The sequence below is a fragment of the Bos grunniens genome, chromosome 15 (assembly GCF_055505025.1).
Source record: "Bos grunniens cultivar Pamir isolate PY7600 chromosome 15, Bosgru_T2T1.0, whole genome shotgun sequence".
Classification (NCBI taxonomy): Eukaryota; Metazoa; Chordata; class Mammalia; order Artiodactyla; family Bovidae; genus Bos; species Bos grunniens.
The window spans coordinates 50,809,495-50,881,583 of record NC_141179.1 but is presented as its reverse complement, the minus strand read 5'-3'; the positions used below and the strand labels follow the sequence as shown (position 1 = coordinate 50,881,583).

The 72,089-nt window shown below is 38.3% G+C and overlaps 1 protein-coding gene and 5 pseudogenes across 1 annotated transcript; 1 reads left to right on the top strand and 5 right to left on the bottom strand.

Moving 5' to 3' along the window:
* Window positions 1–10,113: 10,113 nt before the first annotated feature.
* On the top strand, window positions 10,114–12,586 carry LOC147358141 (olfactory receptor OR51C1-like; annotated as a pseudogene).
* Window positions 12,587–29,268: 16,682 nt separating this feature from the next.
* LOC147358140 (olfactory receptor OR51C1-like) lies at window positions 29,269–30,249 on the bottom strand (annotated as a pseudogene).
* A 6,698-nt stretch (window positions 30,250–36,947) lies between these two features.
* On the bottom strand, window positions 36,948–40,161 carry LOC147358139 (olfactory receptor OR51C1-like; annotated as a pseudogene).
* Window positions 40,162–49,733: 9,572 nt separating this feature from the next.
* Window positions 49,734–50,734, bottom strand: LOC147358138 (olfactory receptor OR51C1-like; annotated as a pseudogene).
* An 8,817-nt stretch (window positions 50,735–59,551) lies between these two features.
* Window positions 59,552–60,511, bottom strand: LOC147358137 (olfactory receptor 51F1-like). Its single transcript, XM_086342053.1, has one exon. It carries the CDS (start codon window positions 60,509–60,511, stop codon window positions 59,552–59,554), a length of 960 nt encoding a protein of 319 aa, XP_086198179.1.
* Window positions 60,512–67,587: 7,076 nt separating this feature from the next.
* Window positions 67,588–68,551, bottom strand: LOC147358136 (olfactory receptor 51F1-like; annotated as a pseudogene).
* Window positions 68,552–72,089: the final 3,538 nt, after the last annotated feature.

The window sequence follows — 72,089 nt, the reverse complement described above, 5'->3', positions numbered from 1 at the left end:
TTTACCATCTGAGCCACCAGGGAAGCCCATAGTCATATGTAAAGTAACACAATCCATTTTAAAATATACGATTTTTTTTTTCTTTTTAAAGTGACACAATTCACAGAAAATTTCCTTAGGATAGTCTTTCTTTTTTCTTATGGGAAATACTTTTCTGTTAGCTGTGTTTTTCTGTGAATTCAGTGTCATCAACTAGAGAGAGGTCTACACATTTTTATAGCTTTTGTATTTATTTATAGACTTTATGGAACAATGCTTTTTTGAGATTATCTGAGCAATGCTAAAAATAATCACCTGGTTAATCTGATGCAACATTTGGAAGAGTAAGTGACCAAGTATTCTGCTGAGACCTCATAAGCTAATTGAGGGTCTGTTTAAGAATGTTTCCTAAATTGAAATTTCTGTATAACTGAGAGATTGTGGCCTACAGGAAAAATATTATATTCTTATCATTCAGGTTGATACTGCACCAAGCAGGGAACTGTATATTATTGAGCCTCAAATAAGATGCCTGAAATCTTTAGTTACTTCATAAGGATGTGTAGAAATGTGTTCTTCTAGGAATGGAGAAAGATGTGATTGCATACCTAGCAATTTCTATTATGTTATTCAGATACAAATGCTTTAGAATGCCTGTAAGGTCTTCTGCAACAGGGATCCTGCCTCCCTGTTGAGGTTCACTTGCCACTTGCTGTCCCGCCTGCACCCAGGGCTCTGAGCATGCTGAATGTGCTATTAGTCACTTTCTTTTCCTGTACTCTGTTCTTCCTTGTCTCCTGACAAACTTGGTGCTGACCCTCATGCAGGATAAATATATGTCTTTCAATGCCTTCACAATAAATATGTCCTGTTGTCATCATGTTTATGGCTATTTTTTCACTGGACTTTCAGCATTGAGAGGTAATGACTCGGTTCTATTCCCTGCATTAACAGCACAGAACCCTGGCATGTGATACATACTTAACGTGCTTTATAAAGAATTAATGACATTTTAAAGAAAAATAAATGGAAAGTTTTGTTAGAAATGTACAAAATTCACAGGAGATACTGGAGGTTGATATATTTATCAGCTGGGTGTGGGCTAGTGTGGGGTCAGGGGTGAGACTATACATAGAGCAAGTGGTTTGTTTTGGATTTTTTACTCACAATTTACTTTTAACAAACATTTACTGGGATACATTTTCAAGGAACGATCATACCAGTCCCTGTATAGAAATGACTAAAATAAGTTTGATGAAGTAGATAGGGAAGGCAGCCCTGAGGGAGAATGAACACTTGGGAAGCTTCATACTCTGGGGCCATAAAAATGTCCACTAGGATTTTTCTGATTAAGAGACTTCATACACTCTACATCTTAGCTGCTTATATATGCCACCAGTCCCTGAGTAGTAAACCTCCTCTCCTCCTGAGGCCCCTTCCTGGAAAACAGGGCAGGAAAGAATTTACCCCATACTGTGTAAGTAGAATTGCTATGTTCAAAGAAAAAGATTAGATTTTACCCACATTGGCTTCTTTAAGAATGAGGAAGATTTTATTAACTGCAAAAAGTACATTTTGTGTCCAAGGAAATTTGTATATCTGAGGGCATAATATTTCTAACTGGGGGCGGAGGGTGGTTTCCATTGGTCTTTGGACCATATGTCTTGCTGCTTAGAGTGATTTTTAAGCATGTTCTGGCAATTGTGAGTTTTCCGGTCAGTTGTACCGCATTTCAAAACCATGCGCAAGGCCAGCTGGCACTATTACTACCATTCACCTCCCATCTTCATACTCATTTACTATTATTAAATGTCTCCCAAGGACTAGTTATTAAATGTTTACAAATGTTATTTTATTTAATCCTTACAAAGTAATGCCTTGATAAGCTACACATTTCTCAGGAGAAGCAACTTATGTTCAGTGTTCACTTGGAGAACCTCATCTAGTTGTTGGTAGGGCCAGCATTTGAACTCAGGCTTGCCTGACCCAACAACCATATTAGTATCTTTCTATAATTAAAGGAGAGAGAGAAGTCAAGGTATTCCAGTCCAGAACTTGCAGCATACCCTGACAGTGAGACTGGAATATCATCTTCTTGTAAGGAGAAAATTATTATCAATAAATGGAAGGAAGTATACGAAAGATTACCCTACAGTATTAGGACAGAGTCTTCCATTGAAAAATCTAATATGCACGTGTGTGCACGCACACACACACACACACACACTCACTCATTTTGTGGGAATGAAGGAGAGTTCAGTGAGATTTCTTTGTCAGTTTACAACTCTTGGATTTAATTTACATCAAGAAGCATGGATTTTCTTCCTGCACTGGACATCATAGTACAAAGTAATGGGAATATAATGATGAATAAGCAAAAATCCACCTTCCAGTAGATAATTTTTGTTGGAGACACATATTTTCAAATAACTCACAATGGAGTAACCACAATTCTAGGTGCTGAAATACAAAAGGATGTGACTCTAGAGGAAATTTTTTCTTGTGACTTGGCTTGGAGAAAGTGATGTCATCAAATATTTTCTAATGTAACTAATGTTAAATGTAAACAAGTGAAATGAATTTACAAATGGTCACTGTAGCAAGTAATGGGTCTAAAGTATGTCAGCTAGTTCAAAAGAGAAGAGCCAGTCAGTCAGTTAAAACAATATGAAAAATTTGCGGGTAGTTTGGTGAAGTAGAAAAAGCCTAGGTTAACTATATTAAAAGGTTCTGGGGGCAGCAAAGAGGCTAGGTGGCAAAGTAGACTGGGGAGATCCTTGACTGCTATAAAAAAGAGATAAAGAGTTTTGACCTCATTTTGAAGGGAATCAAGCGCTCTGTGGAGTGATATGGAGGTGTATTTTTGATAGATCATTTTGGTATCAATATGGAGAACATCCGGAAACTCAGGGCAAGGAAATTACTTATGAGAATATTGCTAAATTCTGGAAAAATTGATGAGAGTGTTATGTAAAGTGATGGTGATGGAGCTGGAGAATAAGGATAGCCAATCAAAGAATACTGGGGAAGGTGTACCTAGGAAGTTTGGAGATTAGATGGCTAGGGCAACTTGGTAGGCAGAATTCTTAAAGGACCTTCAATATTCCTGCCTCTCACACACTGCTGCTGCTGCTAAGTCGCTTCAGTCGTGTCCGACTCTGTGCGACCCCATAGACGGCAGCCCACCAGGCTCCTCTGTCCCTGGGATTCTCCAGGCAAGAACACTGGAGTGGGTTGCCATTTCCTTCTCTAATGCATGAAAGTGAAAAGTGAAAGGGAAGTCGTTCAGTCACGACCCCATGGACTGCAGCCCACCAGGCTTCTCCATCCATGGGATTCTCCAGGCAAGACTACTGGAGTGGGTTGCCATTGCCTTCTCCCTCCTACACACTAGGTCAGTACAAAACCCATCCTTTGAGTTTGAGTGGAGCTATGAATGTGGTGGGACACCACTTAGGGAGCTTCAGTTCAGTTCAGTCACTCAGTTGTGTCCGGCTCTTTGTGACGCCAAGAATCGCAGCACGCCAGGCCTCCCTATTCATCATCAACTCCCAGGCTCTACCCAAACTCATGTCCATCGAGTTGGTGGTGCCATCCAGCCATCTCATCCTCTGTCAGCCCCTTCTCTTCCTGCCCCTAATCCCTCCCAGCATCAGGGTCTTTTCCAATGAGTCAACTCTTTGCATGAGGTGGCCAAACTACTGGAGTTTTAGCTTCAGCATCAGTCCTTCCAATGAACACCCAGGACTGATCTCATTTAAGATGGACTGGCTGGATCTCCTTGCAGTCCAAGGGACTCTCAAGAGTCTTCTCCAACACCACAGTTCAAAAGCATCAATTCTTCAGCACTCAGCTTTCTTCACAGTCCAACTCTCACATCCATACATGACCACTGGAAAAACCATAGCCTTGACTAGATGGACCTTTGTTGGCAAAGTAATGTCTCTGCTTTTGAATATGCTATCTAGGTTGGTCATAAATTTTCTTCCAAGGAGTAAGCGTCTTTTAATTTCATGGCTGCAATCACCATCTGCAGTGATTTTGGAGCCCCCCAAAATAAAGTCTGACACTCTTTCCTCTGTTTCCCCATCTATTTCCCATGAAGTGATGGGACCAGATGCCTTGATCTTTTTCCTCTTTCACTTTCATCAAGAGGCTCTTTAGTTTCTCTTCACTTTATTCCATAAGGGTGGTGTCATCTGCATATCTGAGGTCATTGATATTTCTTCTGGCAATCTTGACTCCAGCTTGTGCTTCTTCCAGCCCAGTGTTTCTCATGATGTACTCTGCATATAAGTTAAATAAGCAGGGTAACAATATCTAGCCTTGATGTACTCCTTTTCCTATTTGGAACCAGTTTGTTTTTCCATGTCCAGTTCTAACTGTTGCTTCCTGACCTGCATACATACAGATATTAATAAAGTCTACGATTACTTGACTTTGAGTTTATCAAAAGCAAGATTGTGCTGAGTGAGCAAAGCTTAACCATGTATGCCTTTATAAGAGAAAGCATCAGAGAGATTCTTCTGCTGCATTAGATGAGGCAAGATGTCATGTTGTGAGAAGTCCACCTGGCTGAGACTGAGAGTAGTCTCTGGGAGTTAAGAGCAACCCTGTCTCCAGTAGTCATTTCAGTCACTCAGTCATGTCTGACTCTTTGCAACCCCATGGACTGCAGCACACCAGTCTTCCCTGTCCATCACCAACTCACGGAGCTTGCTCAAACTTATATCTATCGAGCCGGTGATGCCATCCAACCATCTCATCCTCTGTCATCCCCTTCTCTTCCTGCTTTCAATCTTTCCCAGCATCAGGGTCTTTTCTAAGAAGTGGATTCTTCTCATCAGGTGGCCAAAGTATTGGAGTTTCAGCATAAGTCCTTCCAATGAATATTCAGGACTGATTTCCAGCCAGCAGGAAAATGGAGACCTGAACACTACATCACAAGCAACTCACTCCTGTCTATAACTTGAATGAGTCTAGAAGAGGACACTGAGCTCCAGATGAGAAGACAGGGCTAACTGAAACCTCAAAAAGGACCCAGACTTCAACTATAGGTATGAACCATTAAAGAGACGGAAACCTTTAAAGAGAGGTGAGGGCAGACAAATATTCAATAAGTGATTCATGAAGAGAAGGAGAAACTGTAACAGTGAAACAAGGTTATTAAGAAAAAGTTTATTTTTCTTTATTTCTTCCCATTCTCCCTTCCTTCCTCCCTTCCTGTCTTCTGCCCTCTCTTTTTAAAAACTTTCTCAAAAAATTGCTTAGGTTGAGGAAGAAACTGGAATATTTACAGAATGTGGTAATGCTACAAATGAAAGAGAATGAGACTTTTACAAAAGAAAGAGGGAAAATTGTTGGAATTATTTCCCAGTACAAAAATAGTTCTATATATTCACTTTTCCCTTAGTGTTTAGGAAAAAATCTACATTCCTTACCCTTTTACTGGTGAAAAGATAATTTGATACTGGGTCCCTGTTACCTTTAAATACTACCTATTAATATTTTTATATTTCACAGTTTAATGGCATTTTGAACATATCTGAAGCTACAAATTTTGACATACTTAGAATTTTTTCATGGTGGTTTTAACTTATTAATTCCTGCACAAGTAATCTTCCTATTCTCAAGGAATCCTTTTTTTTTTTTCCTAACACTTCTGCTATACGACTTTCTAATATGTGAGACAGATAATACTTCCATCTCTCCTGTCAGAAATCAGATAGTAAGCTACGTGGATAAGTGGGGAGGGATATGCAACTTTTATTGAAGCATAGTTGATTTATAATGTTGTGTTAGTTTCAGGCAATACAGCAAAATGATCCTGTTATACATATATGTGTATATTCTCATTCAGATTCTTTTCCATTATAGGTTATTACAAGATACTGAATATAGTTCTTTATGCTATACAGTAGGTGCTTGTTGTTTATCTGTTTTATATATAGTATTGTACATTTGTTAATCCCAAACTCCTAATTTATCCCTAGCTCACTTTCCCCTTTGGTAACCATAATTATTTTCTATTTCTGTGAGTCTCTTTCTGTTTTGTAAATAGGTTCATCTGTATCATTTTGGTGAACTTTTGCATTGTAGTTGAGTGCTCTCCTGAACTTTTCACATACATTAATTTAATCCTCAAAATCATCCTTTGGGTTATGTATATCATGATTACTTTAGAGAGGAAGAAATTCAGACAGTTTAGTAACTTATGTAGTTAGTCAACTCAGCCAATAAATATAGTCATCTATGTTTGAGCACATCAAAGTTTAGAATGAGAAATCCTAAGAAGTTTATTGATATGCCAAAAAATTAACATGAAAATACCCATAATTTGAAGAGCTTCTATACTCAGATTGTTCTGTTTGTAACTCTCAATTGCTTATACTAGCTATGTGTTGTGAAAGTTAAAAGGTACAGTTCAAGTTATGATATTGCAAATAGACCATATATTTATATATGATATTATCACAACCACTAGTAGGGACTCAACAAATGCTAGCTGTTTATGAAGATTGGAGATATTCACCCTGGTTGAAAAGAAGTATCCAAGGAATGAAGAGAGGATTTCTTTTGGGGGCCACCAAAAGCTAACTTACTTTATTTACTATATTCAGAATCACTGCATGTACTATTTGCTGCTGATCGAAATTCCACTTAATTCTATAAACAGCTTTTAACAAATATTTAATGATTGTGTATCACATGAAGTCAGGAAGTGACGGGTATAATCTCATTTAACAGACATATGATTTAAATAAGATGGGTTGTTATGAGATGTGTTTGTGCACAAACTCTATATTCTTGTATAATTGTTCATTTTATGTTTCTGGGCTTTTACTAAATGTGATCTTATTTTTGTTTTTTAATCAATCTTCATGAGCTCTTTATATAATATGGATTCTGCCTTGAAATACAAAATGAAGAATGGCGAATCCTAACAGAGTTTTGTCAAGAGAATGCACTGGTCATGGCAAACACCCTCTTCCAGCAACACAAACGACGACTCTACACATGAATAACACCAGTTGGTCAACACCAAAAATCAGACATATTATATTCTTTGCAGCCGAAGATGGAGAAGCTCCATAGAACCAGAAAATATAAGAATGGGAGATGACTGTGGATCAAATCATGAATTCATTATTGCAAAATCAGGCTTAAATTGAAGAAAGGAGGGAAAATCACTAGGCAATTCAAGTATCAGTTTAGTTCAGTCAGTCACTCAGTTGTGTCTGACTCTTTACGACCCCATGGACTGCACCATGCCAGGCTTCCCTGTCCATTTTCAACTCCTGCGGCTTGCTCAAACTCATGTCCATCGAGTCAGTGATGCCATTCAACCATCTCATCCTCGGTCGTCCCCTTCTCCTCCTGCCTTCAATCTTTCCCAGCATCAGGCTCTTTTCAAATGAGTCAGTTCTTCTCATCAGGTGGCCAAAGTATTGGAGTTTCAGCTTCAACATCAGTCCTTTCAATGAATATTCAGGACTGATTTCCTTTAGGGTGGACAGGTTGGATCTCCTTGCAGTCCAAGGGACTCTCAACAGTCTTCTCCAACATCACAGTTCAAAAGCATCAATTCTTTGGCACTCAGCTTTCTTTATAGTCCAACAGTCACATCCATACATGACTACTTGAAAAACAATAGCTTTGACTAGATGGACCTTTGTTGGTAAAGTAATGTCTCTGCTTTAATATGCGGGCTAGGTTGGTCATAGTTTCTTCCAAAGAACAAGCGTCTTTTAATTTCATGGCTGCAGTCACCATCTGCAGTGATTTTGGAGCCCCCCCCAAATAAAGTCTCACTGTTTCCATTGTTTCTCAATCTATTCACCATGAAGTGAAGGGACCAGATGCATGATCTTAGTTTTCTGAATGTTGAGTTTTAAGCCAATTTTTTCACTTTCCTCTTTCACTTTCATCAAGAGGCTCTTTAGTTCTTCTTCACTTTCTGCCATATGGGTGGTGTCATCTGTGTATCTGAGGTTATTGATATGTCTCCCAGAAATCTTGATTCCAGCTTGTGCTTCATCCAGCCTGGCATTTTGGGTGATGTACTCTGCATATAAGTTAAATAAGCAGGGTGACTCTGCATTCAAATAGGTATATCTTTTCTTTTCTCCTTTGCCTTTAGCTGCTCTTCTTTATGAATGTATGACCAAAATCAAATCCCTGTGATTATAAAGTTGAAGTGACAAATAGATTCAAGGGATTGGTTTTGATAGACAGAGTGCCTGAAGAACTATAGTAAATGTTCCTAACATTGTATAAGAGGCAGTGATCAAATCCATTCTCAAGAAAAAGAAATGCAAAAAAGCAAGATAGTTGTCTGAGGAGGCCTTAGAAATAATTGAGAAAAGAACAGAAGAGAGTAGCACAGAAGAAAGGGGAAGATAAACCCAAGTGAAAGCAGAGTTCCAGAGAATAGCAAGGGGAGAGAAGAAAGCCTTCTTAAATGAACACTGAAAAGAAATAGAGGAAAATAATAGAATGGGAATTACTAGAGATGTCTTCAAGAAAGTTGGAGACACTAAGGGAACATCTCATCCAAGATGAGCACAATTAATGACTAAAATGGCAAGGACCTAACAGAAGCAGGAGAGATTAAGCAGAACTGGCAAGAATACACAGGACTAAACAAGAACGTCCTAATGACCCAGATAATAACTACAGTGTGGTTACTTATGCAGAGCCAGACATCCTGTAGTGTGAAATCAAGTGGGCCTTAGGAAGCACTACTATGAACAAAGCTACAGGAGGTGATGCAATTCCAGCTGGGCTGTTTCAAATCTTAAAAGATGATGCTGTGAAAGAGCTGTACTCAATATGTCAGCAAATTTCAGCAATGGCCACAGGCCTGGAAAAGACCAGTGTTCATTCCAGTTCCAAAGAAAGGCACTGTCAAAGATTGTTCAAACTACCATACAATTTCACTCATCTCACATGCTAGCAAGGTAATGCTCAAAATCCTTCAAACTAGGCTTCAAAGTACATGAACTAAGAAATTGCAGATGTACAAGCTGGATTTAGAAAAGGCAGAAGAACCAGAGATCAAATTGCCAATGCCCTTTGGATCATAGGGAAAAAAAAGAAATTTCAGAAAGACAACTACTTCTGCTTCATTGACAATGCTAAAGCTTTTGACTCTGTGGATAACAATAAACTGTTGGAAATTCTGAAAGAGATGGGAACACCAGATCACCTGACCTGCCTCTTGAGAAATCTGTATGCAGGACAAGCAACAACAGTTAGAACCGCACATGGAACAACAGATTGGTTCAAAATTGGGAAAGGAGTACACCAAGGCTGTATATTATCACCCTGCTTATCTAACTTATATGCAGAGTTATATCATTGAAATGCTGGGCTGGATAAGTCATATGCTGGAATCAAGATTGCCAGGAGAAATATCAACAATCTCAGCTATGCAGGTGATACCACTCTAATGGCATAAAGTAAAGAGGAACTAAAGAGCTTCCTGATGAAGGTGAAAGAGGAGAGTGAAAAAACTGGCTTAAAATTCAGCATTCAAAAACCTAAGTTCATGGCATCTGGTTCCATCACTTCATGGCAAATAGATGGGGAAAAATAGAAACATGGGCAAGTTTATTTTCTCTGGCTCCAAAATCACTGTGGACAGTGACTGCAGCCGCAAAATTAAAAGACACTTGCTTCTTGGAAGAAAAGCTATGACAAACCTAGACAGCGTATTAAAAAGCAGCAAGGAGGTTGAACCAGTCAATCCTAAAGGAAATCAACCCTGAATATTCTTTGCAAGGTCAGATGCTGAAGCTCCAATACTTTGGCCACCTGATGCAAATAGCCAACTCATTGGAAATAACCCTGATGCTGGGAAAGATTGAAGGCAGGACGAGAAGGTGGTGACAGAAAATGAGATGTTTGGATGGCTTGATCGACTCAATGGACTTGAGTTTGAGCAAACTCTGGGAGATAGTAGAGGAGAAGGAAGCCTGGTGTGTGCAGTCCATGACATTGCAATGTCGGACATGACTGAGCGGCTAACCAATTACTGTCTTTTATAAATATTTACTTGGTGAAATAATTTTATGTGAATGCATAGTAAGTGAATGAATACAATTTATCATTTTAGAACACTCAGATTAAATACTTCAGCTTGAGTTCAACGTGTCAGCTTTCAAAAATACCACATCCTCTTCTGTCGTTTTCTTTCTGACTGGTTTTCCCGGGCTGGAAGCCTTCCACACCTGGATCTCCATTGCCTTCTGCTTTCTCTATGCAACTGCTCTCTCAGGAAACAGCCTGGTTCTCTTTGCCATCATCACTTAGCCAAGCCTCCACGAGCCCATGTATTATTTCCTCTCCATGCTGTCCACCACTGACCTTGGCTTGTCAATATCCACTCTGGTCACCATGCTGGGTATCTTCTGGTTCAATGCCAGAGAGATCAGCTTTAATGCCTGCTTGTCACAGATGTTGTTTTTCATTCAACTTTTCACTGTCATGGAATCTTCAGTGTTGTTGGCCATGGCCTTTGATCGATTTGTGGCCATCTCCAATCCTCTTAGATATGCCAGCGTCTTAACTGATCTTAAAATAGCACAGACTGGAGTAGCCATCATCACCAGGGGTACTCTAACACTGACTCCTGTGGTGGTGCTTCTTAAGTGCTTGTCCTATTGCCGCAGCCATGTGCTACATCACTCCTACTGCTTCCACCCTGATGTGATGAAGCTCTCATGCACAGACACCAGGATCAATAGTGCAGCTGGTCTGACAGCCCTGATCACCACTGCTGGGGTGGACTCAATCTTCATTATCCTCTCTTATCTTTTGATTATCAAGACTGTCTTCAGCATAGCATCCTCAGAAGAGAGGAAGAAAGCCTTCAGCACATGCATCTCTCATCTTGGTGCTGTTGCTGTATTCTATATTCCATTGATCAGCCTGTCTTTTGTTCACAGATTTGGGAAATGGGCCCCACCATATGTACATACTCTGATTGCAAATGCCTACCTGTTGATCCCCCCTGTAATGAACCTCATCATCTACAGTGTGAAGACCAAACAGATACGCAGAGCTGTGCTAAAAGTTCTCAATACCACTGCAACAAGAAGTAGATGTGTTTCTCAATTTTTTTCTAGTCCTGGGCATCATAGAAGTGAAAGTCACTCAGTCGTGTCCAACTGTTTGTGATCCCATGAACTGTAGCCTGCAAGGCTCCTATGTCCATGGAATTCTCCAGGCCAGAATACTGGAGTGGGTGGCCATTGCCTTCTCAAGGGGATCTTCCTGACCCAGGAATCGAACTGGGGTCTCCTGCATTGCAGGCAGATTCTTTACCAGCTGAGCTACCAGGGAAGCCCATGGGCATCATATAGATGAGTAAAAGGCCATTTATAGAAGCAAAAATCTTGAGGCTCATGCTTGGGATGAAAACATCAAAAATATCACTTTAGCTTTAAGTAAGAAGACCCTCAGATAAAAAACATAAGTGTAAGCTGGAAAATCCCTGTTACCATTTTCCTCAGATAACCCCAATTATATTAATATTTCTTCATCCAAGATGAAAGATTTATAATTACCAAGATCCCAGGATCCAGTTTTGATTTCACATATGGAATTAGTTTTTATTTTTGATTTTTTAGACAAAGATGGGAATGAAAAGTATATTAACAATTGTAAGTTACCAAATTTTATCATCTAAACCTGGCACATACAAACTGGCATTGTCCATGGCTATAAAATTGTTCTAAATATGTTTACTTTTTTTTATGCCTATGGCTTCCCTGACCTTTAATATGATAGCTGTTATCATCATCCGTACATTTTTTATGGCTTTGTCAGTCATTTAAAATTGTTTGTCAAATATTCTTACCTTCACTTAGCTCTTCAGGCAAGATATATAACACAATCATTCTGTGAAAATAGCTCTCCTCAGATCACCTCCAAACTGTACAGCTTATTTAGAAGTACTGATGTCATACTTGATGCTTAATAAATTTGTTGTTGGTTAGCAGACATCATCTAGAAATGAAGCAATTTTCTTTATAGTCCCTAGTTTATCAGGAATCAAGTGTAGATGCAATTTAATTTGGTTGGATTTATGTTGCTATTTTTGAATTCTCTTGTCAAGAAGACTTGAAGTGGGTATGGTAGTCTTGCTCTAGATAATAAAATGGAAGTCACACCAGCAGTTAACATTGGAGTTATTTAATCCAAGGAACTGGATACACAGGATTAGAGAAATTCAATGGCACAAAGGTAACACAGAGGTAATAACTGCAGGATGTCACTTCTGCCTTTAAGTCTATCTAAGCAAAATGAAGAGTTTGAGGTTATGAAAACCTAGACACCTGGTGGAGGGTCTCCCCAGAGCTGACTCTCAAGCCTGTAATGAGGGGGTGCTTCCCTGCTGGGTTAGTACCTCAGAAGTTCACAGGACAGACCACAGGGGGCCAAAACTCAAAGCTCTGTGGATGGGCACTTTGTAGGTGGAGCTTTTGCATCAGGAGCCCAGAAAAGGACCTCTCAGAGAACTGGGACTCAGATCCCTGGAAAGGAGACCACTGATATTGGTGCTAAGTGTGTGGAAATACTTGAAATTGGAAAGTGGATCTGATATTAGCCAGCAAAGAACTATTGCTGTCCAAGCATTGGCAGGAACAGCAAGGAAACAGTGGAGATACTTGTCCTTCCAGTATAGCAAGGAATCCAGCTGTCAAACAATGATCATGGTTATTTATTTTCTGCCTTCTTAGCAGCTTCAGAGCATAGAGAATGGTAGTTTATAGAGCTGAGATACAGTGTCTTCATATACAGCACAGTGCAGTAATGTGCATGTTACAGAATTAAGTTTGATGGGACCAGTACAGGAATTTCCTTAGTTGCTCTAATCTGGACTGTTGATAATAACATCAGTATCCAAGAGCTATAGATAGACAAGTGCTTCCACACTTCACCAATCATTTCTACATACAATCTTCTGCAATGCTGCTAACTGAACATTTTCAGGAAACATGGAATGTGAACTAGTCTTTAGATGATTATTATTATTATTATTATTATTACACTCCACTCAGTAGAGTCTGACTCTTTGCGACTCCATGGATTGTAGCCCACAAGCCTCCTCTGTCCATGGAATTTTCCAGGCAAGAGTACTGGAGTGGGATGCCATTTCCTTCTCCAGTTCTTTAGATTAAATGGCCCTAACTGACATATGCAGAACATTCTAGACAACAGAGGCAGAATGCATATTCTTCTCAAACACAGGAGGAAATTCTACAGGGTAGGTCATATGTTAGGTCACAAAATAAGTCTTAACAAAAATACCTGTCAGTCCTGCCAGTGATTCTAAGGATTTCACAGATCTTTTGTGTGGATGTGATGGCTCACACATCTTGTTTCCTCTTGGTGGTGGGACAATTCTTTAGAATGTATGTCTTCTCTCCACCCTGCAGAGCCAGGCTGACTGTTGATAGACTCCCATTTTCTTTCTCTATAGTGTGCTATTAGTTCAACTTCATGTGCTTTCTTTTGATTCTGCCTCAGTTCAGTTCAGTTCAGTCGCTCAGTCGTGTCAGACTCTTTGCAACCCCATGAATCACAGCACGCCAGGCCTCCCTCCATCACCAACTCCCAGAGTTCACCCAGACTCACATCCATCGAGTCAGTGATGCCATCCAGCCATCTCATCCTCTGTCGTCCCCTTGTCCTCCTGCTCCCAATCCCTCCCAGCATCAGAGTCTTTTCCAATGAGTCAGCTCTTCGCATGAGGTGGCCAAAGTACTGGAATTTCAGCTTTAGCATCATTCCTTCCAAAGAAATCCCAGGGCTGATCTCCTTCAGAATGGACTGGTTGGATCTCCTTGCAGTCCAAGGGACTCTCAAGAGTCTTCTCCAACACCACAGTTCAAAAGCATCAATTCTTTGGCGCTCAGCCTTCTTCACAGTCCAACTCTTACATCCATACATGACCACAGGAAAAACCATAGCCTTGACTAGGCGAACCTTTGTTGGCAAAGTAATGTCTCTGCTTTTGAATATGCTATCTAGGTTGGTCATAACTTTCCTTCCAAGGAGTAAGCATCTTTTAATTTCATGGCTGCAGTCACCATCTGCAGTGATTTTGGAGCCCCCAAAAATAAAGTGTGACACTGTTTCCACTGTTTCTCCATCTATTTCCCATGAAGGGATGGGACTAGATGCCATGATCTTCGTTTTCTGAATGTTGAGCTTTAAGCCAACTTTTTCACTCTCCACTTTGACTTTCATCAAGAGGCTTTTTAGTTCCTCTTCACTTTCTGCCATAAGGGTGGTGTCATCTGCATATCTGAGGTTATTGATATTTCTCCCGGCAATCTTGATTCCAACTTGTGTTTCTTCCTTCCTAGTCCAGCTATTTCTCTGTGTGTGCTCACTGGCCATTTGTAAAGCTTGCACTGTCCACCTGTGGGGACACACACTGTGCACTGTCTATGGAGGACGTACAGTAAGGCATATGAGCATCAGGGAGGGCCCATAGGTCAGATGGGGGGCTGAAGTGAGGCGTCCCCAGTGGCTTTTGGGCAGGCTTCCTAGTAGAGTCTGCAAAGTGGTTCATAGCTTCTGAATCCCCTCTGCGAGATTCAATCCCTGACTGCTGTGATCCCAGCTCTCCATATCCCTGAGTCATGCAAATCACCTTAGTATTCTGGGGGTTGTGGAGCAGTTCAAAAAGACATAGGCCTCTTTTGAAGCATCCTTTACTGCTGGGGGAAGTGCCCCTCACTTCCTTCTCATTTTGCCCCATGGAAGAGGCGACCTCTCTTGGCACTCATATCTCAGTGGAGTTATGCTGCCTTCAGGTAGCATGATGCAGGTAAAATGAATCTGTTTTTTTCTTCTTCAGTGGATCTATTCCTGGATGTTTTTGCTGAGAGTTCTTCCCAGAATTCCCAGACTCCCACAAAGGTACTTTTATCTGTGGGCAGTTGTCAAAACCAGTGTTCTTTGGAGAGAATATTGTAGAAAATTCCTATTCTACTATCCTACTCCCAGGCATAGTCTTGACCCAAGGCTATGTCATCTTTCTGGAGCTCTGTCCTAATATAGTTCAAAGAGACCTGGAATAGTAGGACATCCCACAAAGCCTCACACTGGTCCATCACATTGATATAATGATGAAATCATGCTAAGCATGTGGAATGGACAAGAAACAGCTAGCAGAGGGGGAGGAGCCAAGATGGGGGAGGAGTAGGACGGGGGGAACACTTTCTCCCCCACAAATTCATCAAAAGAGCATTTAAACGTCGAGTAAATTCCACAAAACAACTTCTGATTGCCGGCAGAGGACATCAGGCACCAAGAAAAGCAACCCAACTCTTTGAAAGGAGGTAGGAAAAAATATAAAAGACAAAAAAAGAGACAAAAGAGGGAGGGACGGAGTTCCGTCCTGGGAAGGGAGTCTTAAAAAGAGAGAAATTTCCAAACACCGGGAAACCTTCTCACTGCCGAATCTGTGCCGAGCTTTGGAAGCACAGAGGGCAACGTAACAGGGAAAAAAAAAAAATAAACAATCAAAACTCACAGATTGCGAGCCCTATGGTAACTCCCCTAGCGGAGAAGCAGCGCAGATGCCTGCACACGCCATTAACAAGCAGGGGCTGGGCAGGGAGGCGCGTCGTGGGCTGCATCACTTAGAGTAAGAATCTGGCCTGAATACCCTGAGCGCTATCTAAGCGAAATAATTTGGGCTAGCAAACCAGACTGTGGGATATCTACCACGCGAAAAACCAGCCCTAACCTAAGACACCGCCAGGCCCGCGCATGGAACAAAGGACTGAGCAGAGATAGCCGGCTGCAGACCTTCCCCCTCCGGTGACAGGCAGCCAGAGCCGGAAGGGGGCAATCGCAGCCCCAGAGAGACATTATCTATAAAACTGTAAGCAGGCTTCTTTGCTGACTAAAACCTCTTGGGGTCTGGACGGTCAACATCTGCCTGAGAAGGTGCGCCGGTTTTACACCCAGATAACCGAGTGGTGGGGAGGCGATAAGTCGCAGCATTGGTGCTCGCCAAACACCTCATCACCTGAGCCGCTCGGACCTGGGAAGAGCACAAAACACAGGCCCAACTGAGTCTGCGCCTCTGAGGACTACCCGAGTGCCTGAACCTGAGCGGCTTGGACCTGGGAGGTACATGCAGCCCAGGGCCGGCCACGGATTGTTCCCGGCAGAACAACCTAGAGCCTGAGCAGTGTGGGCAGGGAGGCTACACGCGCCGTGAGCAGGGGCAGACCCAGTGTGGTTGAGGCACTGCGAGCGCACGCCAGTGTTATTTGTTTGCAGCATCCCTCCCTCCCTCCCCACAGCGCGACTGAACAAGTGAGCCTAAAAAAAAAAAAAAAAAAAATAAGTGTCCTCCACCGTCCCCTTTGTGTCAGGGCGGAAACCAGACACTGAAGAGACCAGCAAACAGAAGAAGTTATAACAGAGGGAAACGCCTTGGAAGCTACAGGCAATAGATTAAAACCCTGTGGTTACTATGGACTACATAGAAAGGGGCCTATAGATCTTGAGAAATATAAGTCGGACCAAGGAACTAGCCAAAAATGAACTGAAACCACAATACTCACAACAAAACCAGAGAAAGTCCTAGATATATTTTTACTATTTTTATGATCATTCTTTCTTTTTTTTCTTTAATTTTTTTGAAAAAAAATTTTAAGTCCTCTATTGTTCCTTTAATTTTCACTTTTATAACCTAATACTTGGCAAAAAAAAAAAAAAAAAAAAAGACCTTATTTTTTTTCTTATTCAGCAAACTTCATATATATATATTTTATAATTTTTTGACCTTGTTTTTTTTTTCTTCTTTTCTTTAACATTGTATTTTTGAAATTCCAAACTCTACTCTAGATTTTTAATTTTAGCTTTTTGGTATATGTTATCAATTTTATACCTATAGTTTTTTTTTTTTTTTTTTAATAATTTCTGTGACTTTTTTTTCCTCTGTTTCTTTCTCTTCTTCTTTTATATAACATTGTATATCTGAAATTCCAAACTCTACTCTAGATTTTTAATTTATGCTTTTTGGTATTTGATATCAATTTTGTACCTGTATTTTCTTTATAATTTTTGTGACATTGTTTGTTTTCGTTTGTTTGTTTTCTCTCTTTATTTTTCTTCTTCCTTTTTTTTTAACATTGTATTTTTGAAATTTCAAACTCTACTCTAGATTTTTAATTTTTGCTTTTTGGTATTAGTTATCAATTTTGTACCTGTATTTTCTTTATAATTTTCGCGACCTTGTTTGTTTTTCTTTGTTTGTTTTTTCCTCTCTTTCTTTTCCTTCTTCTTTTCTTTAACATCGTATTTTTGAAATTCCAAACTCTACTCTAGATTTTTAATTTTTGCTTTTATGTATTTGTTACCAATTTTGTACCTTTAAGAACCCAATCTTCAGGACCCATTTTTCACTAGGGAGTGAGATTACTGGCTTGACTGCTCTCTCTCCCTTTGGACTCTTCTTTTTCTCCACCAGGTCGCCTGTGACTCCTCCCTAACCCCTCTCTGCTCTACCCAACTCTGTGAATTTCTGTGTGTTCCAGACAGTGGAGAACACTTAGGGAACTGAGTACCGGCTGGATCTGTCTCCCTCCTTTTCATTCCCCCCTTTTATCCTTCTGGCCATCTCTGTCTCCTTCCTCCTTCTTCTCTTCTCTGTATAACTCCATGAAATTCTCTTAGTGGTCCAGTTGTGGAGTACACATAAGGAAATGACTACTGGCTAGCCCACTCTCTCCACTATTGATTCCACCTCATCTCATTTGGGTCACCTCTAACTCCCTCCTCCCTCTTCTCTTCTCCATGTAACGCTGTGAACCTCTCTGACTGACCCTCACAGTAGAGAAACTTTTCGTATTTAACGTAGATGTTTTATCAATGGTGCTGTATAGGAGGAGAAGTTTTGAAACTACTGTAAAAATACGACCAATAACTGGAAGCAGGAGGCTTAAGTCCACACCCTGACTCCAGGGAACTCCTGACTCCAAGGAACATTAATTGACAGGAGCTCATCAAATGCCTCCATACCGACACTGAAACCAAGCACCACACAAGGGCCAATGAGTTCCAGGGCAAGACATACCAAGCAAATTCTCCAGCAACAAAGGAACACAGCCCTGAGCTTCAAGATACAGGCTGCCCAAAGTCACCCCAAAACCATAGACATCTCATAACTCATTACTGGACATTTCATTGCACTCCAGAGAGAAGAAATACAGCTTCACCTACCAGAACACCGACACAAGCTTCCCTAACCAGGAAACCTTGACAAGCCACCTGTACAAACCCACACACAGCGAGGAAATGCCACAATAAAGAGAACTCCACAAACTGCCAGAATACAGAAAGGACACCCCAAACTCAGTAATTTAAACAAGATGAAGAGACAGAGGAATACCCAGCAGATAAAGGAACAGGATAAATGCCCACCAAACCAAACAAAAGAGGAAGAGATAGGGAATCTACCTGATAAAGAATTCCGAATAATGATAGTGAAATTGATCCAAAATCTTGACATTAAAATGGAATCACAGATAAATAGCCTGGAGACAAGGATTGAGAAGATGCAAGAAAGTTTTAACAAGGACCTAGAAGAAACAAAAAAGAGTCACTATATAATGAATAATGCAATAAATGAAATTAAAAACACTCTGGAGGCAACAAATAGTAGAATAACAGAGGCAGAAGATAGGATTAGTGAATTAGAAGATAGAATGGTAGAAATAAATGAATCAGAGAGGATAAAAGAAAAACGAATTAAAAGAGATGAGGACAATCTCAGAGACCTCCAGGACAATATTAAACGCTACAACATTCGAATCATAGGGGTCCCAGAAGAAGAAGACAAAAAGAAAGACCATGAGAAAATACTTGAGGAGATAATAGTTGAAAACTTCCCTAAAATGGGGAAGGAAATAATCACCCAAGTCCAAGAAACCCAGAGAGTCCCAAACAGGATAAACCCAAGATGAAACACCCCAAGACACATATTAATCAAATTAACAAAGAACAAATATTAAAAGCAGCAAGGGAAAAACAACAAATCACACACAAGGGAATTCCCATAAGGATAAGAGCTGATCTTTCAATAGAAACTCTTCAAGCCAGGAGGGAATGGCAAGACATACTTAAAGTGATGAAAGAAAATAACCTACAGCCCAGATTATTGTACCCAGCAAGGATTTAATTCAAGTATGAAGGAGAAATCAAAAGCTTTTCAGACAAGCAAAAGCTGAGAGAATTCTGCACCACCAAACCAGCTCTCCAACAAATACTAAAGGATATTCTCTAGACAGGAAACACAAAAATGGTGTATACACTCGAACCCAAAACAATAAAGTAAATGGCAACAGGATCATACTTATCAGTAATTACCTTAAACGTATATGGGTTGAATGCCCCAACCAAAAGACAAAGACTGGCTGAATGGATACAAAAACAAGACCCCTACATATGTTGTCTACAAGAGACCCACCTCAAAACAGGGGACACATACAGACTGAAAGTGAAGGGCTGGAAAAAGATTTTCCATGCAAATAGGGACCAAAAGAAAGCAGGAGTAGCAATACTCATATCAGATAAAATAGACTTTAAAATAAAGGCTGGGAAAAGAGACAAAGAAGGTCTCTACATAATGATCAAAGGATCAATCCAAGAAGATATAACAATTATAAATATATATGCACCCAACACGGGAGCACCGCAGTATGTAAGACAAATGCTAACAAGTATGAAAGGAGAAATTAACAATAACACAATAATAGTGGGAGACTTTAATACCCCACTCACACCTATGGATAGAGCAACTAAACAGAAAATTAACAAGGAAATACAAACTTCAAATGATACAATAGACCAGTTAGACCTAATTGATATCTATAGGACATTCCATCCCAAAACAATGAATTTCACCTTTTTCTCAAGCACACATGGAACCTTCTCCAGGATAGATCACATCCTGGGCCATAAATCTAGCCTTGGTAAATTCAAAAAAATAGAAATCATTCCAAGCATCTTTTCTGACCACAGTGCAGTAAGATTAGATCTCAATTACAGGAGAAAACCTATTAAAAATTCCAACATATGGAGGCTGAACAACACGCTGCTGAATAACCAACAAATCACAGAAGAAATCAAAAATGAAATCAAAATTTGCATAGAAACGAATGAAAATGAAAATGAAAACACAACAACCCAAAACCTGTGGGACACGGTAAAAGCAGTCCTAAGGGGAAAGTTCCTAGCAATACAGGCACACCTCAAGAAACAAGAAAAAAGTCAAATAAATAACCTAACGCTACACCTAAAGCAACTAGAAAAGGAAGAAATGAAGAACCCCAGGGTTAGTAGAAGGAAAGAAATCTTAAAAATTAGAGCAGAAATAAATGCAAAAGAAACAAAAGAGACCATAGCAAAAATCAACAAAACCAAAAGCTGGTTCTTTGAAAGGATAAATAAAACTGACAAACCATTAGCCAGACTCATCAAGAAACAAAGGGAGAAAAGTCAAATCAATAAAATTAGAAATGAAAATGGAGAGATCACAACAGACAACACAGAAATACAAAGGATCATGAGACTACTATCAACAATTATATGCCAATAAAAAGGACAACGTGGAAGAAATGGACAAATTCTTAGAAAAGTACAACTTTCCAAAACTCGACCAGGAAGAAATAGAAAATCTTAACAGACCAATCACAAGCACGGAAATTGAAACTGTAATCAAAAATCTTCCAGCAAACAAAAGCCCAGGTCCAGACGGCTTCACAGCTGAATTCTACCAAAAATTTAGAGAAGAGCTAACACCTATCCTGCTCAAACTCTTCCAGAAAATTGCAGAGGAAGGTAAACTTCCAAACTCATTCTATGAGGCCACCATCACCCTAATACCAAAACCTGACAAAGATCCCACAAAAAAACAAAACTACAGGCCAATATCACTGATGAACATAGATGCAAAAATCCTTAACAAAATTCTAGCAATCAGAATCCAACAACACATTAAAAAGATTATACACCATGACCAAGTGGGCTTTATCCCAGGGATGCAAGGATTCTTCAATATCTGCAAATCAATCAATGTAATACACCACATTAACAAATTGAAAAATAAAAACCATATGATTATCTCAATAGATGCAGAGAAAGCCTTTGACAAAATTCAACATCCATTTATGATAAAAACTCTCCAGAAAGCAGGAATAGAAGGAACATACCTCAACATAATAAAAAGCTATATATGACAAACCCACAGCAAACATTATCCTCAATGGTGAAAAATTGAAAGCATTTCCTCTAAAGTCAGGAACAAGACAAGGGTGCCCACTTTCACCATTACTATTCAACATAGTTTTGGAAGTTTTGGCCACAGCAATCAGAGCAGAAAAAGAAATAAAAGGAATCCAAATTGGAAAAGAAGAAGTAAAACTCTCACTATTTGCAGATGACATGATCCCCTACGTAGAAAACCCTAAAGACTCCACCAGAAAATTACTAGAACTAATCAATGACTATAGTAAAGTTGCAGGATATAAAATCAACACACAGAAATCCCTTGCATTCCTATACACTAATAATGAGAAAACAGAAAGAGAAATTAAGGAAACAATTCCATTCACCATTGCAACGGAAAGAATAAAATACTTAGGAATATATCTACCTAAAGAAACTAAAGACCTATATATAGAAAACTATAAAACACTGGTGAAAAAAATCAAAGAGGACATTAATAGATGGAGAAATATACCATGTTCATGGATTGGAAGAATCAATATAGTGAAAATGAGTATACTACCCAAAGCAATTTATAGATTCAATGCAAACCCTATCAAGCTACCAACAGTATTCTTCACAGAGCTAGAACAAATAATTTCACAATTTGTATGGAAATACAAAAAACCTCGAATAGCCAAAGCGATCTTGAGAAAGAAGAATGGAACTGGAGGAATCAACCTACCTGACTTCAGGCTCTACTACAAAGCCACAGTTATCAAGACAGTATGGTACTGGCACAAAGACAGAAATATAGATCAATGGAACAAAATAGAAAGCCCAGAGATAAATCCACGCACATATGGACACCTTATCTTTGACAAAGGAGGCAAGAATATACAATGGATTAAAGACAATCTCTTTAACAAGTGGTGCTGGGAAATCTGGTCAACCACTTGTAAAAGAATGAAACTAGAATACTTTCTAACACCATACACAAAAATAAACTCAAAATGGATTAAAGATCTAAATGTAAGACCAGAAACTATAAAATTCCTAGAGGAGAACATAGGCAAAACACTCTCTGACATACACCACAGCAGGATCCTCTATGACCCACCTCTCAGAATATTGGAAATAAAAGCAAAAATAAACAAATAGGACCTAATTAACCTTAAAAGCTTCTGCACATCAAAGGAAACTATTAGTAAGATGAAAAGACAGCCTTCAGAATGGGAGAAAATAATAGCAAATGAAGCAACAGATAAACAACTAATCTCAAAAATATACAAGCAACTCCTACAGCTCAACTCCAGAAAAATAAATGACCCAATCAAAAAATGGGCCAAAGAACTAAATAGACATTTCTCCAAAGAAGACATACAGATGGCTAACAAACACATGAAAAGATGCTCAACATCACTCATTATCAGAGAAATGCAAATCAAAACTATTATGAGGTACCATTTCACACCAGTCAGAATGGCTGCGATCCAAAAGTCTACAAATAATAAATGCTGGAGAGGGTGTGGAGAAAAGGGAACCCTCTTACACTGTTGGTGAGAATGCAAACTAATACAGCCACTATGGATAACAGTGTGGAGATTCTTTAAAAAACTGGAAATAGAACTACCTTATGATCCAGCAATCCCACTGCTGGGAATACACACTGAGGAAACCAGAAGGGAAAGAGACACGTGTACCCCAATGTTCATCACAGCACTGTGTATAATAGCCAGGACATGGAAGCAACCTAGATGTCCATCATCAGATGAATGGATAAGAAAGCAGTGGTACATATACACAATGGAGTATTACTCAGCCATTAAAAAGAATACATTTGAATCAGTTCTAATGAGGTGGATGAAACTGGAGCCGATTATACAGAGTGAAGTAAGCCAGAAGGAAAAATACCAATACAGTATACTAACGCATATATATGGAATTTAGAAAGATAGTAACAATAACCCTGTGTACGAGACAGCAAAAGAGACACTGATGTATAGAACAGTCTTATGGACTCTGTGGAAGAGGAAGAGGGTGGGAAGATTTGGGAGAATGGCATTGAAACATGTAAAATATCATGTATGAAACGAGTTGCCAGTCCAGGTTCGATGCACGATACTGGATGCTTGGGGCTAGTGCACTGGGACGACCCAGAGGGGTGGTATGGGGAGGGAGGAGGGAGGAGGGTTCAGGATGGGGATCACATGTATACCTGTGGCGGATTCATTTTGATATTTGGCAAAACTAATACAATTATGTAAAGTTTAAAAATAAAATAAAATAAAATAAAAAGGTTAAAAAAAAAAAGAAACAGCTAGGAACACATGCACTCTAGAGCGTGGCTGGCAAGCCTTCACACATTCAGAGTCCTTCCATATCTGTAAAACTCTTAGTGGCTCAGTGTTCTGGAGTCTGCTAGGACATTTCTTGCTCAGTAAAGTAAAAATGTTGTGTTTTGCTCTCCAAACCCAAGAAGGATAGCAATGTTTAGTAGGCCCCTTTGGGTTTTGGAGGCATTTACCCTGACTCCTTCTCTCCCTTCCTCTCTCCACACATTATTAGGTGCTGCCTCACTGACACTGAAATTTTCTTTTTTTTTTTAATTTTATTTTTAAACTTTACAATATTGTATTAGTTTTGCCAAATATCAAAATGAATCTGCCACAGGTATACCTGTGTTCCCCATCCTCAACCCTCCTCCCTCCTCCCTCCCCATACCATCCCTCTGGGTCGTCCCAGTGCACCAGCCCCAAGCATCCAGTATCATGCATCGAACCTGGACTGGAGACTCGTTTCATACATGATATTATACATGTTTCACTGCTATTCTCCCAATCTCCCCACCCTCTCCCTCTCCCACAGAGTCCATAAGACTGATCTATACATCAGTGTCTCTTTTGCTGTCTCGTACACAGGGTTATTGTTACCATCTTTCTAAATTCCATATATATGCATTACTATACTGTATTGGTGTTTTTCTTTCTGGCTTACTTCACTCTGTATAATCGGCTCCAGTTTCATCCATCTCATTAGAACTGATTCAAATGTATTCTTTTTATTGGCTGAGTAATACTCCATTGTGTATATGTACCATGGCTTTCTTATCCATTCATCTGCTGATGGACATCTAGGTTGCTTCCATGTCCTGGCTATTATAAACAGTGCTGCGATGAACATTGGGGTACACGTGTCTCTTTCCCTTCTGGTTTCCTCAGTGTGTATGCCCAGCAGTGGGATTGCTGGATCATAAGGCAGTTCTATTTCCAGATTTTTAAAGAATCTCCACACTGTTCTGCATAGTGGCTGTACTAGTTCGCATTCCCACCAACAGTGTAAGAGAGTTCCCTTTTCTCCACACCCTCTCCAGCATTTCTTGCTTGTAGACTTATGGATCGCAGCCATTCTGACTGGCATGAAATGGTACCTCATAGTGGTTTTGATTTGCATTTCTCTGATAATGAGTGATGTTGAGCATCTTTTCATGTGTTTGTTAGCCATATGTATGTCTTCTTTGGAGAAATGTCTATTTAGTTCTTTGGCCCATTTTTTGATTGGGTCATTTATTTTTCTGGAGTTGAGCTGTAGGAGTTGCTTGTATATTTTTGAGATTAGTTGTTTATCTGTTGCTTCATTTGCTATTATTTTCTCCCATTCTGACATACATCACAGCAGGATCCTCTATGATCCACCTCCCAGAATATTGGAAATAAAAGCAAAAATAAACAAATGGGACCTAATTAAACTTAAAAGCTTCTGCACAACAAAGGAAACTATTAGCATGGTGAAATTTTGTTCAATACCAAGAGGATCCTCAGATATTTGTATGTATTTCCTCTTAAAGGGTTAGTTTATTTGGTTAACTATTTTCCTTCTGAGTGAAGGTCAGAGTGCTCTATATTTACAGGCCTGAGGACTATGACTGGTTAAGAAATCTGACTCTGGTCCAATCTTGCCCTGACATGTAAAGACAGTTGTCAGCAGCTCTGCTTTCTCATGTGACACCCCCCCCCCCAACCTACACATTTGTATTTCTGGGATAAAAGTGAAGGTATACTTAGATATGGTTAATGTATAGCTCAGATATAGGGACTCCTCAAAAAGTATCTGGATTTAATATTCTATTACTTAATTCTAATATTAAAGTGTGTGTGTGTGCATGCATGCATCTTTTTCCTATCAATTCAGAGCTACTCTGAAATAATGTGTTTAGAAATTCTTCACTGTATGATCTTCTATATATCTAAGATTTTCTGGGTATTTTTTTCTGCTTCCTATAGACACTGCCTTTGATATATCTATGGATAGAATGACATATCTTGTCCTGGGGAGGGCAATATGCTCTTTGTTCTTCATCTGGGCATAAGGGTTCTCTGTTCATCCCAGATACTGCCAAAAAGTTAAAGTGCAGACCTGCCTCAGTGGCAGAAACATCCTTATTCATTCTTTTATGTTTAAACAAATTTCTCCTTGGCCTAAAATTTGGCACTAAGAGGGTCAGGTTAGGGTGAAAGGAGCAGAAGTAAAATCATTGGGTATTTGATGGAGTTCTGCAGTCCAGCACCTCAGAATTTGAAACAGCACTTAGAGCAGCCTCCGTTTCCCCTTCAGCATGATCCTGTACATACTGTGGGCTTGCCTTCTTTACATTGGCAGGTAAAGAATCTGCCTGCCAATGTAGTAATCCCAGGTTTGATCCCTGGGTCAGGAAGATCCCCTGGAGAAGAAAATGACAATCCACTCTGGTACTCTTGCCTGGAGAATCCATGGACAGAGGAGCCTGATGGGCTACAGTCCATGGGGTTGCAAAGAGTTGGACATGCCTAAATAACTTTCACTTCACTTTCACTCACAATTGTCAAAATGGCTATTATCAAAAAGACAAGAAATAATAATAAAGTGTTGGAGAGAATGTGGAGAAAAGGGAGCCCCCATGCACTGTTGGTGGAATGTAATTTGGTGCAGCCACTACGGAAAAACAAGAGATTAATTTTTCTAATTAAAAGTAGAATTACCATATGATCCAGCAGCTCTATCCCTCAGTGTTTATCCACAGAAAATGAAAGACTAATTCGAGTAGATCCATGAACCCATATGTTCTCTACAGCATTATGAATAATAGCCAAGATATGAAAGCAACCTAAGTGCCCATCAATATTTGAGTGGATAAAGATGTAATATATATAACTAAATGTTATTCAGCCATAAAAAATAAAATCTTTCCATTTTTACCACTTGGATGGACCCAGAGAATCTTATGCTAAGTAAAATAAGTCAGACAGAGAAAGACAAACACATTATGGTTTCACTTACATGTGGATCTAGAAAACAAAACAGATTAACAGCTATAGTGAAACAGATTCATATACAGAGAACAAACATGTGATTATTAGAGGGAGGCAGTTTGACAGTCAAGGGAGGAGAGAAATAGAAGAGGAAGATTAAGAAACTGGTGAGGGAGAATTCATATATAAAATGCATGAGTCACAGGTATGAAATGAACAACATAGGGGACATAGTCAATAATTATGTAATATCTTTATATGTTGACAGATGGTAACTAGATTTACAGTGATTATATTGAAATTTATGGGAATATCAAATCACTATGCTGTGTAACAGGAACTAACAATATTAAACATAAATTCTACTTCAAAAACAAAAATAGAAAAAAAATCATATTTGTGGTTACCATAATGGGGATGGGGAAAGGGGGAATTGGTTGAAAATAGTCAAAATATAAACTTCCACTTAGAAGATTAACAAATACAACATGATAAATATAATTAACCTTGCTGTAAGTTATCTATGAAAATTATTAAGAGTAAATTCTGAGTTCTTATTACAAGGGAAATATTTTTTCTATTTATTTATTGTTTCATCTTTATGACATGATGTTGTACACTAAATTTATTATGCTAATCATTTAATGTATGTAATCACTGCAGATGGTGACTGCAGCCATGAAATTAAAAGACGCTTACTCCTTGGGAGGAAAGTTATGACCAACCTAGGTAGCATATTCAAAAGCAGAGACATTACTTTGCCAACAAAGGTCCGTTTAGTCAAGGCTATGGTTTTTCCTGTGGTCGTGTATGGATGTGAGAGTTGAACTGTGAAGAAGGCTGAGCTGTGAAGAAGGCTTTTGAACTGTGGTGTTGGAGAAGACTCTTGAGAGTCCCTTGGACTGCAAGGAGATCCAACCAGTCCATTCTAAAGGAGATCAGCCCTGGGATTTCTTTGGAAGGAATGATGCTAAAGCTGAAACTCCAGTACTTTGGCCACCTCATGCAAAGCGTTGACTCATTGGGAAAGACTGAAGCTGGGAGGGATTGGGGGCAGGAGGAGAAGGGGACGACAGAGGATGAGATGGCTGGATGGCATCACTGACTTGATGGACGTGAGTCTGGGTGAGCTCCAGGAGTTGGTGATGGACAGGGAGGCCTGGCATGCTGCAATTCATGAGGTCGCAAAGAGTTGGACACGACTGAGTGACTGAACTGAAGTGAACTGAACTGAAGCTATATTTTCAATGTAGACGTTAAACTTACATGGTGCTGTGTGTCAATTATTTCTCAGTAAATCTGGGAGAAAAATTAATTTCAAATCAGTCAGGGAAGAGAAGCCTCACTACCTACAAAAAAAAAAAAAAAAAAGATTTCTTAATGGCACCTGGATGAAGGAAAGAAAGCAATACCAGCAAGAGATAAAATAAGTATATTTTTAAAATTTCAAAAATCAGTAACAGCATGTGGATAATGTAGACAGAGAGAGCAAAATGATCAAAGACAATGGACAAGAGTTAGGGTTATTCATGGTGTTATTCAGAAGTAAGAATGTCTTACAAGAGTGTTACACTAATATGTGTGATATTGTATAAGGTACCTTGTTAAAATGCAAATTCTTGCGCTGATGGGTGTCTGATTAAGTAGTTCTGGGGTGGAGTCAAGGAATCTGCACTTCTAAAAGAATTTCAAGTGGTTTTGATGACCTGGTCCTGGACCACACTGAGAACAGTGAAGGATGCTAAAGGAAAGTGGATGTCATATTCTAAATGTATCCAGTGGGAGTATGAAGACTGATTGTGAGGACACACCGGAACGATGAGCCTATGGAAGATGAAGAACAAATGAGTTGTATTTTTATATAGCTGTTAAACGGATATTATTTTGTTGTCTGAAGTTAAAAAACAGCAATGACAAAAACCTAGTTAATGAGCATTTGTAAGTTATGAGAAAGGAAAAATTATAAATCAAATGTAATTAATTGACATTTGGAACATATATTTCCATATCAAATGTGTTATGTACATGTATAATTCATATCTATATTAGTATTTAACTTGTTGGATAACAGTTCATATATTATTTTATCAATATTCTCAAATAAACATTTAAGTAGTTTGTAAATTATCTTTGAATATATAATGATGTGTTGAATATGACAACACATCATTGCATTCTTGACACTTGCCCCCATTAGACACACATTTAGAAGATGAATCACTAGACATTAGATACTCAAAATGTTAAAAAATTTACCAAAAGTTGTGAGGAACTCTGTTAAGAATAAAAAAGTACCCTTTAATTCACATTTCTTCTAGTTTATTGTACTTATTCAGGATTCTCAGCCATGAATAATCTATTTGGGGAAATAATAAGAATTTCCAATAACTAAGAATTATTGAAACCTAGACTTTGCTACTGATCAAATTTATATCATACATGCCTTGATAACTGCATGCACTAGAGGTGGTGAGACTGTTTGAACTGCAATTTATGAGTTAATTTGTCCTTTTGCAGACATACTTTAACTATCATCCTATTCTGTGTCAGGTACAGTATTTGTGATAGGCTTACATAACATAAGACATGCTCCCTGTTCTTAAAGAATTCAGTCTAGAATTCTTCAAAGTGTATTTTACTAGCTCATCAGAAGAATGGAAGCATTGTAACTATATTTCAATGTATAGTGGTAACTCACATTAGTGAATGATCAAAGTAATCAGGACAATGTAAAGAAGGAACACAGCGAAAAAATGTCCTAAATTAGCTTGGAAAGAAATATTTTGACCATGGCCTTGCGAATTTGCTTTGTCTTCACACTGTAGATTATGGGATTCATTACAGGAGGGATGAGCAGATAAATGTTGGCAATGAGAGTATGTACAAGGGGAGGGGCGTGCTTCCCAAATCTATGCACCAGTGACAAGCTGATCATGGGGATGTAGAAGATGGCAACGGCACTTGTGTGGGATACACAAGTTCCAAAGGCCTTTTTCTGCTCCTCTGAAGAGGCAATGTTGAGCACGGAGTGGATGATCAAGACATAGGAGAGGAAGATGAAGAGAGAGTCCAAGGCAGTGGTAGAGATGACAATGGCCAGACCAAATGCACTGTTGATCCTGGTGTCTGTGCATGAAAGCTTCATCACATCAGGGTGGAAGCAATATGAATGGTGCAGAACATGACTTCCACAGAAGGACAGACGCTTAAGGAGCAGGAGTAAAGGCACTGTAACTGTTGTCACCCTAACAACAATGGCAAAGCCCACTTTGATGATCCTTGAATTGGTTAAGATTGTGGCATATCTCAGTGGATTACAGATGGCAATGTAGCGATCAAAGGCCATTGCAAGGAGTACCGAGGACTCCATTAATGTAAAACCATGGATGAAGAACATTTGTCCAATGCAGGCATCAAAGCTGATTTCTCAAGTGTTGAACCAGAAAATACCCACCATGGTGACCAATGTGGAAAGGCATAGTCCTAGGTCCGAGAAGGATAGCATGGAGAGGAAATAGTACATGGGCTCATGAAGGCTTGACTCAGTGATGATGACGAACAAGATCATGCCATTCCCTGAGATAGCAATGACATAGAGACAACAGAATGGGATGAAGACCCAGGCATGGTAGGTTTCAAAACCAGGGATGCCTGTAAGAAAAAAGACTATAGGGTGGAAAATGCTCTGATTGAATGATGGCATGATGAGTGCAGGAGGCAGAGTTCCCTGAGGAAAAGGAGCATATCCTGCAAAAACAGGGAAGAATAATGTTTTCATTCTCTTCTACAAATCTTACAATTTTGAATCACTAGTGAACCTTGTCTTATTTTTAAATGCAAGTGCCTTACTATTTATTCTTTTATTAGATTCACAGTTGTATTGATGACTTAGTGGAAGAGACAGAGGACTAAATCCAGAGCACATGGGTTTTAGCAAGATTCTCATTTGTTACCTCTAGGCTTCAGTATATTAAATATATCCATGCTTGCGTGTGTATTGTTACTTCAACTGTACCCGACTCTTGTGCCCCTATGGACTGTAGCCTACCAGGCTCCTCTGTTCATGGAATTCTCTAGGAAAGAATACTGGAGTTGGTTGCCATTTCCTTCTGCATGGGATCTTTCTGACCCAGGAATTGAACCTGCGTCTCGTGCATTGGCAGGCAGTTTCTTTACCAATAGCGCCATCTGGGAAGCCCTAAATATATTCATTCAGTTCAGTTCAGTTCAGTCGCTCAGTCATGTCCGACTCTTTGCTACCCCATGAACCACAGCACGCCAGGCCTCCCTGTCCATCACCAACTCCCAGAGTCCACCCAAACCCATGTCCATAGAGTCGGTGATGCCATCCAACCACCTCATCCTCTGCCGTCCCCTTCTCCTCCTGCCCTCAATCTTTTTCAGCATCAGTGTCTTTTCTAATGAGTCAGCTCTTTGCATCAGGTACACACATATAAAAGAGGATGTTAGACTAGATAAGTTAGATTAGATAATGGTAATATATTTCCCCTGTCTATGATTCTATGTTCATGGGCAGATAGGGCATTTGTACACAAAAATATAGGACAACACAAAGCCAATCCATCCTGTTTCTTCATTTCTCACTTTTCAAGGAAAAATTCCTGAAGAGGACCATTAAGAATTTGCGTACCCAATAAAAGCAGTATAGTAAGATATTTTAAAATATTTTACAAAAAAAAAAAAAACAAAAAACTACTTGTTTAACTATATAAGAGCTTGGACAGCAAGAAGATCAAACCAGTCAATCCTGAAGGAAATCAACCTTGAATATTCATTGGAAGGACTGATGCTGAAGTTGAAGCTCAGATACTTTGGTTACCTGAGGCAAAGAGCGGACTCACTGGAAAAGACTCTTATGCTGGGAAAGATTGAGGGCAGGAGGAGAAGAAGATAGCAGAGGATGAGATGGTTAGACAGCATCAGCAACTCAATGGACATGAGTTTGAGCAAACTCTGGGCAATGGTGAAGGACAGAGAAGCCTGGCATGCTGCAGTCCATGGGGCTGCAAAGAGACATGACTGAGAAACTGAACAACAACATTGATAAAAATTAAATATTAAGAAAGATATAATTTAATCAGTACATATAGACTATAGTGTGTGTAGCTGGGAAAGCATTTGTTCAAGTAGTAGTTATGAATTTGATATTGTTTAAGAGAAATTCTCCCTGAAGAAATAGGGCTTAAGTTAATTTTAATGAGAACAAAGGAAGTCATTGCAAACTAACAGATAATAATTGGAGCAGAATCATCTAGTAAGAATATTTCTTTAGAACAAAAGGACACTGAAAATGAATTGAGGGGTTTTGAGGTGGGTGTATGGTCCATCAGAAAGTCTTATTAAATTTGGATGCATTCCATTTGGATGGTGTTTGATGATTCTGAACCACCTTCTCTGTTTGAGGTTATGAGCATATACTCAACCCAGATCAAGAAATCTCTAGGATCAAATAAGTTCCTTTATATTGGTTTTTCCCTAAGTTTTTTGACACCCTATTTTTATCTGTAGCAAGAATGCCTGAATTTTAAAGTATGTATATATTCTTTCTCTCATTCATGTATGCACCCTTTAAAGAAATATGTAAATGATTGACAAAATGCCAAAGTGCAATAAACAGGATTAAAGTTAGGCCTAGTGCATAAAGATAGTTTATATGTTACATGGGGAAAAAAAAATCTCAGTTTAAGTTAGTTTGATGAGTTTCATGCCAGCTCCTTAAAGAACATGGCATAGCTTCAAACTGAGTGGGAATAACTAATTACAGGACTTGTACTAAAGAGAGCATTTGAGAAAAAAAAGAGAAATATGTTCAATATAGGCAGCCCCTTGAGGACTTACTTTTTAAAAATGGGTGGAAATTTTGAATTAATAAGCAATGCATAAAAACATAAAATCCATGGGCCTCATTTGAAAGAGAAGGCACACTTTTTAACATTTGACTTTAGAATATGTACTCAATCTCTACATTCCCAATGTCAACTTAAAAAATATTCACAATGGAAAGGTGAGAGTTTTGTTTTACTCAGTGGATATTGTTAGGACATCAAGCCAGAGAGGTGGCATCTCAAGTAACCCTGAGGATAACAGTATCTAGTGCACATTTCCAGAATTGTTTTTCGTTTCTTTTTACAGATGCTAAACCCCCACCATATGGAAGAACTTAACTACTTAATTATGATGAACACATTGCCCCCAGATCTATTGGAGCTGGAGGATTGATGTTAACAATTCTAACACCAAACTCTTTCCTCACTACCAACCAACTAGAGTAGTGTGCACCAGCTGATCACAGAACCTGGGACACCCCTCCCTCACCTTGCCTTAAAGGTGCTTTCCTGAAATCCATCAGATATGGGAGTTTGCTTGTTTGAACACACGCTGTCCAGAACCCCTTGCTTAGCGCCCTGAACTAAATGCTGCACTTTCTTCACCACACCCAGTGAGTGGGCTGTACTGCTCAAAGACAAGGGGACCTAAGTTTGGTTCCATAGCAGAAGCAGGCTCTCAAGCTATAGCTCCTTTAATTATAGTACATAAATTAAGTGACCTCATGGATTGTCCAAGTGTCAAAGCTAGTCTTCTTAACAATAGTGATAATTTTTCACTGTCTCCTATGGGCCAAACAAGTTATATCATTTTACCTCTTTCTTTGAATCATTCTTTCTACTATTCTCTAAGCTTCTTATGACGTCTTTTTTTTCCACTGATATAATGAAAGGGAAACATAGTAGGGCTATTCTAATTCAGGGAACTCTGTTAGTAAAAAATGTGGGCAGGAATGGCTTTCCCTTTCTTAATTCTGTGGTTCTTAAACTACCCTTAGTTGTTCTTGCACTAAAACTAATGAGCAAATGATAAATCACTCATCTTGGAAAAATACATTTATGTCTCTTTCTTCCCCATGTGAATTCTTTAAGAATTCTTAAATTCTTAAAGAATCCTTGAAACCTAAGCATCCTTGTAACCAGACCACCAAGACCCTGTAAATAGATTGCCCCATCACAAAGCTTCACATCCAGCACAGTCACAAATGCATAGTATATTATCAGCTCCTTTTTACAGATGAAACATTGAGGCTAAGATTACGAAACCAAGGCTCAGCACAATCATGTTACTTTCTCACATTTATCCACATGGAAAATCCAGGACTTGAACTGTGTTCTCTCTGACTTCACTCTGTTCTCTTCACTTCTTATTTAAAAAAAAAACTTAATGAAACATGTGGGATAATGAACACATGTTCATGACTGCAGTCACTATTTTAATAACTATGTTGAACAACACAGCAACTGTTTTTAAATTGATATATATGAATATAATATACTAATCTCTTGAATATGTACTACCAAATGCACCAATTTCTTTTGAACTTTGGCTTTATAAACTATCTGAAAATTACATGGTTCCTCATATATTTAGAAAAGACTTCAATGCATGGAAACATTGATCTCATGCAAAGAAGACTTCTTGAATGTGGAAAGGGAGATCATTTGACCCTTTGAAAGCCATCCCAGGCAGCAGCAGTCTCTTAGAGAGAGAGAAAATCTCAAACTCAGAAACCTATTGGCAAAAAGTTCTCTGTCCTAAGGCTTAGGAAACAGTTCCTGAGCAGTCCTGCCCCCTTAAACCATCTCCAAAGTTCTCTTTTGTTAGAACTCACAGGCATTTTTCAGGAAGGAGAGAACTCTCAGATCTGAGAAAGAGTTTATAAGGAGTCCAGGAGCTTCCTGGGAAAGCCATTTACCTAGCAGAAAAACCACCAATTCCTAAGAGAGAACTCCATCCAGCTATGTCCTTCTAACACTTTTGCCCTAAACAACTGACTGTGGAGGGCAATTCATTTCAGTCTAACTTTTTTTCCCTTCCTCCCAAGAGAATCCTGAATGGATTATGATTGTAGCTCTCATTCAAAAGCAATATTACCCCTGTACAATTTACAAGACAGTAACTCAGCTAACAAGCTTTTGAAAACATGATCCACGTCGTAAGTCATTAGGGAAATGAAAATAAGATAGTAATAAGATACCACTACACATCTGTTAGAAATGCCAAACTCCTTAACCCTCAAATCCTTGTGAGGATTTGAAGCCACAGGAACTCTCATTCACTGCTGATGGGAATGCAGAATGGTACAGCCCCTTTAGAAGACACCTTGGTGGTTTCTTACAAAACTAAACAAACATACTCATACCATGCAATCCAGCAGTTGTATGCCTTAGTATATACCCAGAAGGATTGAAAACCTATGTCTGTACAAAGATTTGTTACACTCGTTTTTTTCATTTCTATGCAGGGACTGGTATGATAGTTCCTTGACTTTTTGTATCCTTGTAAAAGTTTGTTAAAAGTAAATTTGTGAGTAGAACATCCAAAACAAACCACCTGTTCTATGCCCAGGCTCACTCGTGATCCCCACACAACCCCGCACCCAGCTGTGAAATCTATCAGCCTCCAATAGCAAGTGCATGAATTTTGTACATTTCTAAGAAAACTTTACATTTCTTTTTAAAATGTCAGTAATTATTTCATCAAGCACTTGAAGTATCTATCACATACCCAGGTTTTGCGCTGGTAATGCAGGGAATGGAACTGAGTCCATGCAAACTACTTTTGATGTGTTTCATCAGTCACAGTACCTTCTTCATACGCTACACAATTTTCTTTTTCTTTTTTTTTCTTTTCAGTTGTATTCTTACGTTTTCTGAAATAATAAGACATAGTATGCCAAAAATGTTGCCTTTTTTCTTCCAGCTTCAACAGTAAAATGTGTTCACAAAAGTTCCCAATTTTGAGAAGTATTTTTTAATGCATGCTGGTATGATAGCTGTCACAGTACAATCTAACAGAATTGTGGATGAGGTTAAAGACAACTAAGCACCACTGGAACCATCTTATGGAAAAAACAAAGGAACCTTTTGTCAAACCCAATGCTTTGTGTCTCTGTAGATTTGCCTACTTTAGACCCTTCATATAAATTGAATCATATACTGGGTAGTCTTTTGGTACTGGCTTTTTTCAATTATAATAATATTTTCAAGATTCATCTATCTTGTGGTAAGTGTAAATGCTTCACTCTTCCTAGTGGTCAAATAATGTTCCATTGTATAAATCTATTGTGTTATATATAAGCGTTTTTCAGTTGAGGGACATTTGAGTGGCAGAAACATTTGTTAACACTGTTCTTTCTTCATTGAACTTTATGCATATCTGTGTCAAAAATCAATTGAAAAGAAATGTGAGCTTTTGTTTCTATATTCTCAATTCTATTTCATTAAACCATATGTCTATCCTATGCCAGTATTAGACCACCTTGATTACTGTAACCGTATAGCACATTGTGAAATTGTTTAGTGTGACTCTTCCAAATTTGCTGCCTTTTATGGTTTTTGCTATTCTGGGTGCCTTAAAATTTCATATGTATTTTGAGACCAGTTTGTCTATTTATGTAAAGAAACAAACTTGAATTTTAGTAAAGATTTCATTACAACTTAAGAATCAATTTGGGAAATATAGCCATATTAAGTCTCTAAATTCATAACCATTGTATATCTTTTTATTTATTTCCAACTTCTTTAATTTCTTTGAGCAGTGCTTTTGTCTACAATGTTTTCAGTATATAAGTTTTGCACCTCCTTGGCTAAAATGATTTCTGAATATTTTTATTCTTTTTGATTCTATTGTAATTGAAATTACTCCTTAATTTCAAATTTGAATTGTTATTTGTTAGTGTATAGAAATACAATAAAAAAAAAGAAATACAATGGATTTTTAACATATTTATCTTGTTTTATTGAACTTTATTGATGTGATCTATTAGTTTTAATAATTTTTAGAATAGATTTCTTGGGATCTTTTCAACAAAAATATCAGATCATATGCAACAATGTGGATGGACTTGGAGGGTTATACTAAATGAAATAAGTCAGAGAGAGAAAGACAAACACTGTATGATATCACTTAAATGTAGAATCTAAAAATACAACAAGCTAGTGAATATGATAAAAAAAGAAACAGACTTACACATATAGAGAACAAACTAGTGTTCACCACTGGGCAAAGGGAAGGGATGAGGGGCGATATAAGGTTAGGGGAGTAAAAGGTACAAGCTAGTATATATGAAATAAGCTACAAGAATATACTGTGCAACATGGGGAATATAGTCAATATTTTATAACAATGATAAATGGAGTATACGCTTTAAAAATTGTAAATCACTGTATCATACACCTGTAACTTTTACAATATTGTACAACTATACTTCAATTAAAATAAATAAATAAATAAAATTTAAACACTAAAAAATGTAAATTTCCACCAAACTACATCCCCACCCCACCCACACAACCTTCTACTTTTTTTGCTTTCGAGTTACAGATAATAGATGATATTAACTAAACCAAGTTTTAGAAGCCATAGCTAAGGAGTAGCTTTTATTGCAGAGTTGTTAGAGTCAAACTCAAATCCCTTGGGAAAAAGGAGTTTTTTAATGGTCCTAATGATCTATTTGGTTTTCACACTGTAGATAATGGGATTCATCACTGGTGGAATAAGCAAATACACATTGGCCATAGGAGTGTGTGCACAAAGACAGAAACATAGATCAATGGAACAAAATAGAACCCCAGAGATAAATCCACATACCTATGGACACCTTATCTTTGACAAAGGAGGCAAGAATATACAATGGATTAAAGACAACCTCTTTAACAAGTGGTGCTGGGAAAACTGGTCAACCACTTGTAAAAGAATGAAACAGGAACACTTTCTAACACCATACATAAAAATAAACTCAAAATGGATTAAAGGTCTAAACGTAAGACCAAAAACTATAAAACTCCTAGAGGAGAACATAGGCAAAACACTCTCTGACATGCATCACAGCAGGATCCTCTATGACCCATCTCCCAGAATATTGGAAATAAAAGCAAAAATAAACAAATGGGACCTAATTAACCTTAAAAGCTTCTGCACAACAAAGGAAACTATAAGCAAGGTGAAAAGACAGCCTTCAGAATGGGAGAAAATAATAGCAAATGAAGCAACGGACAAACAACTAATCTCAAAAATATACAAGCAACTCCTACAGCTCAACTCCAGAAAAATAAATGACCCAATCAAAAAATGGGCCAAAGAACTAAATAGACATTTCTCCAAAGAAGACATACAGATGGCTAACAAACACATGAAAAGATGCTCAACATCACTCATTATCAGAGAAATGCAAATCAAAACCACAATGAGGTACCATTTCACGCCAGTCAGAATGGCTGTGATCCAAAAGTTTACAAGCAATAAATGCTGGAGAGGGTGTGGAGAAAAGGGAACCCTCTTACACTGTTGGTGGGAATGCAAACTAGTATAGCCACTATGGAGAAAAGTGTGGAGACTCCTTAAAAAACTGGAAATAGAATTGTAGTATCACCCAGCAATTCCACTGCTGGGCATACACACTGAGGAAACCAGAATTGAAAGAGACACATGTACCCTAATGTTCATCGCAGCACTGTTTATAATAGCCAGGACATGGAAGCAACCTAGATGTCCATCAGCAGATGAATGGATAAGAAAGCCGTGGTACATACACACAAAGGAGTATTACTCAGCCATTAAAAAGAATGCATTTGAATCAGTTCTAATGAGGTGGATGAAACTGGAGCCGATTATACAGAGTGAAATAAGCCAGAAAGAAAAACACCAATATAGTATACTAATGCATTTATATGGAATTTAGAAAGATGGTATCAATAACCCTGTATACGAGACAGCAAAAGAGACACTGATGTATAGAACGGTCTTTTGGACTCTGTGGGAAAGGGAGAGGGTGGGATGATTTGGGAGAGGCATTGAAACATGTATAATATATGAAACAAGTCGCCAGTCCAGGTTTGATGCACGATACTGGATGCTTGGGGCTACTGCACTGGGACGACCCAGAGGGATGGTACGGGGAGGGAGGAGGGAGGAGGGTTCAGGATGGGGAACACATGTATACCTGTGGCAGATTCATGTTAATATATGGCAAAACCAATACAATATTGTAAAGTTCAAAAATAAAATAAAATATTAAAAAAAGAATAAATATAAACTGATATATTCATATTTGGAATATATGGTGGGAATATAAACTGATATAGACACTATGGAAGATGGTATGGAGATTCCTTAAAAAGCTAGAAATAAAACCACCGTATGACCCAGAAATCCCACTTCTAGGCATATATCCTGAAGAAACCAAAATTGAAAAAAACAGGTGTACCCTAGTGTTCATTGCATGGCTATTTACAATAGCCAGAACATGGAGGCAACCTAGATCTCCTTCAGCAGACAATTGGATAAAGAAGCTGTGGTACATATATACAGTGGAATATTACTCAGTCATGAAAAAGGAACGCATTTGAATCTGTTCCAATGAAGTGGACGAACCTAGAGCCTATTATACAGAGTGAAGTAAGTCAGCAAGAGAAATGCCAGTATCATATACTGATACATATATATGGAATCTAAAGAGATGGCACTGGTGAATTCGTTTTCAGGGCAGACTTAGACAACAGACCTATGGATGTGGGGAAGGAGAGGAGGGAGGGGGGAGATGTATGGAGAGAGTAACATGGAAACTTACATTACCATATGTCAAATGGAGAGCCAATGGTAACTTGCTATTCGACTCAGGGAATTCAGACACGGGCTCTGGGACAGGCTGAAGGGTGGGATGGGGCAAGGAGTTGGGAGGGAGGTTTGGAAGGGAGGGGACACAGGTACACCTATGGCTGCTGCTGCTTGATGTATGACAGAAACCCACAAAATTCCGTAAAGCAATTATCTTTCAATTAAAAAAAAAAAAGTGTGTGCATAAGGAAGCGCCTTTTCCCCAAATCTATGGACAAAGCACAAGCTAATGAGAGGGATGTAGAAGATGGAAACAGCCCATATGAGGTAGACAAATGTCTTAAAGGCCTTATGCTTCTCCTCTGGGGAAGTAATGCTCAGCTTGGCCTTAATAATCAAGACATAGGAGAGAAAAATAAAGATGGAGTCCACTCCTGCAGTAACTATGAGGACAGTAAGTTCTTAAACACCATTGATCTTATTGTTAGAACATGAGAGCTGGATTATATCAGGATGGAAGCAATAAGAATGATGGAGCACATGGATTTTTCAGAAGGATAGATATTTAACAAGTAGGGCCATAGGCATTAGGATCACTGTGCCTCTGACTAGGATGGCAAACCATACTTTGATAATTCTGGAATCAATCAGAATGGCAGCATATCTCAGAGGGTTACAAATAGCAATGAAACGATCAAAGGCCATTGCCAGGGGCACTGAAGGCTCCATGACAGTAAAAAGTTGAAAGAAGAATGTCTGGGCAACGCAGACATTGAAATTGATCTGTCTTGCGTTGAACCAGAATATACCCAGCATGGTGACTAGTGTTGAAATACACAATCCCAGGTCGGTGGGAGACTTGACTCAGGGATGATGACAAATAGAATTATACCATTCCAGGTAAGGCAGTTATGCAGAGACAGCAGAAAGGGATGGAAAACCAGGCATGGGCAGCTTCTAGTCCTGGAACTCCCGTCAGTAAAAAGATCAGAGCAGAGGAAGTAATGTTAGGAAAAGGTGACATTTATACTATGGATGAATAATAGTGTTGAAATAAAATGTCCTATAATGATAAATGAAAACACCATTCAGTAAATTCATTGTGATTTTTATTAACTGCAGTTAGGTAAATCAAATTGGAGATTTTCCTTAGGACCTTATCTCCACTTTTTTTCTCCCTAGTCTTTAGGCTTTCTTTGCTGTACTGAACTTCTCTTGTCTCCTGATTTGTAATAGAGAAGAGGGCATTTGTAATAGTATCTCAAGAGTACTTTTTGTCATCTTCCACTTTGATCCTAAGAGTTTTTCCCCCCTTTCTTTGTACTCCCCACATAAAGGAGAATTGGATCAAGATAATCTGAAAATACCAAGAAGTTAATGGAGACCTCAAAGTAATAATAGGTTATAAAAGAAAGTTGTATTACTTAATAAAAATAAATCATATGCTAGAATATTTGTATTAATTCTAGTGCATTATTGTGGAAATTTATCATACATTTAAAAATATATAGTCTTTCTAGGAAGGAATTTTTTGAGGAAATACTTTTATACATGTTGAGATATCTTAATTTATTATTTCTTGGTCAATGGATCTTACCCCTGACTTGATTGGGTCATTTCTAATCTAGAGTTACATTTCTGATCTTGATTTTTTTCCTTTTATATCTGTTGTCATTGTAGTTGTGTTGAAACATAACTGGTAAAGATAATTCTCTGTGATATTGCCTTTAGCAATTACTCCTTTCAGAGGCAACTGTATTAAATTTCAGGGTTAAGAGTAAAGCGTGCAGATACCTGGTATTAGATACTCCCTCTTCAGCCTAGTCTTATTGCAATTACCGCCACCCTTTACTTGCCTACAGTCTCAGAACAATACCCTTACAGAGCCTGGTCTTGTCATTTGATGTTAATATATTAAGGTGATTGAATTAGTCATCTACGTGATTGTTTTCTTATTCTATGCAGTTGCAATTTAAAAAGACTGGTACATGGTTATGGACACTACTTAGTATCTTAAATATATGAGAGATTCTAAAAGGGCTCCACATACAGAAAAATTGAAGTGCACGTTTTATTGATTATGGAATGGCTACTGTCATGATATAAAATGATTAATGTTCTATTAATTTTATAATTATTTGATGGAAAGTATATTAAATAAAATTAAATCAAATTCTCACTCAGTTTTATGGCATCATGAAAAATTAATATGCAAAAATTTTGAAATCAGAGGACATAATATTCTTGATAACATTGGTAAACTGGAGATGTTAATAGTTAGAGTTATTTGAAAGGAAGTTAAGACCTATCATTCATAGAATTCCACAGTATATCAGGCCTGTTATTTAGCTCTTTAAGTGAAGAATCTTCTTTAATTTGAAAATCATATTGTTTTTAAGACTCAGGCTTTTCATCCAGCAAAGTAAAAATTAGAGAAATAAATTTTGTAATATTTCATACAATGGAAAAGCTAGGCTTTGAATTCCATCTTGGTAGATTCAAAATTTGTTAAAGTCCACCATGGTACATACCAATGCTTCTCGATGGTGGTAAAATTGGTAGAATAACATTAAATAAATAAACTTTTATGTTACATATATATGCAGTTACTAAAATGTCAATTATTCATGTGATTTTTTTTTCTTCAACAGCCATATGCTGCCATCTTTCTTTGTCTCTAAATAATTGTGTAAATGCATAGACATTAGCATTTCAAACACTTGGTGCTTTTGTAGATTTTTTGGTGTGTGTTCTGATTTCTATTGTTCTACTAAAACTTATTTCCTTATCAACATTCAAGGGAGATGAAAAAGCATTATTTGCTCACATGCTAAATTATTAAGATGACTGGTAAGATTAACATTGTATAATGAGACCTGCTGGAATCATAGATTTGAGCTAAAATACTAAAAATTAGTCCTATTCATTTCCATAGTCAATGCTGGCATATTTAACTTAAGTGACTTCAAATGCATCTCTTTGATATCAGTCTGGCTTGAATATCTTGATCTCTTGAAGAGTATTATAGTCTGTTATTCTGAATGGAACAATATTGTTATAAGGAAGATACTAATGAAACTTTCATGCTCTACTACTAATAAATCACTATTAGTTTTTGATAAATTATTTATCTCTTTGAAGCTCAACCCTAGGATTTGAGCATATGACCCCAGATATCCCATAGTCAATATTTTCACTTAAAGAAATCAAATCTCACTTTTCATGGCAGAATTATATATTGATGACTGAAATTCAGCTCTTTGGGCTATTTGAACTCTCTGTGTTCAGTATCATGAATAATATATTTTAGATATCTTTTCTAAGGACTCCTAGTCAGTTTTCAAATTGACCACATAACCTGGATTACTTTTTGATTTTCAGAATTTCATTGTTTATAAATTTTTCAGAATGGAGATTCAGTACATTGGAAAGAATATCTGTTCTTTATTTCTAAGCTGCACTGAAAACAATAAAATAGCATTTTATTGTTTTCAGGTAACGGAATATAGCCGATTAACAATGTTGTGATAGTTTCAGGAGCACATCGTATGGTAAATTCTTAAATCAAAGGCAATTCTACAACATCTTTTGTTTGCATGGCTATAATAATTTCCTCTTAAAAGTACTTCCGCTGAAGAAGCCAAATCTCTTACAGCAGAATGAGTCCACATAAACCTTCCAACATTAATACACATCCATGTTTCTCTGATACCCTTGTACTTACGTCAAGTGAAGAGGGTGAGGAGGAGACAGGGCTGTGTGATCTCCTTCAGTTCCCAGAGTAGGGGTTCTCTATAAAGAACCCACTCTCTTGGGATACTCATTTACCCATCAGAAAACCCTCTTCCTAAGGATCTCTCTGGCCAGTTGTATTTGCTTGTTTTGCCGCCTTTGTTCTTTAGAATCACTCTGCATGCCTAAATTGGCTAGCTCTCCCACAATGTTTAGTGTACTATGATTGCTGAGGTTGTTTTCTTTTTGACTTACGATGGTTCATATTGAAATTATATGACAGGAAAATATAAATATTGAATAAACATGAAAAGTCTGCAAATACAGTTTCCATGCATGCTGGAGAAGAAAAAATATCATCCTCCTATATTAGGATTTTAGATCCGGTTATTCCACAGACGGGGCTTCCCCAGTGGCTCCGTGGTAAAGAATCAGCCTGGAATGCAGGATACTCAGGAGACTCGGGTTTGATCCCTAGGTTGGATGATCCCCTGGAGGAGGGCATGGTGACCTGCTCCATTATTCTTGCCTGGAGAATCCCAAGGACAGAGGAGCCTGGTTGGCTACAGTCTATAGGGTTGCACAGAGTCAGACATGACTTAAGTGACTCATCACATAGCACACATTTCACATAGAGGAAGATTTAAATTTTCCTTCACAGGTAGACCTCAAAACAAATAAATTTAGATTGGAGATAACGAATATACCACAGATATTGTACAACACCTTGTTGTATCCTGTTATATATCAGTGGCTCCCCAAACTGGCTAACTTTTAGATATACCTGAGGAATCATATTATAGATATAGATTCTTAAGCCAGAACTGGTAAAATAATATATTCTGAAGGGGGAGTTGAAGGAGGGTGAATTTTTGTAGATTAAAAAAATTTTTTTTGAAGTCTTTATTGAGTTTATTGTAACATTGCTTCTGTTTTATGTTTTTAGTTTTCCGTTCATGAGGCAGGTGGCAGCTTAGCTCCCTGACCAGAGATCAAGCACAGATCCCCTGCATTGGAAGGCAAAGTCTTAACCACTGGAGCCAGAGAAATCCCTAGATTTTGATTATTTTAGTGCAGTTTTAGTTTCATATCAAAATTAAGTGAAGGACCTCCATGGTGGCTCAGTGGTAAAGAATCCTTCCACCAATGCAGGAGACGGGGGTTCCATCTGTGGTCCGGGAAGATCCCACAAGCTGCAGAGCAACTAAGCCCATGCACCACAACTACTGAGTCTGTGCTCTGGAGCCCAGGAACCACAACTACTGAAGCCCACGCAATGTAGAGACTGTGCCGCTCAACAAGAGAAGCCACCACAGTGGGAAGCCCAGGCACCACAAGGAGAGAGTAGCCCCTGCTTGCTCCAACTAGAGAAAAGCCCCCACAGCACCGAAGATCCAGCACAGCTGAAAATAAGTTTCAACAATTAGTTTTAAAAATTAAGTGAAAATTACACAACGCCATATACATCCCATTCCAACACATGCACAGCCTCCCCCACCCTCAACATCCCGCGCCAAAATGATATATTTGTTGCAATCAATAAACCAACACTGACATACCATTATCATTCAATGTTCATAGTTTACATTAGGATTCATTCTTGGCGTGGTTCATGGTACATATTTTGAAAAATGTATAATGACATGTATTAAAAATTCTCTCTGCTCCTTCTATTCATCCTTCCCTCTCCTTAAGTTCTTGTCTCCATGGTTTTACCTTTTTGCCAAAATGTCATATAGTTGGAATTATATAATACGTAGCCTTTTCAGATTGATTGCTTTCACTTTATAGTATCCATTTAAGGTTCGTCAATGTCTTTTGTGGCTTGATAGCTCTTTTTAGCAACCACTGTGTGGATGAACCAGGGATCTGTATTTTTAATAAGATGCCCATACATCAATATGTATCTAGCCTGTATTACAATCCTATGGAAAGGCCTTTGGGGAATATATTACAGACAAGAGGTATTTTCTTTAAAATTTGAATGTCAGTTAAAATTGTATATAGTGGATACAACATTCCCATTGAATTATTAATTCAATTAATATACCACATTATTACTTCTCATTTTAACTTGCTCCTATCATTTATGGTTTATGATTTCATACCATGGTTATAATAAAGTAGAATTGCTATTTAAAGGTCTTTGTAAATTGAATTAGTCAATGTTTGTCTTTTACTAAGTCTCCTGGAAAGCAGGAACATCTATAATAAGCATTTTAATGCAACTGCATCTTTGCAAATTATATTCCTTACTAAGCAATAGCTCACTTAAAGTAAGAAGCTAATTTTGTTCACATTTATAGCCTCAATATCCATCCTAAAGTCTGTTTTATTAGAGATACTAGATGCATGTTACTACTGGAAAATGAATAAGAATGTAATTTGGGATGGCCATGTCCTTAGTTTTATTTGTTCTACTTTTGTGGGTACAAAACTCTGAGCTGGTGATATCTCAGATGGCATAGTGTGCCACTGTCTTATCATCATCAGTGAAGAAGTGAGAGAGTGTAGTAGAGTGGGACCGATCAGACTAGCAAATGCAGGGCATTGCTTGGCAATGAGCTAGAGTAATTGAGGGAGGGTATTTAATTGAGTCTGGGGAAATAAATCTTCGAGATAGCATTTTGAAGCATTTCTACATCTATACAAAGTAGCAGCTCAGTGCTAATTTACCAAATAGATATGAGGTTTGAAACCACACTGAGCTAATCCCTAGGAATGTGTTGAATAGGAGATATGAAGGAAGAGTGAAAGAGAGGAATTCTGGGCAATGGCAAATTTCTCTACTTGGTTTTATGTAGTTATTGAAATAACAGGCAGAACATCCCTAGGAAAGTACTGTCTGAAATACAAATGAAAAAAATTGCTTTACATTTTATTTTTTTCTAAGTTTATGAGTACACATGCATAAACAAAAAAGGATAAAAATAAAATTCATAAAGTGGTTACCTATGGGGAAGTTTGAATGATTGAACTTGAGGGACTATATCAAGGAGGACTTTGGCTTTTTCTATAACATCTTTTATTAGTGGGAATATATTTATTATTATTTCTTGTATAACTAAAATTTAATTCAAAAGCCATTTACAAAGCTTTTTTTCTGACTACTTGACAGCAAACAGGAGGAAAAGGGACAATTTTAGAAGTTTATAAACTTAAAAGGAAGCCAAGATTTAGTGTAGAAAGTTAAGTGTTGGAGATGAAAGAGATATTTTGGTGTTAGAACAGTCAAGAAATACAGATTCATTGCATGCAGAAGCAAAAGGAAAGTGAGCATTTGAAGATGGTTTATAAGTTTTTGTCTCTGGCATTGGAAAAAATTCCCAAACTTACCTAATAGCAGCAGTTCTGGAAAACACATTCAATTTTTAAAAAATGGCTTAAATTATTCTTAGTCAAATTGAGCTTTATGGAAACTGGGATAAGTTCCTGAGAGTGCAATCTCAAGTTCCAAAGCAACCCTTTCTCTATATGATGGAGAAATTCAGAACTGATCAATTACTAGATAACACAGGCAGAAAAACTGGGATAAGAAGAGCGATTTCTTATGTTATACATGCCAAACACTGAATTGAAAACTTATCACTGGAATTGTTCAGAAGGACAATTTGATAGTCTATTATGTTCAGTTCAACTCAACAACTATCACTATGTCTGCTCTGTGAGAGATGTTTTGCTATGTGGTGTAGAAGTTTCAAAGAAAATCAAGGCATTTTTTTTTTTTTTTTAATTTAAGGAATTTAAGGCCTTGTGGAAAGTATAATAAGTATATACAAATGTGTAGTCAAAACATTTAAAGGCAAAAAGTATACAGATAAAGCACTTAAAAGGTAAATTATGGGAAGGAGAGATCAGATGTCACCAAAATAATCATGAAAAACTTAATGACAAAGATATTTACAGAGGAGCCTTGAGATATCAGTAGAGTTTCAAGTTGGAGTTGCAGTTGTCAGGATTGAAGTGGAGTCAACAGTAAAACGCACCATTAGGAAAGTTGCATGTACATGATGGAGCATTTAGCAGATTGATTTTTTTAGACTTGCAGAATATGTGAAGAGATAAAAAGACGGATTAAACTTTATAGCAAAATTGAACCAGAATTGTGGAGGAATTCATCACAGATAGGAATTTCTTCTTCATTTAGTTGGTATATGAGGAATAACCATGAAAGAAATGCTTGTTGGTTTGTTTTTAAATTTTAATACAAATTGATTCAGCTATTTGGAAAATTATCTCAAAATGAATGATGGGTGTTTTGGGGCAAAAATATGATTAGAGAAAGGAATTTGGTTAGTCATCTGTAAAATTAGGCTAACTGAGAGATAGTGAGATTCTGAATTCATATTTTAGTGGTGTAAAAGGTAAGATTTCCTTAGATGGGATTAACTAAATCATGGAGATAACTGAATTGGATAATATTTAGTTCCACTGGACTATAAAATTGCATATGTTTAGTGGAAAATTCTGAAAGAGATGGGAATACCAGACCACCTGACCTGCCTCTTGAGAAACCTGTATTCAGGTCAGGAAGCAACGGGTCGAACTGGACATGGAACAACAGACTGGTTCCAAATAGGAAAAGGAGTACGTCAAGGCTGTATATTGTCACCCTGCTTATTTAACTTCTATGCAGAGTACATCATGAGAAACGCTGGGCTGGAAGAAGCACAAGCTGGAATCAAGATTGCCAGGAGAAATATCAATAACCTCAGATATGCAGATGATACCACCCTTATGGCAGAAAGTGAAGAGGAACTAAAAAGCCTCTTGATGAAACTGAATGTGGAGAGTGAAAAAGTTGGCTTAAAGCTCAACATTCAGAAAATGAAGATTATGGCATCTGGTCCCATCGCTTCATGGGAAATAGGTGGGGAAACAGTGGAAACAGTGGCAGACTTTCTTTTTTGGGGCTCCAAAATCACTGCAGATGGTGATTGCAGCCATAAAATTAAAAGAAGCTTACTCCTTGGAAGGAAAGTTCTGACCAACCTAAATAGCATATTCAAAAGCAGAGACATTACTTTGCCAACAAAGGTCCATCTGGTCAAGGCTATGGTTTTCCCAGTGGTCATGTATGGATGTGAGAGTTGGACTGTGAAGATGGCTGAGCACCAAAGAATTGATGCTTTTGAACTGTGGTGCTGGAGAAGGCTCTTGAGAGTCTCTTGGATTGCAAGGAGATCCAACCAGTCCGTCCTAAAGGAGACCAGTCCTGGCTGTTCATTGGAAAGACTGATGCTGGGGCTGAAACTCCAATACTTTGGCCACCTCATGAGAAGTGTTGACTCACTGGGAAAGACTCTGATGCTGGGAGGGATTGGGGGCAGGAGGAGAAGGGGATGACTGTTGGGGGCCAGAGTGAGGTACTCCGCCCATGGCAAAGGTCATGAGGAAGGAGGCTGGACATACGCAAAGGCGGGATCGAGCCTCAGGAGTCCCCCTGGAAATCCTCGAGCATCTACCCCCATAACCAGAGCCTGCCTACTTTACTACTTTGTGCTCTCACCTACACCTCTGACTTTATGGGGGACTGTCCCCCACCATCTCTTTCAGAGAAGGAGTTAACTTAAAGCTCCAGTTAATAAAAACTCCTGGGCATGACAAGAATGTTTTAACCTACAAACTCCTCTGAAGGTTCTCTAGCCTGCCTGATGGGCTTGTCCAGCCACATGTGATTGCTCACAGCCTCCCAACCGTGAGAGGCACGACATGCTTTAAACCTTCTAAAAACAGGTTCCTTAGAAAAGTTAGAAAACTATTAGTATAAGTATAATGGGCTGATTAGAAATTGTATTGGTGAAGGGTTTTTCATTTGTTGAGCCAATGTTTGTTGCTAAGTCTCCACATCCCCTGCCCTTACACACATTAATGAATATATAGAAGAAATAAGTATTAACCTTTGATATTAATCACGTTAGACCTTAGGCTAAGTAAATTCTTTCCTTAACTAAAACCCACTATACCCTCACCCTATAGGAATGTAACTTTATTTGGGTGGTGTCTGTTTTAAGAATAATCACCCCTGGAGAAATAAGTGTTGACTGACCATTGTCACAAGGAGAGGGTCATAAATTGTCAGCAGGCCCCCTTGGCCAGAAGATGATGTAACACCCCTAAGACCTCTGTATACATTTGTGTGAAGCACCTGACTTTAATAAAAGTCAGGACTGCTGTCCCCGCGTGACTTTTGTATAACATCTCAGTGTATAAAAACAGACTCTGGAAAATAAAGAATTGGGATCAGTTCCTCGAAATACTGGTCTCCCCATGTCTTTCTCCCTCTCAAACTCTGGTTGAGTCTCCATCTGGAGCGCGGGACCCACCAAGCTTACTAATTTTGCCTGGGCTTCTAAGATCCGACCGGGGAGGCCTCAGTGTCTCCTCTCCTTCGGGAGAATGGAAGGACGACTGCGGCCTACGTAAGTGGTGCAAGCTTCTTGTCTTGAAGTTTTATTTGTCTCCCGTGTAAACCAAGCTACTCAGCCTCTTTTCTCCACTGAATTTTCCTACTGAGCTATCCTCATTCTATTACTCTTTACATCTTTAATTAATATCTAATTGAAGCTACTGTATCCTGATCCTTGCCGACGCCGTCCCCGCTTTGAACACCCTGGATCAGCCGAGGCTGGACCCCGGCAGATGACAGAGGATGAGATGGCTGGATGGCGTCACCAACTCCATGCACATGAATTTGGGTGAACTCCGGGAGTTGGTGATGGACAGGGATACCTGGTGTGCTGTGATTCATGGGGTCGGAAAGAGTCGGACATGACTGAGTGACTGAACTGAACTGAACTGATAACTCTAATTTGTGATAAATCTTCACTGACTTTGAAATAGATATTTATGATAGCAGAATTGTTAAAGATGAGTTCCCTTGACACATAAAAGTTTGAGCATAACTTTTTGAATTGGCTTTGTTTTTACACTATAGATGATGGGATTCATCACAGGAGGGATGAGCAAGTATACATTAGCAATGAGTGTGGGCACATAAGATGGAGCGTGTTTTTCCAAATCTGTGAACAAAAGACAGGCTGATCAAAGGGATGTAGAATATGGCCACAGCAATGATATGAGAAATGCAGGTGCTGAAGGCCTTCTTCCTCTCCTCTGGGGATGCAATGTTGAGAACCGAGTGAATGATTAAGACATAGGAAAGCAGGATAAAGACAGAGTCCACCCCAGCAGTAGAGATAATTGCAGTTAGTCCAAATACACTATTGATCTTTGTATCTGAACATGAGAGCTTCATCACATCAGGGTGGAAGCAGTAGGAGTGATGGAGCACATGACTATGGCAGAATGACAGACGTTTAAGAAGCAGGACTAGTGGTGTCAGAATGGCTGTCCCCCTGGTGATGACTGCTAGACCAATCTGTGCAATCCTTGTGTGTGTTAGAATGGTAGCATATCTCAGGGGGTTAGAAATGGCCACAAAATGGTCAAAGGCCATAGCCAGGAGCACCGAAGATTCCATGAAAGTGAAGAGGTGAATGAAGAACATCTGTGATAAGCAAGCATTGAAGCTGATTTCCCAGGCATTGACCCAGAAGATTCCCAGTACTGTCACCAGTGTTGAGATGCATAAGCCAATGTTAGTGGTGGACAACATGGACAGGAAGTAGTACATGGGCTCGTGGAGGCTTGGCTCAGTGAGGACTATGAACAGGATCAAAGTATTTCCAGAAAGGGCAGTCAAATAAAGGCAGCAGAATGGGATGGAGATCCAGGTGTGGGCCCATTCAAGTCCAGGGATGCCAGTCAAGAGGAAAGTCGGCAAAGTGGAGTTATGGAGAATTGGCATTAATGTATGCAGGAGTGGAATTCTCTTGTTTGATCTTGACTTTCTAAATTCAAAATTTATTTTTAGTTTAAGTTTACTATAAATTTAGTAAAGTTCACAAAACTTCAGAGTACAGCTAAGTCTGGCATCTATATACACCTATGTAACCACTTCCATGATCAACTGATACATCCTTACCACCAACCCAGAAGGCTTCCTAATGCTTCATCCTTAACAATGTCTTCTGCAGTAACCATTGTTCTGACTTCTAGTACTACAATTACTTCTCTCTGTTCTTGAGCTTGATATAATAGAATCATGTAGTATTTATAATTGCATCTTGCTTCTTACACCAATATTATGTCTGTGATTTTCATCACTGAAATAAGATATTGAGTTCAATTTAATTTCAATTTACTTAGCTAAATATATTTGATGTTTATCACTTATTATCTTATACTCTGACCAATATTTTTATTACATATTTTATTCTTCAACTGGATTGTAAACTTCTACTTGAGAATGGGAGTTAATCTTAATTCTGCTACATGAGAATAGGAGTGAATTTTAGCTAATCTTTGCTTCAAAGAATTCATTGCTCATAGTAGATATTCAGTACGTTTCTGGTAATTGATTTATATTTTATTTGCCTTCCTGAAATACTCTATTTAACCATGAGCAGAACTTGGTCTAAGAAAACAATTGACTAATTTTGCCTTGGAATTTTAGAATTATTAAACTCAGATTATAAGTGAAAAGTCATTTTAACTTAGCAGGGAAACCTCTCTTTGTCAGGTTCCACATATACCTAAGACTCTATCCCAGATAACATCAGTTTATCCTGCCTCATTACATTTATTTACTAAAGTGAACTAGAGGGAAGATGCTTCAGGTCCTGTGAATCTGCAGCTTGATACTGTTTTTAATTTGTAACATTAAAATACTGCCTTGTTTACCTTTATAGAGTCTGCCTTTGTTGCGCTAAAAATCAATAGGGAAAAATCTTCTTTTGTATCACGTATTCCTTGGTCCTTAATCTAGTCTTTGATCTCTTATAGGGTTGTTCAGGTGTACAATATTGTGTGAATCTTAGACAGTGTTCTATATAATGTTATAGGTATTTTACAAAGATTATTTCATTTGAACCTATGATAAACCTGAGAGAGATATTTTTATTACAGATAAAACAAAGAGAACTTCAGAAGTTGTTATAAATTACTAAAGGTCATAAAATTTGGAAGAGATCACACTGAGAATCAGAAAATAAGACTTTAGAACTTGTGCTGTTAAAAACTATACTATACTTCCTAATGAAAATAATAATTATAATAATAATAATGATAATTACTTATATTTCAACAGTAATATAACTCTCTATTAATAAATATGGCAAATATTTGCATAAATTAAAAAATATGGCAAATAAATATGGCAGTATTAGAGAAATCTATGTTTTCAAATCTCCTATATAATATTTTTATGGTTCATAGAGGAAGCAACTGTATTTCTGGATTGCGTATGTTTTGGAGGACATGTAGATACATTATTGAAACAATTTATCAAACAATTTAGCAAATAGGAAATTCTTAAGCATAATATGGGATACATAAATTCAAATTAATCTATAGTGGACATAAATTTATTGTAAAAATCAACCTATTGTCCAAATATATTTTGAGCTCATTTAAGACTTCTGTTTTTACTTTGAAAGCCATACAAGATAATTTCCATTAAGTATATCCATTTTTGCACAATTTTATCATCAAATCAACTACATAACTTACTTATGAATGTAGTCAAAGTTTAGTTTGACTATTTCTACAACATGTTGTTATCTATTTATACATACTTTTAATTCCATAGGCATCTCATTGATAATGTCATTTTATTTATTTATTTTCCAACTTTAAAATATTTATTTAATCTGAAGTTAATCTCCTAAACACTTCCCTAGTAACTTAGTGGTAAAGAATCTGCCTGCCAATGCAAGGGTCATGGGTTCCACTCCTGGGTCAGAAATATTCCCTGGAGAAAGAAATGGCAACTCACTCCAGTATTCTTGCCTGGTAAATCCCATGGACAGAGGAACCTGGTGGACTATACAGTCCATGGGGTTGAAAAAGAGTCGGACACAACTTAGCGACTAGACAACAACAACAGATCTCTTAAATATTAGATCCATCTCCCTAACTCTTGGATTTCTCCATTAAAGTATCTCAAAGTCAACTCAAGCACCAAATGAGGGCATCTGAATTATTTCCCACAACTTGTATATTCTATTTCTTCCCATTTGATTAACAGTTCTATACATTTATTGTCAATCTATAGGTCTATGGTAACTTAATACATCAGGTTGCCTAATTCAGAAATCTGAATGTACTCTCACCTCCCACCTGTAGATCACCAATATCTATCTATGTTGAAACTCTTTCTAATTTGTATAGCATATTGCTTTCAGAGTTTTCTAAGATTTAGAATAGACCTTGGGATTAAAATACACATACATACATATATATATACATATATATATATATGCACACACACACACATATATGTATATAGGTATAACTGAATCACTTTGCTCTACACCTGGAACTAACACAACGTTGTAAAACAACTATATTTCAATAAATTGTTTTTAAAAATAGAATAGAATAGACTTCCATTTTAAAGTATTTTTAGCCAGTACTAACTGAAACCAGTCTCTCCCAATTTTCTATTAAGTTTTCAAAAAAACATAAAGGGGAATAGAAATAGACCAAAGAAACACGAAAGTTAAAGACAGATAGTCTTCATCCAGAGTTTTTTTAAGTGATTAACTGCTCCTAACTAAGGAATATAGACATGAATTGAGTTAAAACATAGGACAGCACTTAATGCCATTTTGACAGACTACATTCAGGAATCCAGAGTCTGTATCAAAAAAAAAAAAAAAAAAACCAATAAATAACCTTTTTTTAAAGGATATTTAACCATAAGTTGACCTAGGGCATTTTTCTTCCCCAGACATCTCATCTCAAGAAAAACAGGCAAAGATGATGGTGTGAGGGATGTCATTAGTAGAGACATGTTGAATTTTGAAATATTCACTAAAGTACATCTTTGTCAGCAGAAGTGAAAACAGAAGAAAATTTGGCAACAGCATAATTCTGGAATGTAGGTTTTAATTGCCTCTCTTTCCAAAGTGGCAAAGAGCTAGAAGTGTTGGTAGCATGGGTGTTCGTGGGACTGTAGGTTCTAGAAACTGGGAAATGGGTCAGAACCTGCACTCTACATGATCATAATTTGTGAGACAGCATCCAGAAGCAAGTTGCAAGAGTAGTTTATTGGGGGTAGAAAGGTGTGTAAAGATCTTTCTTTGCACTACAGGAAAAAAAATGTTAGTATAAAATCTTTAAAATATTGCATAAAAATAAAAAGAGAATAGCACCTCAGTCATCAATATCAAAGCTGTTAAAACCCCTGTAGAATGAAGAAGAAAATATCCTAAGGTAATTCAGGTAATAGACCACAAAGCAATATGAAAGAAAAAAAAAAAAAAAAAAAACAGGAAAAGAGAGTCCAAAATAATGAGATACTAGTAACATAAAGAATTAAAGCAAATATGAGATGTAATTCAAATCAGAATTGAGGTACAATAATTTAAAGATTGTATTTGGAGGTTTTGTTATTATATGTGTCATGAAATACACACATAAAAGAAGCACATTTTTTTTTTTTTTTGCCATGATTAACTAAACAGATAAGAACAAAACATCTATATGGGGTTTGGGATTTCTGAGTAGATATAAGAGCCATAGAAGTCAACAAAACAGTGGAAGTAAGAATAACCAGGAGCTCCGAGGGCCTGGAGATCAGGTACCATGGTAAGTGGGGGAATGCCTTACCTTTCAAGATGTGGAAAATTAGAAGGCATGTAAAGAAAGATGTTGAAGTAACAATGCCAGAAGACTAGATAAATAGTTGTTTTCACTTCTGGAAAAAGTCTTCCTTTTATTTAAGCTAAATCACTCACGATTCAGCCTTATTTCATCAGATGTATTTTATTGTACACACAACCAAGTACTGTTTCTGATCTGAAAGCAGCTGCTTGACTTGGCCTTTAGACAAGAGGAAAGACTTCTTTTACTCTTATTTGGGGTGAGTATATGAAAGCTACCCATTTACCGCTAAGAATGGAGAATTTTATAAGCAAACTTGGTGATATAAGAATTTACTCAGTGGGAATAAATACACCCCAGGGGAATTTCTGTGCCCTTCTGCTGTGCTTTACCTCCCTGCCCCCAGGTTATCTTGCTGGCACCAGGAAATGTGATGCTAAGACAGACACAAAAGAACTAAGAAGAATGAACATCGACACAGCAAATATGTGTTTACATGCTTTAATTAAAAATGAAATTGAATCATTATTTGAGCATGGATATGTCATTTAATGAGGATCCAGTAATCCTTAATTTTCATTCTTTGTGTTTATCTTAAAGAATCTATCATGCAGCTTTTCACGCACAACTAAGTGAAATAATAGATGCTTTGAAAGTATCTCCAGGTAATAACATAGTAGCAGGGTCATAGTGCATATGCATTAAATGTTAAAATGAGCAAATACATTCCCATAATTCAGAAGTAAGCAGCAAAACAGAATTACAAAGTCAAGTGGCTCCATGAGTGTAGCCCTTTTCATACAAGAAGAAAAATTTGGCAACATGGTGCCCTGGTGGCTCAGATGGTAAAGAATTTGCCTGTAATGCAGGAGACACAAGTTCAATTCCTGGGGGGGAAGATCCCCTGGAGAAGGGAATAGCTACCCACTCCAGTATTCTTGCCTGGGAAATCCCATGGACAGAGGAGCCTGGCAAAAGAGTTGGGCACGACTTAGCATCTAAACAACAACAAATCATCTAAGATGATTCTTTCTACCAAAACTTTCTTCCATACTTCTCTCCTAAACTCAAGGTCAACCTTGCAAAGCATGACAATTCTTCTAGCCCCTTTGTCATCCATTCTTGTCTTGTTTTTGTTATAAATGTTACCTAGCTCACCCCTTGTTGGTTGGTTGTCTATTTTGTCCCAGGGACCCACTACTGCTTGGACGTTAAGCTCTCTTGTCTACCCTTCAGACTTTGGGGGTTCTTATAATTGCAGCCTCCTGGTTTTTTCTGATTAATCACTGCTATCTGGCCTCTGTTATGTCAAGGCATGGATATTAATGAGCCTGGATATTAATGAGCCTGGCTCTATGACTGCATCTCCAGTGGTCACTCCTGGTCAGCAGAGGACAGCCACTTCTCAACTTCTTAGTGATGCTATTATCTTCACATGTCATTCCTTAATAGCCTTTGAATGTCATGTCCTCTAGGCCCTCTTCAAGGACACACTCAAGGGTGGGTCTTGTGGCTTTATGTAATCTACTGATAGCAGTTTGCCCACTTTTGTCAGCTGCTTTATTATGTTTGTTAAAGAATGCTTCATAGAAGAGGTAGAATTTGAATACAATGTAGATTAAAAACCAAAGAGGAATGAATGTGATATTGTAGAGTGGGAAGTAGTAAGATTCAATGTGGAGTTAACCTCTTACATCAGCGGAATGGTGAGAATTCGAATTCAAGCCTACTTAGAATCCTGGCCAATGAAGTAGATAAGCAAGCAACTTATTTCCAGGCTGAGAGATGTCAACTAGATCCATCCTTCTGCAGGAAAAATTTTAATTTTTTCCATAAATTCATCAAATTGGAATTACTGGACAGAATTGGAAAAAGGGAAAGACAGAGAACACAACAGATGTACATAAATGAAAGAATCAGGGCATATGTAAGGCACAGAAAAACATAGTGAAACAATGTTTTGCCTTCACATTCACATAGCTTCTTTTTTTCCCCTTGCCAGCTTCTTTCATTTTTACCTGTGACCTAGGGAATGAGGTACTCTGATCTACAAGATTCTCCTGAGTATCTTTTAAATGGGGTCTCCTTGAAGTACTGAATTTTATTAGAATGCTAATTTAGTAAATTTACCTCAAGTCCACTCTGCATCTACGTGAAGCACAAGTCAACCTCCTTTACTGATGGCACCCCACTCCAGTACTCTTGCCTGGAAAATCCCGTGGAAGGAGGAGTCCAGTAGGCTGCAGTCCATGGGGTCGCTCAGAGTTGGACAGGACTGAGCTACTTCACTTTCACTTTTCACCTTCACGCATTGGAGAGGGAAATGGCAACCCACTCTAGTATTCTTGCCTGGAGAATCCCAGGGACAGGGGAGCCTGGAGGGCTGCTGTCCATAGGGTTGCACAGAGTCGGACACGACTGAAGCAACTTAGCAGCAGCAGCAGTAGCATCAGCATGTATATGTGGAGAAGGAAATGGCAACCCACTCCAGTATTCTTGCCTAGAGAATTCCATGGACAGAGAAGCCTGGTGGGCTGCTGTCCATAGGGTAGCACAGAGTCAGACACGACTGAAGTAACTTAGCATTCATGCATGCATTGGAGAAGGAAATGGCAACTTACTCCAGTACTCTTGCCTGGAGAATCCCAGGGACAGAGGAGCCTGGTGGCCTGCCATCTATGAGGTCACACAGAGTTGGACACAACTGAAGCGACTTAGCAGCAGCAGCATGCATATGTAGTATCCTATATAATTTGTAGACCAATACAACTCAAACTAAATAAAATTATCCAAATCCAAGTTTCTGCTTGCACCTCATGAAATCCCCAAATATATTTCTCCCTTCCCATCATCTTGTGTATATGTGTGTGTGTGTGTTTGTGTGTGTGCGCACACGTTCAGGTCCAGCCAGAATTATCCAAAGAGATATAGAATCTTTCTTTAGCAGGTTTAGCTAGGATTACACTTTATAATGCTATAGTCCTTTGGGCATTTCAAAGTAAAAGTTCCTCAAATTTAACATTTTTGTGTGTTTTATATTTTTGAAACTCTATGCAGGAAACAGGCATGTAGAACTGTCAGAACAAAAGTTCCCTATATATACACTTCAGGAATAACAGTGGAATTTCTAAACCAAATCCATAAATCAATTCTTCTTAAAATAATATTGTTCAAGCAAAAGATGTTCTTTAAGCAACTAATGAAAATCTTGTAACCTAAATTCACTTGGAAGAATGTGATGGAGGGAAAAAATCAGAAGGAAAGAGAAGGAAATATTTTGTGTTTTCATATTCTTTGATGCTGTGCCTAGATAGGACCTATGAATTTAAAATTCAGGAGAGTATTCTTCCATAAGAGTAAAATGGTGACACAATACCTCTTACATTGTTCCACAGAATTGCTTGCAGAATACTCTTCTCCATTTACCTTTGGAAACATTTTCAGCTTAGAAGGCAGCACACATAAGGGGTATAATTTTGTATTAGCAACTATCACAACACTTCATACATTATTTTATAATATTTTTGTCTCTATAACTACTTCACACATTAGATTTTAAGGGCATTATCTTCTAGTTTCTATTGCTTTTCACAAAGCCAAATATGAGACAGACCCCAGTCACTGGTGTGCTGGCAAACTGAAATGCTAGGAAAAAAGAAACAAAACTCACTTGCAGTATTTACCAATGCCATAGTATCAGTGGTGATTCTAGCTGTCAATGTGGCATCATTAATGTGGAGTTGAGAAGAGATGCACACTATGGCTTCGGAAAACTAGTGTGAGTTGGCTCCAGCTCACAGCTGCCCCCAGTGTTTCTGGGATTCATGGCTCATTCTTCCTATCTTGGACCACTTATCCAACAGCAATAATATTGATGGGTCTCCCATCAGGTTTCCATCTCCCTTTTCCTCCGTATTTTTCAACCATTTTGTGCAACTGAGTTTTAAGTTTCTATCTCGTAAATTGATATTGTTATCATAATCTCTTTTCAGGAACAAAACTTTTAAAGTCCAGCTGTGTATCACCATTTATAGCCTAAAAATTATGAATTCTTTACTTTGGTTCTTTGACTAAGAGAGCCATGTAGGCCCTTCATGGCATTTTGTGAATCCTCTGACATTCTATGGAAAATAATATGAATTCTTTTATATGTGATTGTTCTCTGGAAAAGGGTTGATAGATTTCATTAGGTTTCAAAAGGACCTTTGAACACAAGAAAGTTAACAAATTCTACCTCAAAGGTCCTTACATGCCACTTCATGTTCTCTCCAGTTCTCTAAATTGCTGTAGTGAATTAGCTAATGTCTCTAATCCTTGCAGACTTTCTATTGGTTGTTCAGTACTAGATAATGACCTATGGCTTGCATGCCATGGCATATCTATTTCTACTTTTTGTACTATTAATTATGAATAAAGACTAAAAGCTAAAATATACTGCTAGAAATTCATTACAATATTTTAAATGCATGATACACAGATGTGAAGACCCAGTTCCTTCTTCTGATCTTGTGACATTTTTGTCATTGCTTTTGGAAGAGTACACAATACGTTTGTGAAGAACACAGTATCTAAGATACAAAAAGCGTGAATTCAAGCCTCAATCCTGCTCTGTTAGATGTCTTGCCTTTGATGGCCCAAGTGTCTTTGTCTGTTTCTTCACCTCTAAAATATAATTAATCATTTCAATGAGCAGTTTTGAAGAATAAATAGTATATATTAAATGCAGTTAATAGAAGGCTTAGTATAAAATGGACAATAAATGTTACTATAGTCATTACTTAAATTATTTCATTATTATTATTTTTCTGCTTCTATTATTGGACTCTAAATTCCTTAAGGTATATTATATATGTATTTTATGACTGAAAATCAAAAATGCTTACCAAATATTTGTTGAACAAATGGAAAGATGAGAAAAAAAAAAATGTCCCAAAGACAGTAACCTACCAGAACTGCTTTTCTACAGTGAAAGCCACTTCTATCATGATTTTCTCAAACTTAATTATCTCTGTCTATTTCATAAGAAGAAGACTGAATATAGCCTTGCGAATCTGCTTTGTTTTTACACTGTAGATGATGGGGTTGAGCACAGGAGGAAAAAGCAGGTACATATTGGCCATCATTGAATGGACAACTTTGGGGGCTGATCGCCCATAGCGATGCACCAATGACAAGCTAATCATGGGGATGTAGAAAATAGAAACTGCTCCAATGTGGGAGACACAGGTGCTAAAAACTTTGTGTCGTTCTTGAGGGGAGGAAATACTGAGAACTGAGTGAATGATCAAGATATAAGACAGGACAATGCATGGCGTATCTACTCCTGTGGTCAGGATGAGATCAATTAATCCACAGATGCTATTGGCCCGAGTATCTGAACATGCTAATTTAATCACATCTGGATGACAGCAGTAGGAGTGGGAAAGCACATTCCCGCCACAAAAATTGAGGGGCTTAAGAAGCAAAAGTAGTGGTACAATTAATACTACAGTGCGTATAACCATCAAGAGACCCATCTGAATGATTCTATAATTAGTGAGAATGCTAGTGTACCTCAGAGGATCACAGATGGCCACACAGCGGTCAAAGGCCATAGCCACCAGCACCCCAGATTCTGTGCAGGCAAACCCATGAAGAAAAAACATCTGGATAATGCACATATCTAGACTGATTTCGTTTGCATCAAACCAGAGGATACCTAATGTGGTTGACATTGTAGAAACAGTCAAACCCAAGTCAGCAGCTGACAGCATGGAGAGGAAATAGTACATGGGCTCGTGGAGACTCTGCTGGGCGATGATGACAAGCAGGATCATGCTGTTCCCAGAAAGGGCAGTGGCATAAAGACAGCAGAAGGGAATGGAGACCCAAGCATGGGCAAACTCTAGGCCAGGAATTCCAGTCAACAAGAAAGTTGGAAATTTAGATGTTGAATTACCTAAGATTTCCATGTTTTCCTGGACTGGTAACATTTATCTTCACAATGCACACATCCTATAGAAATAACACATTATATTGTTACATGAAGATATCTAGATAAATGTTCTCTTGGTTAGGAGAGTTATCTAAGGTCATGGGTAAGTGATTATTTATATTATATATATATATATAAAAAACAGAGTTTGATTTATAGCATTCACTGTATATATATAAAACATATTTATTCTGAAATTTAAGAAAATACATCCAAATAGTTCCATATAGTTTCATAGTAATTATTTTCTATATTGATAGAATTTTTAGCTCCATCATAAGATTAAATGATAGTGAGTTAGGAAAATCAATACATTGAATATTCAATTTTGAATATCTTATGTAAGAAATGACAAAGGGAAATTCAGCTAAAGATGTTGAGTCTGCTGTGCCCATGTGGGCATGACTTTCCCGGCAAACCTTTCCAGATTTTTGCTAGTAATACATGTTTGGAAGCACAGGAGTGCTTGTTAATCCAGTGCCATGTTAGTCCAGTACTGTGGATGAATACCTTCAGGTAGGAGATTTCTATAAGAGAAAACCAATAAAGATGGAATTTGATAGAAGTTAGTGGAAAGGACTATATAGACTAAATAAAGCAAGATGAGGCTGGATAGCCTTCCTGGAACCACTAAAACCAAGAGAGTCTAGTGTCATGTCTGGGTGTTACATGAACAATAGTACTGAACTGCTTGAGTGGGTCTTCTAAGGATCAAAAATGTCAAATGCTGCTGAGAACACATGAATGACCCTAAGAAACAAAGACAAACAAAAAAAAAAAACTAGCTGAAATCCAGCAATGAAAGCTGAGAATCTGCCACAGTGGCTTGGGGAATAAATGGAAAAGTCCTGGAGGCATGGTATATATTACTTTTGGAAACTTGTCAGTAAAAGCAAGGAGAAAAATAAGCCATGACTAAGGGTGACCATAAGGTGGATAGAGGATATTTGTAATATAGGAAAAAGAACTGAGCATATTTATAAACTAAGGTTAAAAATGTTACATAGTAAGAGATTAAAACTATAGAATGACAGGAGTTAATTGGCATAGAAAATTCCCTAAGGAAACAGTGTGTGTCTATTTGCGATTCTGTGGACTGTAGCCCTCAGGACTCCTCTGTCCATAGAATTTTCCAGGCAAGAATGCTGGAGTGGGTTGCTACTTCCTACTCCAGGGGGGGGATCTTCCTGACCCAGGGATTGAACCCACAATGCCTGCATCTCCTGAATCGGCAGGTAGGTTCTTTACAACTGTGGAGATTGAATATAAAGCATGACAGTATTGGGTTGGCCAAAAAGTTCTTTTGGGTCTTCTGTAAGCTGTTATGGAAAACACAGAATTAATTTTTTGCCAACCAAATAATTAGCCCTCACAAAGATGAGGATCAGCACATCCACTGACACTAGAGGGTAGGTGCAAGTGGATAAGTTGGTGTAAGGCTCTGTGGGACAGTTATCACCCAGTGCTACTAGTTCTTGTTTTGTTCCACAATTTTTAAAATTGTGGTCAAATGCAACTAACATTTCACTGCAGATGGTAATTACAGCCATGAAATTAAAAGAACACTTGCTCCTTGGGAGAAAAGTTATGACCAACCTAGACAGCATATTAAAAAGCAGAGACATTACTTTGTCAAAGAAGGTCCATCTAGTCAAGACTATGGTTTTTTCAGTAGTCATGTATGGATGTTAGAGTTGAACTATAAAGAAAGCTGAGCGCTGAAGAATTGATGCTTTTGAACTGTGGTGTTGGTGAAGACTCTTGAGAGTCCCTTGGACTCAAGGAGATTCAACCAGCCCATCCTAAAGGAAATCAAACCTGGGTGTTCACTGGAAGGACTGATGCTAAAGCTGAAACTCCAGTACTTTGGCCACCTGATGCGGAGAGCTGACTCATTTGAAAAGACCCTGATGTTGGGAAATGTTGAGGGCAGGAGGAGAAGGGGACGACAGAGGATGAGATGGCTGGATGGCATCACCGACTCAATGGACATGAATCTGGGTAAACTCTTGGAGTTGGTGATGGACAGGGAGGCCTGGCGTGCTGCAGTTCATGGGGTCACAAAGAGTCAGACACGACTGATGGGCTGAACTGAACTGAACAACTAATATAAAATTTACCATCCTAATCGTTTTAAAGTGTGCATTTCAGTGGATTTAAATGCATTCATAATGCCATGCAACCATCACTATTATCCATCTCCATGACTGTTTCATCTTGTAAAACTGAAACTCTGTATCCATTAAACAATAACTCCTCAGTCCCCCCTTTTCCAAGTCCCTGGCAACCACCATTTTATTTTCTGTCTCTGTGATTTTGACTGCTTTAAGTGTCTCATATAAGGGAATCATACAATACTTTTTCTTTTGTGACTGGCTTATCTCACTAGAAATAATGTCCTCAAGAGTCATCCATGTTTCAGCATATGTTAGAATTTTGTTTCTTATTAACCAGTGCTTTTTTTCTTAACTGAATTATCAGGAGGAAATTACTGCTCTTCAGAGAGTATTAGTCAATGAATATTGGTTTGAGTATACAATAGACTTTTTCAATAGACACTCAAGAAATAGAAAGGGCAACTTAAAAATATTATGAATTTTTGTTAAATTGCAATTAAAAAAATAAGTTTAAAGTAATAAATTTCCAGTGTCAAAATAAATTCTAGGAAAACTTAACATCAAAAAATAGCAATATTAGTTAGTATAACATTAGTATTTCTCAATCAAGCTTTAAAAAATATTAGGTAAAACTTACTTCCTAAAAGTGAATTCCCTGCAACAAGTATACATGTTGCTCTTCCCTTTATGCTAGTTTTCTATAGTTCCCTTTGAATTTCCAGTTCTCAAGATAACATTCAATCTGAGAAAATCATCATCATAATATTTGACTATAAAGTAGAAAGGCTCAATTGTCTGTGTTATATGAATCTCTGAGGACAGGGTAAAACCTAATGTTATCTGACTTTTTTGTAGGCTCATTTAAACAATTATAAATAGAACACAAAGCATAAAATCAATACAACAACCCCCTTTCTCTAGCTTCTTACCAGCTTTATGGGGAAAAACAAGCCTTCTCTGTCTTTATCAGCAAAGAGTGAACAAGTTACAGCTCTGGAGCCATTGATTTTATAGTAAAGTGGAATTGAACTGTGGAGCCATTGGTAAAATGTGAATATTGCTGGGGCTGCATATATAGAAAAGCAGAAATACTGCTATCTCCATCTATTAATATAATACAGTGCTGTGTAATCCCAGAAGGGTTTTAGCTGCTAACTTGAGTGAACAGTGGTCCACAGAGACAATACTGCAAAGCAAAATAAACCAAATCATCCATATAAAAGGAAAGCTTAGGCATTGTTGTAGGCACTGGGGAATAGAGAGATGCATATTATTATGTCTAGATTACCAGTATGCTAGAAAAAGAAGAAAGCAAATCAATTTTCACTGGAACAATTATGAAGACAATGAAGAGAGAAGAAAACATGTACTTCAGTTCCAAGCCTCTGTCTTTTCACTACCATATTGATCCATAGGGATGATGATATATCCGTTCTCAAATCCATCTCTCTCCAGCTACTCACTTGCTTTTGCCCAATAAATGGGATACTTTCTGGTATGTTCAGTTCAGTTCAGTCACTCAGTCATGTCTGACTCTTTGCAACCCCATGGACTGAAGCATGCCAGGCTTCTGTTCATCACGAACTCCCGGAGTTTATTCAAGCTCATGTCCATTGAGTAGGTGATGCCATCCAACCATCTCATCTTCTGTCATCCCCTTCTCCTCCTGCCCTCAAACTTTCCCAACATCAGGGTCTTTTCAAATGAGTCAGCTCTTCACATCAGGTGGCCAAAGTATTGGACTTTTAGCTTCAACATCAGTCCTTCCAATGAATATTCAGGACTGATTTCCTTTAGGATGGACTGGTTGGATCTCCTTGCAGTCCAAGGGATTCTCAAGAGGCTTCTCCAACACCACAGTTCAAAAGCATCAATTCTTTGGTGCTCAGCCTTCCTTATAGTCCAACTCTCACATCCATACATGACTACTGGAAAAACCATAGCCTTGACTAGATGGACCTTTGTTGGCAAAGTAATGTCTCTGCTTTTTAATATGCTGTCTATGTTGGTCATTTCTTTTCTTCCAAGTAGTAAGCATCTTTTAATTTTATGTCTGTAGTCACCATCTGCAGTAATTTTGGAGCTCCCCAAAATAAAGCCTGTCACTCTTTCCCTATGTATTTCCCATGAAGTGATGGGACCAGATGACATGATCTTAGTTTTCTGAATGTGAGTTTTAAGCCAACTTTTTCACTCTTCTTTTTCATTTTCATCAAGAGGCTCTTTAGTTCTTCTTTGCTTTCTGCCATAAGGGTAGTGTCGTCTGCGTATCTGAGGTTATTGATATTTCTCCCAGCAATCTTGATTACAGTTTGTGCTTCATCTGCATATAAGTTAAATAAGCAGGGTGACAGTATACAGCCTTGACATACTCCTTTCCCTATTTGGAACCTGTCTGTTGTTCCATGTCGAATTATAACTGTTGCTTCCTGACCTGCATACAGATTTCTCAAGAGGAAGGTCAGGTGGTCTGGTATTCCCATCTCTTTAAGAATTTTCCAGAGTTTGTGGTGATCAACACAGTTGAAGACTTTGGCATAGTCAAAGCAGAAGTAGATGTTTTTGTGGGAGTCTTTTATTTTTTTGATGACCCAACGGATGTTGGCAGTTTCATCTCTGGTTCCTCTGTCTTTTCTAAATCCAGCTTGAACATCTGGAAGTTCACGGTTCACGTACTGTTGAAGCCTGACTTGGAGAATTTTGTATTTTATGTTAATTGGGTCCAATTTTGCTAGCGGCTGAGGTCACTTTGGGTAAATGATTAGTTTTCATGTGTATGTGTTCTTGCTGTCTTACTTGCTGTTTTCCTGTGGTACTCAGTGTAAGGATCTAGACTCTGGAGAGAATTTGTCATCCTTGTCACTGTGGCCAGTTGAGCAATGGACAGAGACTACTGTATGGACCTAGAAATTCTAGATCCATAGGAAAGGTGAAAATTCACACCCAGATATCATGTATCTCCTTTATAGAGAAGCCTCACATCGATAGAGGGTGTCTTGTTTGCCTGCTGCTGCTGCTGCTGCTAAGTTGCTTCAGTTGTGTCCAACTCTGTGCGACCCCATAGACAGCAGCCCACCAGGCTCCCCCGTCCCTGGGATTCTCCAGGCAAGAACACTGGAGTGGGTTGCCATTTCCTTCTCCAATGCATGAAAGTGAAAAGGGAAGGTGAAGTTGCTCAGTCGTGTCTGAGTCTTTGTGAACCCATGGACTGCAGCCCACCAGGCTCCTCCGTCCATGGGATTTTCCAGGCAAGAGTACTGGGGTGGGGTGCCATTGCTTTCTCCACTTGTTTGCCTAGATAGCAATAAATCTAATAGTGTGTTCCCATTTAGCTATTTTCCTTTAATGTATATTTGGCTATTATTCCTTGTGTAAGAACTCTTAATGGCAGAAAGTGTTAGTGGGATTTAATTCAAGCATTGTAGTTCTTCCTGGAACCACCACCCCCACTCTGTACCTCCAAGTGTCTGGACTGATACTTCAACAACAGAAATGAACCAAATTAATGTTTGAAATCTAATGTCAGTGTTAAAGAATGAAAAGTCCACCACTATTGAATTCAAATAGTTTAGAATCTAACTAGATTCTCCATCTACATCCTTTGGTTAAGACAGCCCAAGGGACTCTCAAGAGTCTTCTCCAACACCACAGTTCAATAGCATCAATTCTTTGGCGCTCAGCCTTCTTCACAGTCCAACTCTCACATCCATACATGACCACTGGAAAAACCATAGCCTTGACTAGACGAACCTTTGTTGGCAAAGTAACGTCTCTGCTTTTGAATATGCTGTCTAGGTTGGTCATAACTTTTCTTCCAAGGAGTAAGCGTCTTTTAATTTCATGGCTGCAGTCACCATCTGCAGTGATTTTGGAGCCCCCCAAAATAAAGTCTGACACTGTTTCCACTGTTTCCCCATGTATTTCCCATGAAGGGATGGGACTAGATGCCATGATCTTCGTTTTCTGAATGTTGAGAAAATTTTACTACCGTTTCTGTCTTTTCCTTTGTGTGTCAGTTGCTCAGTCATTTTCAACTCTTTGTGATCCCATGGAGTGTAGTACTCCAGACTCCAAAGCCCATGGGATTTCCCAGGCTAGAATACTGGAGTGAGTTGCCATTTCCTTCTACACTGGATCTTCCCTCTTAGAGTCTTGTAATCTTCATTATCTACCCTTGAGTACTTAAGAATTAGAGCTGGTGCTAGAAATTTTAGAATTCAAGTTCAGCAATAGTAGATCGTAATACCAAAACTATAGAACCCCTATGTTTAAACCAGGACAATAAAATACATTTATATGACATTAAGGGATTGAAGATTAACATTTCTTAGATTCCCTCAAATCAGAGGAATAAAGAGATTTTTTTTTCCATGGCATCATGGATGTTTTTAAAAAGAGAATCTAATAAACCTTCCAATTCCATTTGATTGTTCTTCAAGCTTTCATACTGTCACTTTATAAAATAACCTCACATATAACCTCTCTTACTCCTTTCACCATCTCACGCATCCCTTACTCCAGCTATAGTAACCATGTACAATCCTTGGTGTATCAGGCTATGTCACATTTCATTGACTGCAGAGACCTGTGCCCTGGGCCTGGAAGATCCTTACATTTTTACATGTTACATATTATTCTTAGTTCAAGTAGTTAGCTCTTCAAACAATTCTTTGAATCTGCAATATGATCTAGATATTTTATTCAGTGTCGTATAGCCTTCTGGATATAATTCTATGGTAACACTCCTATTCACTGCCATTATTATATATATATATTTAACTTTATGTCCCTGACACTAGACTATATAAACTAGACTATAGAGGACAAGGATGTTTCTTATATAAACTTGTATTACCACCACTAAGGAAAAGTGTAATGTTACTCACAATAAAATGTTGAAGGAAGGGAGGAAGAAAGTAAGGTTATTTCTATCTAGGACATTGCATGATCAGACTCTCTACTCTGTGTTTGGAAATAGTTTGTAGAAAGCTTTACGGATTTGTTTGGTCTTCACACTATATGTAATAGGGTACAGCACTGGGGGCAATAGAAAATGGAGATTTGACATCAGTGTATGGACATATGGAGGAGCACTCTGCCCAAACCGATGTACTGAAGCCAAGATGACCCAGGGGATGTAGAAGATGGCAACAGCCCCAATGTGAGAGATGCAAGTGCCGAAAGCCTTTGCCTTTCCTCTGGGGAGGCGATGCTAAGGATGGACTTGATGATCAGCATGTAGGAGAGGAAATGCAGGGAATATCTATACCTGAGGTCAGAATGAGAGCAACTAAAACACAGATACTGTTGACCTTGATACTTGAGCAAGAACACTTAATCACATCAGGGTGGTAGCAATAGGAGTGAGAAAGCACATTAGGACCACAGAAGGATAACCTCTTAAGGAGCAGGAGCAAGGGCATCAGGTTGACCAGCATTCGTACAAAAATTACCACACCAGCTTTGATGATTCTAGAGTTGGTTAGAATCATAGCATATCTTAGGGGGTTGCAGATGGTAACAAAGCAATCAAAAGCCATGGCCAAAAGCACAGAAGATTCCACGAGGGTGAATCCATGCAGAAAGAACATCTGCAGAATGCAAGCATCCAGGCTGATGACCCTGGCATTGAACCAGAGGACACCAAGTGTTGTGGGAAGAGAGGAAATAGTTATGCCAATGTCGGTGGTGGAGAGCATGGAGAGGAAGTAGTACGTGGGCTCATGGAGGCTGGAGTTTGTGATCACTACATACAGGATGGTGCTATTCCCCAAAAGGGCAATCACACAAAGGCAGCAAAAGGGGATAGAAAACCAGATGTGAAAATCTTCTAGCCCTGGAATTCCGGTCAAGAAGAAAGTTGGGGAAGTGGAATTACCAATCGACAGCATGGTGGCCTGAGTGACATGGTATTCTCCTTCACTTAGTTCCTGCAATGATACATTTCATTGAGTCGAAACTACTGTCTGTCAGATATTCTGATAATTGTTCTAATTATTATACCTCATGTAGTCCCTACAGAGTTAGAGGTAGCTTTTATCTATCATCTTTATTTTACAGATAAATTTCAGCTAGATTAAATTAACCCATTAAACAAGTAACAGACAAGTGTGACTCAAACCTCTCATTTTTCCTACTCTGTCATACTTAGCATATGCTATGAACAGCAGGACTGAAGCTAGGGTGAGGCAAGTAAAACATTTGCCTTGGGAAGGGAGTATAAGGATGGTGCTAAAAAAAAAAAAAAAAACCACACACACACAACTCACAGCAATTGGATAGATAACATTTTTATGCAATATTTAAAAAAGTCAAAACCAATGCAAAAATATCCATGACAAACAGAACATCAAAATTCTGAACCAGAGCTGTGTCAAACCACATTGGAGTCCAAAGCAAAATGACAAATGTACATCACTATGTACATGTTTTTATGCATTTTTTGATACTTAACATTTTCCAGAACATTAACGTAACTTGAATGTTGACAAATGAAAAGTAATTGTATTAAATCTCACATTATTACTTTATATTTAAATATTTTATTTATATCATAATATAATTTTACTTCAGCTAATTATAAATTATTTATAATTCTCATGTATCTCCAATATGGCAATTTTCTCAACTGAAAATGAGATAAGTGGGACTTCCCTGGTGGTCCAATGGTTAAGATTCCATGCCTCCAATGCAGGGGGATTGGGGTTTGATCCTTAGATCCCTGGCTGGGGAACTAAGATCCCACAGGCCACACAGTATTGCCAAAAAGAAAAGAAGAACCTGGAGAAGGAAACGGCAACCCACTCCAGTATTCTTGCCTGGAGAATCCCATGGACAGAGGAGCCTGGCAGGCTACAGTCCACGGGGTTGCATAAGAGTTGGACACAACTGAGCGAGACACTCCCCACTCCTCATCTTTCAGAGAAGGTGTTTCTCTTCTCTAGATTAGCATGAGTATGTGTGTGGCCTTACAACGTGGAAAGAGCTGTAGTTTAGTGGATGTATCCTAGGTATATGCTTCGTTCTAAGACAACATTTTTCTTGTAAGTACACTTGGTCTTTGAACAACAAGGGTTTGTGCTGTGTGGATCCACTCGTATGCAGATGTTTTTCAATAAACACGTACTGTAATATCAAAAAAAAAAAAGAAAAGAAGAAAATAAAGTAAGCAAAAAAGTAGATTTAAAAATATATTGTTGATAAGTTTGCTTTCATTAAAACTAAAGGTTCATATTTTTTTTCTTTTGCCCTAAACTGTAATATGACTTGGCATGGTACAGAATTTTATTTAAAACTTTGAGGTTTTATTGATTATGGACTAAAAAAAATTAGATTAGATTAGATTAAAATGCTGCATTAAAACATTATCATAATTGCTAAATTTTTTGGTGTCCCCTTAAATTTTTCACTCCCCTCCCTGTAGTACTGGCCTTAAGCAGTTGCTATCCTTGGATGACCTCCCATCCCAACATGCTGCTGCTGCTGCTGCTGCTAAGTCACTTCAGTCGTGTCTGACTCTGTCGGACCCCAGATTCTCCAGGCAAGAACATTGGAGTGGGTTGCCATTTCCTTCTCCAATGCATGATAGTGAAAGAGAAAGTGAAGTCGCTCAGTCGTGTCCAATTCTTAAATGATGCTAAAAATAATTTTCATGATTCTGAGTTTCAGGAAAAGTTTCAGTACTTAACTTGTGTTTTAAACTTTTAGAGCACTGCTGGAGGATTTCTTTTTCCCCTCACTCCCATTTCCAGCCCCTTCCCCACTATTTCCCCAATCCAAGAAAGAGACAGGAAAGAAATATTTCTTTCTCTTTCATATTTCTACTCCAGCTTTCCCCACCTCTCTGTGACCTTGGTGCTTCTCCCCCACATCTTCTCTTTTTGTCATCTCCTTACCTGCTATTCACTGGAGGAAAAAGTTCCCTGCCTTTACAAGACCCCATCAAAGAGATAAGTGAAAACTCCTGACTGATGGAACTGCTTTCTGGGGCACTTGGCTGGGGAAAATCTACAATTTCAGCCTTTTCAAGCAAGAGCAAATAGCCATTTAAATAGCTTTTCCCGCATGACAGCCCTGCCAAGAGCAGAATCCCTAGCTCCAGAGGGACCTCGTAACCCACACCAGAGAAAATGCATGAATTTTTTCAGGCACTTGATACACTTGAGGAAAACCTCTTGAGTGTAATGTTTTTGCACAGACATTAAGCACAGCTTTCCTGCTGTGAATTACACCCTTGGAAGGGGGAAGAGATGGAAGTGACATAACCGAGTATCAACACAGGACTGCACAGGCAGGACTCACTACATATATCATCTGATATTCTTACTTTAGCATTTCATTACTTACATTCTGCATTTAAAGAAAAAAAATCATTGACAGAAAGAAGCACTAGTAAATAGTATTTCAATGATTTCAGGAGGGATTAAAAGGAACAAAAAAGACCAAAACAAACCGCAAAAACAAGTCTTCAATAAATAGAATTTTTTTGGCATGTTCAGAAATAACGATAACTATCATTTTTGAGCAGCTTCTATGTGCTGTATTTTATGGCTTAATTAATTCATACATTTGCGGCTGTTTTCACTGACAAATTCATTTAAATAATTATGGTGAGTATGTACTGTGTTCTGACCTGTTCTGACAGTGACATCTAATAATGGGGGAAGCAAATACATTACATTTACTTAAACCAATTTCTTAGTTTTATTTGGCTGTGCTAGGTCTTAGTTGTGGCATGCAGGATCTTCGATCTGCCTTGTGTCACAGAGGATCTTCTCATTGCCTGTGTGGGATCTTTAGTTGAAGTAGGTGGGATCTAGTTCCCTGAACAGGGATTGAACCTGGGCCCCCTACATTGGGAATGTAGAGTCTTAGCCACTGGACCACCAGAGAGAGTGAAAAGTGGCAGTCAATCAGTCATGTCCAATTCTTTGCAACCCCATGGACTGTAGCCCAGCAGACTCTTCTGTCCATGGAATTCTCCAAGCAAGGATACTGGAGTGGGTTGCCATGCCCTCCTCCAGGGGCTCTTCCTGACCCAGGATCGAACCCAGGTCTCCTGCATTGCATGGGGATTCTTTGCTGTCTGAGCCACCAGGGAAGTCCCTACTTAAACTATTTTGGGTTAAATATTTTGAGCTGGGGAGACTAGCCTGGATTATCCAGGTGGACTTGATGTAATAACGAAGGTTTTTATAAGAAGGAGGCACAAAGCTCAGAGTTTGAGTAGGACCCAGGACTATGGAAGGAGAGATTGGAGATCTGTAAGGAAGGGGACACAAGCTAAGGAATTCAGACAAGCTCTAGAAACTGGAAAAGGCAAGGAAACAGATTTTCCGCTAGAGCCTCCAGAAAGAATACAACTCTGCTGATACCTTGATTTTTAGCCCCACAACATTTATTTTAGACCTTGACCTCCAAACTGTAAGATAACACATTTGTGGTATTTTAAGCCACTGA

Excerpts from the sequence above, each read along its gene's own strand:
- LOC147358137 (XM_086342053.1), bottom strand. The coding sequence starts at position 60,511 with ATGTTACCAGTCCAGGAAAACATGGAAATCTTAGGTAATTCAACATCT.